The sequence below is a fragment of the Eublepharis macularius genome, chromosome 6 (assembly GCF_028583425.1).
Source record: "Eublepharis macularius isolate TG4126 chromosome 6, MPM_Emac_v1.0, whole genome shotgun sequence".
NCBI lineage: Eukaryota > Metazoa > Chordata > Lepidosauria > Squamata > Eublepharidae > Eublepharis > Eublepharis macularius.
Genome location: NC_072795.1, coordinates 12207990 through 12280078, shown reverse-complemented (window position 1 = coordinate 12280078; position 72089 = coordinate 12207990).

Here is a 72089-nt window from a genome sequence, read left to right as displayed (position 1 = left end):
GGGAAACAGCTGAAATGCAAACAGAAGAAGGAAAGTTAAGAAGCTTTTGATGACTCAACCACCAGAAGCCAGCTCCAAGGGCTGGAGGTATGCTGAGCCAGGTGGCAGGACACCAGGGCAAACTTAGAGGGCCTTGGCCTCCAACGTGCCTCTTTCCCAGGTCTGCCCTTTTCTGCTCTCTAAAAGAAATTCCTCCTGTCCATATCACGCCTCCCTAATAGTCCATTCAGAGGCCACGGTGCAACAGGCTGCTGACCACAGCTGCATCCAAAGAAGTAGCGGCTTTTCTGGGCTTTTTACAAACTGGTGATTTCTAGATTTCTATAGCACAATAATCCTTTGAACAACCTATTGCCCTGCTTTGACAAGCTTCTCTGCAACCTCAGATTTATTTTAGCATAGCCTCTAGCCCTTTTTTATTGTGGAGATACACTTTTCCCTTTATATGTCTGCAATGAAAAGGGCTACAGATTTTTTTTTTAAGCCTGTGATTCAGAGGAACTAGTCTATCGTGACAATAGATTACTATAACATTACAAATGGGGAACCCACGAGAACTTGTGGGGGCATTTCTTTTTCCCACCTTCTGCTATTTCCTGTTTCCCTTCCTTGAAGTTCCCCATAGCCTTTTCCTGCTTCCTTAGCTTCTTCCCAACCACCAAGTAATCTATCAGCCCCTGGTAGCCTCTACCTGGGAAAGCTCAAGCCCACTTGTGCAGTGCTGGTTGCCAGACTGGACCCAATTAGAATGGAGAACCTGCAAGGACGTCACAGGTGGTGCTTCATTTTCACCTGTATCCCCCTCCCCACACTATTTACTTTTCCCTTCCTCCTAGCAGTCCCCATTGCCTCTCTCATTTCTCTGCTTCCTTTCTCCTTCCCACCCACCTACCAACCTACCTTTTATCTGCCCCCCTAACTTCAGCTTTATTTATTATTTATTTACTGCATTTCCCCCAAATGGGGACCAAAAGCAGCTTATTCTCCTGTTATCCCTTTTATCTTCACCTCTATCTGTGGAGGAGATTAGGCTGAGAATATGTGATTGGCCCAAGGTCACACAGTAGGCTTCCACGGCAGAGTGGGGATTTGAACCTGGGTCTTTTGTATCCTAGTCTAAAACATAACCACTACACAATATTGGCTTTCATGGGGTGGCTGTTGTTGAACAATAGCAAGCAGATGAAACTAGCAGTGATTGCTGCCATACCTCACCTGAGTCCTCCCTCAAAGACCCTGGTCTCACCTTCTGCCTCTTACTGACAGAAACTAGCGCTTAAAGGCTGTCAATATTGTTGTGGTTGCCTAGCAATGGCCACTGGGAGAGCATTCAATTCTTAAGTCAGGTGCTGCTTTTACTATTTGGGAGGGAGGGGTAGACTGCCATTGCAGGGTTTATATGTTTGTCTGAGTTTTCAGATTTTACTGCAAACCCCTCAGGTTTGTAGAAATCTCTGCGTGGTATGTTTATGGCCCCAATATCCAGATTTAATAACAACAACAACAACATTTGATTTATATACCACCCTTCAGGACAACTTAAAGCCCACTCAAAGCAGTTTACAAAGTATATCATTATCCCCACAACAATCACCCTGTGAGGTGGGTAGGTTTGAGAGAGCTCTGAAAGAGCTGTGACTGACCCAAGGTCATCCAGCTGCCTTCAAGCAGAGGAGTGGGGAATCAAACCTGGCTCTCCAGATTAGAGTCCTGCCGCTCTTAGCCACTACACTAAACTGGATCTTTAAGTATCCGCAGATAGGGCCATGTTGGAAATTAGATATATTGGTAATAATATTAAAATGATCTAGCAATTAATTATTTGTAAAGCTATCGAGGAATGGAGGAGGGGTGTGTGGAGGTCATGGGGGAATGAGGTAAGGAAAATGGCACCAATGTGGGCAGCTTCTTCAAAAGGCACACCTGTCTGTCTACAAAACATGCAATGCGCTTTGACTGCAACCATCGGGAGCAAACCAGAGGAGGTGCCAGAAAGTGGATGATTAGGAGAAAATGTTGTGTGTACGTTACAAAAAGTACTGCTAAAATGTGGGTGCCAAGCCAGACCCAAAACCCTGTGTGGAAGCAACGATATCTGATGGGGCAGCTTAACATAGCAATCTGTTGAGGTATCTGGGCTTTATTGGCGGGGTGGGGTGTGTGTCTAATTCAAAGTTCTGATTTAGTGTGGGAAAGTGCAGGTGCTCTTCATGGGTATCGGGCTGACCAGTCTTGTAAACAGAACGCTGCGTGGGACTTTTGCCCAATCCTCTAAGAATGCCCAAATCGGTGAGAATTAAAGATGCAACAGACTTCGAAAACGACATGTTTGGGATTATTCCGCTCCTTCAAAATTCCACACCGGATCACACATACTGGAATGGCTTTGGCACTTGGCTCCAGGCCTGCGCTGAAAGATCTCGCATGCTTGAGCTTCTCTGCACACACCCAAAGCCTTCTGATACAACGCGTTGGATCCTGAAAGCAAACTGCTCCCCTGGCCACATTGAAAGCCTCCGGGATGGATTGTGAAGCAAACTTTGTTTTCCATGACAAGTTTTGCAATACAGTGATGGGACAGAGGCTTTCGAGTCTCTAAGTTGAGTTAGACCCCTGCTTCACAGACCCCAAGTTTAGCTACCGAGTGTTATCACTAAGGCAGGATTTGGACCCAGACGTCCCGGGTCAAAGTCCAATTCTATGTCCACTAATTCAGAATATTTAGGAAGTAAATGTATGGGTCTGGGTTAGTAATTGGATGGGAGACCTCCAAAAAAGACCAGGGTTGCAGAGGCAAGCAATGGCAAACCACCTCTGTTAGTCTCTTGCCCTGAAAACCCCACCAGGGGTCACCATAAGTCAGCTGTGACTTGACAGCACTCTCCACCACCAAATATATGGATAACCATCTTTGAGCAGGAACCTCTGATGTCTACATGTGGAAAAAATATACATTCCATGTTGCAAGAAGATGTGTATATTTAAAGCTGTATGTCAAAGATTCTTAGATTATCTGATAGGTATTTTGTAAATATAACTGAAAGGCCAGACGCAGAATGTCAACTGCAATCTGAGGGTGAATCTCCTTAATGCCTGTGGATTCTCTGGAGTGAAGTAGACATAGGATTTTTTTCTCCCCCGTCCCCCACTCCAGGCAAAAATGTTAGGCAGCGTATTACGTTACATCTGCATAAATTTACATCAGACATGCACAATTATGCAAATCGGGGTTCTCCTTTCCAAAAGTAATCTCAAGGGGTAGGCTGGTGGCAAGGGGCCAAAAAAAAAGCGATGGAAAAACTCGAGACCTGGGGTGTGCATCCTGGGAGTTGTGAAAATGCGCAGACAGGATCCAGCACTTTCAAAACTCCATTGGAATTAGAGTCCAGTGGCACCTTAGAGAAACACAAAATTTTCAAGGTATAAGCTTTCGAGTGTCAAAGCTCCATTCTTCAGACACCCCATCGATGGTTAGTGGGAGAAATTCAGCCGTGTGCTTAACTCCCACAGGACTCAATGGGGCCTAAGGTACTTAACTTTGACTAGATTGTGGCCTATGGGTAGGTGCGGGGGTGAATAGATGGGTACTCACCTAAGTATATTCATCTAGTGAATGGCATACCTTGCCAGTTACAGTGTGCACTGCTGACTCATGCAAGCGGCCTGCAATCTCCCAAGGGGAAAATTATACCTTCCAGATGGTGACAGCAGTTATGACAGAGATCCGTGATCGCCTGTCTCCAGTGCTACACTGCCTATGTGACTACAGCACTTCATGAGGCGAGAGTGTTACTGCGATGTTTTTGTAAGAGCGACTTTTAAAAAAAAATTATAAACTTTATATAAAAGAAGAAAAAAAGGCATTTGAAATGCAGAAAGAATTGAAGAGAATACAGAATAGATTTCAGCAACAACAGAAAATATAAGCAAGATATATAACACAGTTAAATTTCTTAATATGACTCTTCTCCCTCTCCTTAACTACTTATACCCAAAACTTTCTATTCAACATTCTCTATTCAATCATATATGTCACATTTTATATTCAACATTTTTAAGATCTTAGTTTTATAATTGATCTATTGTAAAAGCTACTTGAAATAATGCCTGAGAAGCTATGCAGAGAGACATGCGCAAGCTGATTGAAATAGGTGGAAGGAGGCACCCCAAACTCCACATCAGATCTGTCTGTGTTCACATTTACTGAAACACAATGAGATTTTTTTCTGCCAGGTTAGCCTGCAACTGGGTTGTAAAGTTGATCTTCTTCCTGGGAATAAATTCCATTCAAATTAACAGGACTGAACTGTAAGCTGAGAAACGATAAACCTCTGGTTCAGATCTCACCATATTTATGAACTTAGAAGGGGAAGCCAGCTTTCAACCAGAGTCTCTCTGTAAATTTTTTTTTAAAATCCTAGCAGATTAGAGAGAAAAGATCTAGACTAGCCTCACACCCTTTTGTGCTAGTTTTCTACTTGCAAGGAAGACAATGTTTAATTATGGGGAAGGGTTCATAAATGTGATCAACCCTCTACTGAAATAGTACAGTCCTCCACTTCATTCCCACCTTATTTTACAGCATTTGTTTTATTTACGTTGCCCAGGCGTAAGAAAATGTCCGCAAAGCACTTTGGACACACCAAAATGCTACATAAATGCAAAACATTCGTTGCAGTAACAATGCGCATGTTTGGATTGGTTTTTTACTGGCTGGGCTCCTGTGCCTTTAACACATAGAAATCGAACAGGCGAACATCTCCTAGCATGGAGGAAAAAAACCCAGTGGGAGATCTCTAATGTTCATTTTCTGACTGTGAAAAGCACAAGAGCGATCCCGGAAAAAGCCAGCTGGCAACTCGGCGAGTCGAGAAAGCCATCACGAATCAGGTGCTTGAAACTAGCGCAGGGCAAAATAATAATAATAATAATGAATCCTGCCTGAGCAGCGACTGGCCCTTGAAAACAGAACTAGAATGGTTTAAAAATAGAGCTGAGACTGGTGCTCTGGAGAGTCCCGGCTGGAGAGAAGAGGTGAAGGGGGAAAGGAATTGATAAGGCTGGGAGAGGAAGCGATGAAGCGAAGGGGAGGTGAAATCAGCAGGGCAATAAGATAAGCTCCGGGGCCAGATTTGCATTGGGGTGGGGGGTCTTCTGCAAGGTGCTGTCCAGCAGGCCAATCCCAGGCACAGCCATGGCATGGATAGAATGGGTAGGAAAGCATCCCTGACCAATATTCATCCAGCCTCTTCTTGAAAACTGCCGGTGAAGGGGAGCTCACCACCTCCCTAGGCAGCTGATTCCACTTTCGAACTACTCTGACCATGAAAAAGTTCTTCCTAATATCCAGCCGGTACCTTTGTGCATGTAATTGAAGCCCGTTGTTTCGGGTCCTACCCTCTGCTGCCAACTGGAACAGCTCCCTGCCCTCCTCCAAATGACAGCCTTTCAAATACTTAAAGACAGCAATCATGTCCCCCCTCAACCTCCTCCAAAATAAACATCCCAAGGCCCTCAGTCTTTCCTCATAGGGCTCAGTCTCCAGACCCCTGATCATTCTTATCACTCTCTTCTGCACCCTCTCGATTTTGTCCACATCCTTTTTGTAGTGAAGCCTCCAGAACACAGTACTCCTGGTGCGGCCTGGCCAAGGCAATATAGAGAGGGGCTATGACCTCCTGCGATTTCGACACTATGGCCCCTTTGATACAATCCAAGACTGAGTTTGCCTTTTTTGCCACCGCATCACACTGACTGCTCATATTTAGTTTACAGCCCACTCTTACCCCAAGATCTCTTTTGCATACCCTACTACCCAGAAGTGTATCCCCCATCCTGTGTTTGTGCTTCCCATTTTTGTGGCCCAGATGTAATACTGGGCACTTATCTATGTTTAACTGAATCCTGTTCACAACCACCCACTTCCCCAGAGTATTCAAGTCTTGTTGAATTTTTACTCTGTCTTCTGGGGTATTTGCCACTCCTCCCAATTTGGTATCATCAGCAAATTGGATACCTTCCATGGGAGCCTCAGACCACCCTACCCAGGAGAATTCCAGGGGCCACCTGGAGGTTGGTAACCATACAGTATGCAGATGCAAAGGAAGACCGGGTGTCTGTATATGTAACGGGAAGCATAGACTGAACTGAAGCTGGGGTGGGACAAGCAGCAGGAAACGTGGAGGGCAGCTTTTCTCTAGTAACGGCCACAGCCAGAGCGAAGTTAAGAGGGGGTTGTTACCTGTGGAGAGTCTCCAGGTATGTGAACTGCGGAACAGTACCATTGTCTGCACATTTCTGATGGGTCTGTGAGAGTGGTAGCTCTAGAAGTGATAGAGGAAGGGGGTGTCCTTCTGTCTTCCCCCCAGCTTAGATCTTCAAAAGAATATTTAGCAAATGAGTATTTGGAACCCTGCAAATTGAAAAAGTGCTTAGAATCAATCTGGAGAAAAGCAACAATTACGTGGAGGAACAACACTTCCTCCACTGCGTTTATGCATTATGTGTAGCTTGGCTTTATGAGGAAGAGTTACATTCCCCCAGCACAGCCCACTTTCTTGATTTCTGCAGGACCGACTGATGAGGGGTGTTGGAAAAAAGTGTGCCCAGAGCAATGACTCATGCAGAGTTGCGACGGGAAGCCACCTTGTACACATGATAGTTTTGCTGCACCAAGAAGTGGTTACCCAACATGCTGTGAGTTCTGTGGGTGGAGTTTCAACTTGAAAGGGGATGGGGGTGGGAAACAAATCATAACGTTCCAGGGGGGGTGGAATTTTGGATCAGGAATGAGGAATGAGGGAAGGTGGGGGAAGCCGTTTTCCGAGGAACCAGTTTACCTACTGGAGACAAGCTGATCAGTGCAGGGACCTACCTGGGGAAGGGGTATTACTGATTGGGAAAGTGAGGGGGGTGAGTTCTGCAGTGTTCTGGTACCGATCCCTATTGGAGCCCCCTCTGCAGTTACGTTTTAGGGTCAAGCACAAATCAGGGGTTCCAAGTATGAAACCCCAACATGTCAAGTTGTTCAGCACATATTTATTACTCACTTCATTTATGCCCCCTCTCCCCATTTCTCCCCAGCAGGGACCCAACGCCGCGTGATATTATTCTCCATTTTATCCTCACAATAAACCCTGTGAGGTGGTTTGGACAAAGAATGTGGGACTGGCCCAAAGTCAACCAGCAAGCTTCCATGGCAGAATGGGAATTCGAACCCGGGTCACCAGATCAGGCTGACGCTCTAACCACTACACAACCCTGTCTCTCCTGTCTAAACCACTGGAGCACTTTTCTAATTATCTGTGCATTTTTATCTTGCCTGTAGCCCAGGGGAGCATGAATGGCTCTCCGTTCCCCCATTTTATCCTCACAGCTCTGCAAGGAAGGCCAGGTTGAGAGAGACTCACTGACTCCACGTCCCTTAAGGCAGTCTTTACATCAGCTGAATAATGCTGAACAAAACATCTTGGCTGATTCCGCACAGGTTGGATAATGCACTTCCAATCCTCTTTATAGATCATTTGGAACGGATTTTTGTGTGTGCGGAGCAAAAAATCCACCTCAAACGATTGCTAAAGTGCATTGAAAGTGCATTATCCAACGTGTGCGGATCCAGCCCTTAGCTAGCTTCTTCTCCCCCTCAGCCTTGTCCAACAAAACACCAAGGCAGCGCAATGATTCGAACCCAAATCTCCCCCAGCACTCTAACCGCTACACCACACTAGCTCTTACTGCGGTCGAGCATGTAAATATGTTTGAATATCGACGTGCTGTGCAAAGACCATGTGCCTTGCACAAGGGAAAGGGAGACCCCGTTGCCTCAGTTTAGGGAAGGCAGTTTCTCCTCAGAGCCAGCACCTGCCTAACATGTCTTCCCCTGCTCCTGGCCTTGCTAGGAAAAGGACGGTGTAGGGAGGGGGTTGGTGAGAAAGGGCTGGCAATGTTCCCCAAGCTTAGACTGCCATCTTCTGGCTCCCAGGGAGTTCTGTGTACGGCTGAGAAGCAACGCTCAGCCTAGGCACTGTGGACATTTGCAGGCTTGGGGCTTAAAAGAGCTTTTTCCTGAGAATCCAGCTGTGATGTGAAGGCAAAGCTCACGATGGCTACAGTGAGCCTTTGAGTTCTCATGAGCCAATTTACGCATGATTCAAAGGGGACACAAAGCAGAGGTTCAGTGGTACATTCTGTCTTAAGCGCGCAAAGCCTGCCTGTTGGATGGTTCTGGCAGGGTTGCCAACCTCCTGGTGCTGGCTGGAGATCTCCCAGAATTGCAACTGATTTCCAAGCCACAGAGATCAGTTCCCCTGGAAAAAAACGCTTGCTTTGGAGGGTGGGGTCCATGGCATTATACCCCGCCGAGGCCCCTCCAGGCTCCACCCTCAAAATCTCCAGGAATGCCCCAATCTAAAGCTGGCAACCCAAGTGGGTGGGGCCAGGGGGCTCCTGTGCTGATTTAAAAAGCATTGTTTGGGCAACAGCTGCCACCACAGTCCTGGATTTATTCTCTCTCGCTCCTTTTTCCTAGTGAATTTTTAAAAATTAATCCTCTTGTCCCCTGCATAGGGATCCCCTCCTGTCAGCTTCCACCCCCTGCCACCACTTGCCTGGCGGGGGGGGGGGGGGTGACAGGACTGGGAGCCCCAGATCATGCTCCTGTGCACACCAGACGACTTCCTTGTTGTGCCAAGAATGACATCTACTGCCTGTGGTGGCCATTTTGTGGTTGGCTCCACCTCCTATGGTAGCCATTTTATAGTTGCTCCTCCCACCCTGTGCTGTGATGGAATTCCAAAGATGCTCCAAAAGTCTGGGGACCACTGATATACAGCATTCTCCTCTCCATTTTATCCTCCCAACAGCCCTGTAAAGTAGGTTAGGCTGAGAGAGAGAGAGAAAGAGTGCACTACCGGCCAAAAGTCACCGTCAGCTTTCATAGACTGAGTGGGGAATTGAATCTACATCTCTCAGATCCTGGACCAACACTCTAACCTAGGGTTGCCATTCTCCAGGCAGCGGCTGGAGATCTCCTGGAATTACAACTGGTCTCCAGGCCACAGAGATCAGTTCACCTGGAGAAAATGGCAACTTTGGGGGGTGGACTGTATGGAAGTATGCCATGCCAAGGTTCTTTCTCTCCCCAAACCCCATTTTCTCCACGTTTCTCCAGGTTTCACCCACTAGATCTCCAGGAATTTCACAACTTGGAGTTGGCAACCCTACTCGAACCACTGGACTACACTGGCTCTCACTTCCCTGGTTCCCCTTTCGTTGAGGAAACAAAAGTCATGAAAGAGTTAAATTGTTGTTCTGTTTGTTTAGTCAGATAGCTAGTTAGCATAGAACCACATAGGCCTTGAGTATAAGTTCCCGCCATAGAAAGGGGAGTCTTTAGTCTTCAAAGGAACCTAGCATTGTCTATTAGATGGACCAGTTTACTGCAGGGCAATTAACTAGCAGCAACATATACTAAGGTTTTATTGCTCTTTGTTCTTCAATCTGCAGCTTAGTCTATCCTGTTCTTGTTAACCATCAAGAGGTAAACAGATAGCTATTGTTTATTTTCTAACCAATGTACCTTTCCCCCCCGAATATGTAGTAAAAATATTTTTCTAGAGCTAAAACAACACAGAAGTCTGTCTACTTATTTCTACTGCGCTAATGTTATACTCTGCAGTTTTAAGCCCCGAACACCTTTGGAGCCCCAAATTTAGGCCAAGACCCCCTTTGTATCTCAGGAAAGTAAAATACCCTGCGGGGAGACTCCACTGTTGTTCACTTCTATCTTCTGTTAGTTTCATCCAGCAGGCTAATGTGAGAGCTGCAGATCTTGCGAGAGCAAGGAATGTTCTATTTTTGAGCATCTGGGCGCACCGCAAAATGTTTACTAATCATTTCTCCATGTCCCAGGCAGACGGAAGCTGTCACTTCTACAAACCCCACACCACATTCAACAGCTCAATCCTGGAGCCACTTTGGTTTTCCAGCGTATTAGTCATGTACCCTGCTAGTCTAAGGGGAGTCGGAGAAGATGATCCGTTCGATGAGGCTGAGAGGGGAAAGGAGCGAAGGCATTTTATGTAGAAATATCCCATTAGGGATATCTATGCAAAGACTACCCAATGGCCGGAATTGCCCAATTATACTGAACGCTGGCTGCAAACCAGAGCATTGCCAGTTTTGAAAACACAGTCAGATGATAGACTCGGAATTCTGTCCTTCTTTGGATTCTGCATCCTGCAGAGCAGATGCGAGACTGGGCTGCATTGACAGCATTGGCATCCTGGTTTTGGGAACTCTGTGGACGCCATGTTGGTGAATTCCCTGCATTGTGCAGGGGGTTGGACTAGATGACCCTAGAGGTACCGTTCCAACCCTATGATTCTATGATTCCGCTAGGCCTCTGACTAGGAGCCAGCATCTTGTCCCCTCTTCTGACCACCATCCCCCCTCTGCAACTGCCTTTATCATGGTCATAGAATCACAGAGTTGGAAGGGGCCATACATACCTTCTAGTCCAACCCCCTGCCCAGTGCAGGATCAGCCTAAAGCATCCCTGACCAATATTCATCCAGCCTCTTCTTGAAAACTGCCAGTGAGGGGGAGCTCACCTCCTCCCTAGGCAGCTGATTCCACTTTTGAACTACTCTGATTGTGAAAATGTTTTTCCTAATATCCCGCCGGTACCTTTGTGCATGTAATTTAAGCCCATTGTTTCGGGTCCTACCCTCTGCTGCCAACTGGAACAGCTCCCTGCCCTCCTCCAAATGACAGCCTTTCATATACTTAAAGAGAGCAATCATGTCCCCCCTCAATCTCCTCTTCTCCAAACTAAACATTCCCAAGGCCCTCAGCCTTTCCTCGTAGGGCTCTGTCTCCAGACCCCTGATCATCCTCGTCGCTCTCCTCTGCACCCTCTTGATTTTGTCCACATCCTTTTTGTAGTGAAGCCTCCAGAACTACACACAATACTCCAGGTGCAGCCTGACCAAGACAGTATAGAGAGGGGCTATGACCTCCTGCGATTTCGACGCTATGGCCCCTTTGATACAACTCAAGATTGAATTAGCCTTTTTTGCCACCGCATCACACTGACTGCTCATATTTAGTTTACAGTAATTCCGCAGTAGCCTGGTATTGTTTAGAGGCGCCTGGATTTTAAAAGTTTTTATACTGTTATGATGTTTTAAATTTCACATTCTTATTGTAAGCCGCCCTGAGCTCACTTGCGGGAAGGGCAGGGTATAAGCTGAATAAAATAAAATAATAAATTTGCCCGTCCATCTGTTGGCAAATTGGCTTCGAAGGATTTGCAATTGACTCCAACTTCTCCCTGCTTGGACTACCCCCAGCCGGGGGTGTTGTGTCTCATTTTGTGCTTGTATCATTTCAATAAGATCAGCCCCTGGCCTTCCCCTCCGTGTGGTCATGTTGCCAGATTCACACTTGCTAGGTGGGCTTACCTTCAGCTTCGGTCCCTGGGCTGCAATATTTGTGCTGGCCTCCCTTGCAGGAATACCATAAGGATGACCAAAGGGTGTATACGTGAAGAGTTTTGACCGTCTTATATGCAAAATACGATCTGCTCTGATTGGCAGTTCTTCTCCCAGGACACAGGTCAAGGTCCTCGCCATCACCTGGTACCTGATCCTTTTAAACTAGAGATGCCGTGGATCAGGGCTCATTTCGAGGGGGAACGCACAGGAACGCAGTTCCGGCAGTTCCCCAAAGAGGTCACATGTCAGGTGGCCCCGCCCACCTGACTCTCGGCCATTTTGGGCCCGTTTCAGCCTGGATTGGGGCTGAAACAGCCTGGATCAGGCCTCTGACGGGTGGTGGATCACTCTCCCACTCAGCAGCTGCCCTATCCTGACCATTTTGGGCCCCTTTTCGGCCATTTTCAGCCCCTTTTTGCCATTTTGGGCCCAATTTCGGCCCTGAATGGCCAAGATTGGGTCCAAAACAGCCAGGATAGGTGATGTCAGGGGGTGAGGCATATGCTAATGAGTTATGCTAATGAGTTATGCTAATGAGTTCCTCCAGCTCTTTTTCTACAAAATGACCCCTGCTGTGGATTGAACCTGGGACCTTCTGTGGCCAAGCAGTTGCTCTGCTGCTGCCCATAGCAAAGTCTAAAGTTTAAATTCAACAACGTTTAGCGGCATCAAAAAGGCTAAGAAGTCTGCTGCAGTATTTGGATCTTTCTCAGTTTTCGAGAAGGAGCGGGAGGAACTTGATGGGGGTTATAAAACGACAAACAGCTTTGTGGCGAGCAGACAGAGATTTTCTTCCCTGTCTCCTATCCAGGGTCACCAAAACAGAAACTGATTAGCAGCCCAATTCAGCACCCACCAAAGCAAGGCATACTTTGCACATTGCATAATGAATGCATGGAATCTTCCGCCTTGAGATGTGGCGATTGCCACTAGCTTAGCTGGCTTTAAAAAGGATTAGACAAGTTCACAGAGTAAAATTTTACTGGCAGCTATTAGGCGTGTTAGCAAGAAAGGGAAGCGCCATGTTACAGAGGCAGGAGTTCTCCAACTTCCAGATGCTGCGGAGAAACCATGGATAAACAGCTGCTTGAGGTCTTGCTTGTTGGCCGTTGTTGAAAGTACCTACAACAGTATAGGGCAATACCAAGGGAGTATATATCAACAAGAAGCTAAACAAAACTCCCTGACACCGGGTCTTACCATACAATCAACAATGCTTACCAATTTTTCAAAATTTTAAAGTGCTCAAAGTGCTCAGTATAAATACAATTAACAATATAATAAATACATAAATACAGCCAGGGCTTTTTTTCAGGGGGAACGCGGGGGAACGGAGTTCCGGAACCTCTTGAAAATGGTCACATGGCTGGTGGCCCCGCCCCCTGATCTCCAGACAGAGGGGAGTTTAGATTGCCCTCTGCGCTGCAGCGCGGAGGGCAATCTAAATTCCCCTCTGTCTGGAGATCAGGGGGCGGGGCCACCAGCCATGTGACCATTTTCTCCAAGGGCAACTCACTGAGTTCCACCACCTCTTTCCCCAGAAAAAAAAGCCCTGAATACAGCAATATACATCACAATACAAAATTTCAGCCGATATTGATGAAGGAAAAATACTGGGTTGTCACAGGCATACAATGCCACCAATAACTCTAAACACGATGAAGTCCTTGATCCAAAAGGATGCGAGTTCATAAGTATCCAAAGTGCGGTGCAAAGATAGAAGGAGAACAGGTTCTAAACCAAGCTGGGCAGATAACTGTCCTCAAGACGACGTCCTCAGACTGACGTCCCCGCTCTATGGACAGCCGGCCGCATCCGTTTCACACGTTGTGCTTTTTATCACCGTGCTTTCTCAAGGGCAATATACATATAACACAATCCTCCAGCAGTAACCCAATCGGCTTCCTATTCAGCTTTCAAATCTGCGGTCTCATGTTCCAATGTCTCAATCAACAGTGGCCAAGATGGACTTTTGGTAGGGTTGCCAGTCTTCTGGTGGGGACAGGGGATCCCTTGCCCCCAGCTTCTGCCCCCCCTCCCGCCCACCACTCACCAAGCTAGCAGTGGGAAAGGTACTAGAACAGGCCTCCCAAGGTGTGCTCCCAGCGCGGCGCAACAAGATCATTCCCAGGAGTAACATAATCAAGCAAGATCCAGGAGTTTTCCCAGGCATCATGCGGGGCCGGTTCTTAAAGAATCTTAAAGAATTGGCCCGTTTGGAGCCCAAATCAGCCCGAGGCGAAGCCCAGGAGCGCTCCCAGGACCTGCGCAATTATATCACCCCTGGAAGCGACATTATCGTGCCGCACCAGGAGTACACTCGAGAGGATCTTCTACAGGTAAGTAGGAGGGTAAGGAGACCTGGCTGCCCTTTGTGTCTGATCTAGCAGGAGATAGTTTTGTGGTTTCCAAGTTGCACGTGCAGCATGCACTGGGGTGCTTAGGCAGAAAGATTAGTCACTACCGAAAGACAATTTGCATGCTTTCCTGCAATTGCCCTGCAATGTGCAAATATAGAGGAGTGTTCAGTATATTTTACGACATGCTTTTGCTTCATGCGGGATACCAGTGAGGCACAACACATCTTACGTAAATTACTGAGGGCGGATTTGTGAATTGTATCTGCTTTTTTATGCTACCGGTTTTATTTGTTTTATTTTATGTCTTCTAATGATGTGATCAGCTCTGAGCCTGCTTTCGGGGAGGTAAAGGTAAAGGTAGTCCCCTGTGCAAGCACCAAGCCATTACTGACCCATGGTGCGGGTGGGATGTCACATCATGATGTTTTCTTAGCAGTCTTTTTGTTACGGGGTGGTTTGCCATTGCCTTCCCCACTCATCTACACTTTACCCCCAGGAAACTGGGTACTCATTTTACTGACCTCAGAAGGATGGAAGGCTGAGTCAACCTTGAGCCGGCTACCTGAACCCGGCTTCCGCCAGGATTGAACTCAAGCTATGAGCAGAGCTTGGGCTGCAGTACTGCCGCTTACCACTCTGCCATGGATCCACTCTGTGGATAAAGAATATAGATAAAGAATATTATTTCCATATAATGTATATGGATGGAGAAAGAACATTATTTATTTGATGTATTGTCGAAGGCTTTCACGGCCGGAGAACGATGGTTGTTGTGGGTTTTCCGGGGTGTATTGCCGTGGTCTTGGCATTGTAGTTCCTGACGTTTCGCCAGCAGCTGTGGCTGGCATCTTCAGAGGTGTAGCACCAAAAGACAGAGATCTCTCAGTGTCACAGTGTGGAAAAGATGTTGGCAGGTCATTTATATCTACTCAGGGGGGTGGGTTTGGGCTGAGTCATCCTGTAAGAGTTTCCCAGGGTGTGGAATGCTAATGGAGGGAGGCTTCACTGTATCCTGAGGAGGTTGTCTCAGCCCAACCCCACCTTCCTGAGTAGATATAAATGACCTGCCAACATCTTTTCCACACTGTGACACTGAGAGATCTCTGTCTTTTGGTGCTACACCTCTGAAGATGCCAGCCACAGCTGCTGGCGAAACGTCAGGAACTACAATGCCAAGACCACGGCTATACAGCCTGGAAAACCCACAACAACCATCGTTCTCCGGCCGTGAAAGCCTTCGACAATACAAAGAACAAGTTAATTATTTTGTAAGTGTTGTAGTAGTACTTTATTTCGTTAGAACATCATGATACTTTGAGACGTTAGGCGCCCTCTGATGGCAGGCAATCTCTGGTTGGTTTATGCCCGTGCCTGCTGATCCTCAGCTGATCAGCAGGAGGAGGTGCCCGGGGAAATGGGCACATGTGCACCCATGCCCTGGCTGACGACGTCACTTCCAGAGTGACCCAGAAGTGACGGCGTTGTGCCAGGGCCAGTTCTGTACCTATCAGCCTCATGTGCTATGTTTTGTTAAAGATAGTTAAAAGAATCCGTTCTGGCACCACTCCATTGCTCCTGGATTGCACAGGAAGTGACATTATCAGCTGGGGATGCTCAAATGCTGGTACGCGCATGCACCGGGGAGATCAGCAAGCACCCGCCACCTTCCCCACCTCCCTGATGGCCAGGAGGACCTGCCAACCCTAATGCACAGATTGCTCCATCCAGGACAGACATTTACCACGGCAAACCTGAACATGACCACCTCCCCTTCCATCTACTCAGCACCCACCCACAGCCATTCTACCTGCTGCACTGGTGAGGGGAAGTAAGGCCACAGGAGCCCTTCCATTGGCCTACCTGGGCAGGGCCGGATCGAGGGGGGGTAGAGGGGTAGTCTGCCCCCAGCACCGCCAGGGAGGGGGCGCCGGGAGCAGCTGCCAGCTGCCGGGAGTGCACAGGCGGCAGCGCAGGCAGCCTCGCAGTCCCCCACGCTGCCTTTCGCTGGCTTGCCGCGCACCCCCTGTCCTGCAGGGCAGGCAAAAAGCAGCACAGGGGGCTGTGAGGCCACCCGCGCTATTCGCCTGCCCCGCAGGACAGGGGGCAGCCGGCCGCCCCATGTCCTGCAGGGAGGCGAATGGTGCAGGCGGCTTCCCAGCCCTGCACGCTGCCTCCGCTGGTGCACCGCGCGGGTGGCATGCTCCACCCCGCATGATGACGTAACAGACGTGACATCATCACGCAGCGCCAGGAGCACGCGCGCGCTGTGCATGCGCACAAGGGGTCGGGCTAGGGTTGCCCTGGGCGCCGGCAACCCTAGATCCGGCCCTGTGCCTGGGACAGGGCTGCCAACTCTAGTCTGGGAATTCCCGGACGTTCCTGGAGCTGCGACCTAGGACTGCCTGTGCTGCCCCTCGCTGGGGGAGATTGTTTCCTCAGAGGTTGAGTTCCTCCAGCTGCTCAGCCCCACCTCCTGGTTCCTGCTTCTGCTGTACGATTGTATTGCGGTTTTGAGACGGTTGTTTATTTTGGGGGGGGGGTTGTAAGCCGCTCTTGCTTTGCAAAAGAAAAGTGGGATAAAAATAATGAATAAATAAATAAAGCAGTGGCTATAGAGTGGGGAGTGAAGAGCCCTGTGGCGCAGAGTGGTAAGCGGCAGTACTGCAGCCCAAGCTCTGCTCTCGATCTGAGTTTGATCCTGGCGGAAGCTGGGTTCAGGGAGCCAGCTCAAGGTTGACTCAGCCTTCCATCCTTCTGAGGTCAGTAAAATGAGTACCCAGTTTCCTGGGGGTAAAGTGTAGATGACTGGGGAAGGTAATGGCAAACTACCCCGTGAAAGGTCTGCCAAGAAAACGTTGTGATGCGATGTCCCCCCATGGGTCAGTAATGACTCGGTGCTTGCACAGGAGACTACCTTTACCTTTACAGAGTGGGGAACTTGGGGAGGGATTTCGCCTAGAATCAATGGTATACCATAGAATACGTCCTCTGAAGTTGTTGTTTCCTCCGTGGGAACTTATCTCTGTAGTCTGGAGATCTGTTGTAATTCCAGGAGAGGATTCCAGGCCCAACCTGGAGAACTCCAGGCCTGCAAACGGCAGCCCAAACCAACTGCACTTAACTCCACATCTCCTCCCAGACTCACTTTTTGAAGCAGCCATTCCAGCAGCTGGTGAAAAAGGTCATGAGCAGAGCTTGGGCTGCAGTTTACCACTCTGCACCACAGGGGCCTTACAGGGAGAGCATTCAGGGAGAGCGGACTATAAATTAGACAGACAGACAGACAGACAGACAGACAGACAGACAGACAGACAGACAGACAGACAGACAGACAGACAGACAGACAGACAGACAGACAGACAGACAGACAGACAGACAGACAGACAGATAGATAGATAGATAGATAGATAGATAGATAGATAGATAGATAGATAGATAGATAGATAGATAGATAGATAGATAGATAGATATGCATTTGAGTTCACCCAGGGATGCCCTGCAATGTTTTGTAGGCATTTGGAGGTTTGAGACAGACCCACCGATGGGAAGCATGTCAGGTTCGATGGGGGTTCAGTCCAGCACAGTAATAAAACTGCTCTGTCTGTGCCACAGAGTGAACAAATGCTGGTCTTGCCGGATGCATGCAAGCCAGTGAGAGCTTTGTGGGGCCACGCCAGAGCCTGGGGAGGGACTGTTGGTACCCGTTTAAAAAACAGACGGTCGAAGGCGAGAAGCGAAAGAATAGCTCGCTGCTGTCCTCCGCGAGTCCCAGGGAGATGGCAGCACTTCTAAAGCCTTCCCCCATGTGGCTCCCCTTTCCGAATTGTTCCCACCAGCAGCTGACCCAAGCCCCAGCTGCGCCGGCAGATTTACATCCACCCTGAACGGGTGTCTTTGTAGACAGCTGAAAGGACAAGCAGGCCCACGAGAAGCCCAGGGCTGGAAGCCAGCCTCTCCAACAGGCCTCCCCGGCTGTTTCCTGGGGCCGGCCGGGCGCTCGGACTCTTGGCTTTCATCAGCAGTGCCGCACATGCTCTCGCAAAGCCCGGGCTGCAGGGCTGGAGGCCAAGGATGGCTTTGATTTACAGGCCTGGGTTCTGGCCAAATGGGCGGAGGGCGGGGGGAGCGCTTGGCGTGGAGTCTGCGGTAGCACCAGCATATGGGAGGGCAGCGGGCAGCCACCCTCGGCCACCGCTCGCAGACACCGTGGCATCTGGGAAGCTCGGGGAACCCAGGCCGATGGAGGCCCCCCGCCAGCTGGGCAGTGCCCGGCTCCAGCCGGCTCCTTGCCAGCGATCTTTGCTTTGCCCTCCTTAGCCTCGTGGTAACTTGCAAAGGGAGGTGGCTCCCTCCCCAGTTATTATTTCCCCTTGTTCTAGACTGGGGGCATTGTTTCCCTTCTGGAGTCCTTCCCTACACGCCCCTCGGTCTCCATGAGACCGAAGAGCCTGGTTTTGCATCTCTGTGTGCCCTCAAGTCGCAGCTGACTTAGGGCAACCCTGTGCCGTTTTCAAGGCAAGAGATGAACAGAAGTGGTCTGCCGCTGCCTGCCTCTGTGTAGCAACCCTGGCCTTCCTTGGTGGTCTCCCATCCAAATACTGACCAGGGTCGACCCTGCTTAGCTTCCAAGATCTGATGAGATTAGGCCACTTGTACACAACAGCAAAAGAGGCTATTTTTGCCACTGGCATGTTTTAGTTCAGTCTGGGCAAACCTTTCAAAGAACAATGGCCACAGACAAGGAAAGGGCTCTGTGTGGCCCCGGAGGCATCTTGAGTCTGTTTTTCCTACAGCTATTAGCTTGAAGCATATGGAGACCTGCATACATTTGTCATGGGCAGATGCAGTTGTGATAGTGGAGGTTCGGAGCACTCCATGCTGTTGACACAGAAATTGCTTTCCCAAATTTTGTGCCAAGAAAAGGTAATAATAACATTAATAATAACATTCGATTTATATACTGCCCTTCAGGACAACTTAACACCCACTCAGAGCGGTTTACAAAGTATGTCATTATTATCCCCACAACAATACACCCTGTGAGCTGGGTGGGGCTGAGAGAGCTCTGAGAGAGCTGTGACTAGCCCAAGGTCACCCAGTTGGCTTCAAGTGGAGGAGTGGGGAATCAAACCCGGCTCTCCAGATTAGAGCCCCGCGCTCTTAACCACTACACCAAACTGGCTCTCAGAACTTCAGGTTCCAATATACACTAGAAGACTCAAATGAGCACTTTGCATGAGCAAAAAAAAAAAGAGGTCTGGAAGCAGAAGAGCTGGAACAGGGTTTCTGGACATCCAGGTTGAAGCTAGACATGTCAGGATGTAAATTCCCAGACATGTCTTGATGATAGCTCCATGATTGCTCTTATTTTGCAAGATTCTGCATAATATAGAGGCCTTTCCTTCATAGGGTCACCATAGGGTCAGTGACCATAGGTGTGGCACAAAAGACACACACGTTCACGAGGAGGGGCAAGGAAAGAGCCTCATGAAGTCAGCCCTCCAGTGAGTATCGCTGCCATACTTGAAAGCATTTCTATCCAGCCATGAGGGTTAGAGTCTCTAAATTGCAATCAATTTTCCACGCCTGGTATACTATTCTGTGTTTTCCCCATGCTTCAGTGGAATGGCTGCCCTGAATAACCTTCCCAGGGTCTGTTTGGTCTTCATTCCCTTTTAAAATAGTAAAGAGTCCAGTAGCACTTTTGAGACTAACCAACTTTATTATAGCATAAGCTTTCGAGAACCACAGCTCTCTTAGTCAGATCTGACAAAGAGAGCTGTGGCTCTCGAAAGCTTATGCTACAATAAAGTTGGTTAGTCTTAAAGGTGCTACTGGACTCTTTACTATTTTGCAAGTACAGACTAACACGGCTGCCTCCTCTGGATCTATTCCCTTTTAAAAGTACATGTCTTCATGTAGACACACATTGATTCATGAAACGTCTGTGTAAAGTGCCGCCAAGTCGCAGCGGGTTTATGGCGACCCCATAGGCAAGAGATGTTCGGAGGTGGTTTGCCATTTTTTGCATAGTGACCTTGGACTTCCTTTGGATCAGAGCTCTGAAAAACAAAGAGAGGGAAAAGCCAGGAGGGAGCATGAATGGTTTTTCCTCCTATGACAACCCCATCCCTGTTTTGGATAAGTGTACTACGAGTTCAGGCTGCAAGCCAATAACCTACGACACCCTATACCATTTTATTCTTAGACATTATAAGCACAGGAAATGGATCGTCCTGGAGACCAGACAAGACAATAAATTCCTGTGATATCTAGCCTCATCCTGGATGTCTGGAAACCCTGTTCCAGCTCCCAGACCTCTTTTTTGCTCATGCAAAGTGCTCGTTTGAGTCTTCAAGTGTACATTGGAATCTGAAGTTCTGTATGAAATTCCAAACCAGGGGCTTGCATTTTCTGTGCACTGCAGTTCCTCAGTTGCTTCTACGAGAAGCAGGAAAATTCACATGTATAGAGATGCACTCCGTTTGCACCCATCAAGGTTTTCCTTTTCAGCTACAGGAATAAGAAGCCTTTGCAGATATGGGATTCTGAACAGGAAATCAGTTAGAATCATAGGGTTGGAAGGGATCTCCAGGGTCATCTAGTCCAACCCCCTACACAATGCAGGAAATTCACAGCTGTCTCCCCTTCCCACACACACCCCTCCAGTGACCCTTGCTCCATGCCCAGAAGATGGCAAAACACTGTCAGGATCCCTAGCCAAACTGACCTGGGGCAAATTGCTTCCTGACTCCAAGGTGGCAACCGGCATTACCCTGGGCATGTAATAAAGGGCCACAAGAACTAAGCACTGATGTAACCCTTCCCGCCCTCCCTCTCATGCTCTTCCTAAGTTCACAGAATGAGCATTGCTGTCAGATGGCCATCTAGCCTCTGCTTAAAAACCTCCAAAGAAGGAGAGCCCACCACCACCTATTTGATTCTTTTTAAATGTATTCCTATTACCATAATCACTAGATATGTCTTTTGCTCCCTCTTCCTTCCCTCCCCACATCCCATCCTTGCTACCTCCGTATCAGGTCTGGCTCTCTATCTTACTTAGATTGCATCCCATTAGGGGAAAAGCTCTGGCAATTTTTTCCCCAGTACATTGTTATTGGAGACAGACGGTAGAACTACATGTACTGAGAAGCACAGGTCTGCTGCTGAAAATGGCAACCCTTTGTCAAGTTCTCCTCCCCTCTGTAATGCAAGGTGTTCTAGATGCCTTTCCCACTCCCACCAGAGGCAGCCAATGATGTGAAGAAAGGGTGGTGAGACACACAGCTAGGGCTGCCAAGGGGCACCGAAGGCCCCGGGGAAGAGATTGCCTGTGCTAGCCTTCACACACTTAGAAGACATGCATGCATGCAAGGGAAGTCACCTATCCATAGAGGAGGAAGGGAGCAAAAAGTTTTGGCAGGCCCTTAACCACTTCCTGCAATCCTTTCTTTAACTGGAAAATATGGCAAGCTCTCTCTTGCAGCAACAGTAAGATTTGAGCCCAGTTACACTATAGAGACCGACCAGATTTCCAGGGTATGAGCTTTCGAGAATCAAAGCTCCCTTCATCAGAAGGGACCAGCCGTTTCCACACAACTTACCGGCCTCCGGAACGTTGCACAAAACACACGGAAGATAGCGTCTTCTCGCGTGAAATCGTGCCAGGAAGACGCTATCATCCGGGAGTTTTGCACAACATCATGTCTTCCTGGCGCGATTTCGTGCAAGAAGACGCTATCTTCCGCATGTTTTGCGCAACGTTCCGGAGGCCGGTAAGTCGTGTGGAAACGGCCATTGGCTCATCAGAAGAGAGTTCGATTCTCAAAAGATCATATCTTGGAAATCTAGTTGGTTTCTAAGATGCAACCAGACTCAAATCTTGCTCTTCTACTGCACACCAACATGGTTACCCGCCTGAATGTATCTTGCTGCAAGGGAATACTTGCTGATTTCCTGTCAAGCAAAGCATTAAAATGAATGATTATGGATTCTTAGCGGAAGTTCTAACAGTGCGATCCTAAGAAGAGTTATTCCAGTCTAAGCCTGTTGGTTTCAATGAGCTCAGACTGGAGTAATTCTTCTTAGGATTGCACCGTGTCGCAGAAACCCTGAGATCACAAGCAGATAAGAGCAAAATGGGGCAGATTTTGGTGTTACCAACTGCCTGGAGAAAACAGTCCCTTGAACAGGGAGGAAAGGCATCTCCGTGCCTTCGAAAACTTCAGCTACCCGTTTCCACCCATTAAGCCATTATTACAAGGACAGGGCATTTTTCTCCGAACCCGTTGGCAACCCTAGACTGAAGGGTGAGGCTTCACTTGGGTTTGTGACAGTCTGGAGACTGGATCAATTGTAGATTTTACCATCAGAAGACAGCCTTCACGGAGGAAGGTGGAGGAGGAGAGATATTGCAATTGTTAGCACCTGAATATGCCCTCTAGCGTGACAGATTTAAAGCACATCAGTAGATCCCAGGGATTCAGGATTTACTAAGTAGACCACATGGGACTGACCTCAGCCCAGCCTGAAGCTACGTTGCTAAGCTGCAACCCAGGATGCCCCCAGTTCAAATCTCACCTCTGCCATGAATTCTTTAAATGAGACGCAGCCGATCTCTGAGCCCCCTGTCTCTAATATCCAGAGGAGTTAGCCGTGTTAGTCTGTAGTAGCGAAATCAAAAAGAGTCCAGTAGCACCTTTAAGACTAACCAATTCATTTGGCCCTGTTGGCCCTCCATGCATCTGACGAAGAGAACTGTGATTCTCGAAAGCTTACGCTACAATAAATTGGTTAGTCTTAACGGTGCTACTGGACTCTTTTTGATGTCTCTAATATGGGGATCAGAGCTATGGCCGATACTTTTCAGGTGGGATTGCCAACTCTAGGTTGGGAAATTCATGGAGATTTGGGGGTGGAGCCTGGGGAGGGTGGGGTTTGGGGAGGGAGGGGCCTCAGCGGGGTATATCTGCATATCTGCAGGACCGTCTCTGTATGTTCTCCAGACGGCATTACGCTCGGCGGATCAACATCTACGGGTGATCCCCGGCCCCAAGGATATTCACACGGCCTCAACCAGGACAAGAGCCTTTTCAGCTCTAGCACCGGCCTGGTGGGATGCTCTCCCGGCTGAGATCCGGGCCCTGCAGGACCTGTTACAGTTTCCCCAGGCCTATGTCTGTGGCTGAGGAGCTCGTACACTCTCCTGCCGGTCTCTTGCCTGGTCCGCTCCGCGTCTGTCGCCTTAATTAGTTCTGCTGTACCTGCCCCACGCCAAGTTAGCCTGAGAGCTGCACCTGGGAGGTCCTTGTGGACTAGTGAACCTTGTTTTTTATGCTGTATTTCATAGCATTTTATTGTTGTTTTATGTAATACTTATTGTTATTTATGATATTGTGACCGCCCTTTGCTTGTGGGGAGGGTGGGATATAAAGCAAATGGATGGATGGATGGATGGATGGATGGATGGATGGATGGATGGATGGATGGATGGATGGATGGATGGATGGATGGATGGATGGATGGATGAAACACCATAGACTCTGCTCTTCAAAGAAGCTATTTCAGGGGGTGGGAGATCAGCTGTAATTCCAGGGGAACTCCAGGCCCCACCTGGAGGTTGGCATACATACTTTCAAGACTGTGGTATGGACTACTGAATCAGTGTCTCCGCACGCTCAAAAGGCCCTCCTCATCGCTGCCAAAGCGCCAAAGGTGGCCCTGAAAGGCTGCTCCGGTCTAAAACAAATGCAGCTGGGCAGAGAACCTGAGCTGCCTCCGATTCCTCTCTGTGCTGCTGGCCACGCTGAGAAAAGCTTGGCCTGGGCCTAGGATTGCTAACATCCAGGCGGTGGCTGGAGACCTCCCGGTATTACAACTGATCTCCAGGCCGTAGTGATCTGATCCCCTGGAGAAAACGGCTGCTTTGGAAGGTGGGCTCTACGATCCCCTTCCAAACCTCCCCTCCAGGCTCCACTCCCAAAATCTCCCGGAATGTCCCGGCCTGGAGTTGGCAACCGCGCTTTCTGCCGAAGGCGCCCTTGTGATCGATGCGGCGCACTGGGGGTGCCACGGAGCCGTCACTCGGGTCCCTTTGATTCCTTTAATAAGTGGCCGCGCTGCCTGAGAGAAGCACTGTTGCGTGTTCCGAGCTGTCATCAGGATTTATTGATGCCCCGGGAGACGGTCGGAGTCAGTGGGAAAAAATGCCGAGATTTATGGACTCGCCAAGGCCTCTGCTTCTCCCGCCCGCCTCCCCCTGTCCTCCCCGCTCCACCGGGGCTTCATAAATCGCTTCATTGTTCTCTTCCGTGCTGCTCGGACCGTGGTGGCATTCAGTGTGTACAGTCTCGGTGCCAGCCGGCCTCTGCGGGCGGGGGACCTCAGCTGGGCAAGCCGGTGTCAGCCCCTCTGCACAGTCACTCCAGCCACCCCAGGTGGGCCATCCTCCGGTTGTTGACCGCTGCCAATGAGCAGGGTGGTGGGCATGCCCTCGGCAGCTGTCAATCAGCTTGTCTGCCTAGATTGTGCTAGGGGGGGCTGGGTGTACCCAGTCTGTCATTGCACAGACATGATGGGGGAAAGAGGCCGTACGGTTGCCGGGTGCAGGTTGGGAGATTCCTGGAGATTTGGGGGGTGGAGCCTGGAGAGGGCACAGTTGGAGGGGAGAGACCTCAGTACGGTGTAATGCCATAGAGCCCACCCTCCAAAGCAGCCATTTTTCCAGGGGAACTGATCTCAGTGGCCTGGAGATCAGTTATAATTCTGGGAGATCTCCAGCCACTACCTGGAGGTTGGCAACCTAAAACGAGGGCCAGGGGGCAGCCAGAAGCAGAGTGAACATGGATGTCTGCGAATGCTGTCCCTGCCTTCTCCCCTGCCGTTTGCTGTTGTTGCCCTGCTGGGGGCACATTTTTGTGCCCCAACCTGACAGCAACCTACATCATGCTGAGAGTAAGACTCTCTCCACAAAACATCTCACATGGGGACGCTCAAGAGTAGGGAAGATGCAATGTTAGCCGTGAAGTGTAGTTTAAAAAGACAGAGCAGGCAGAGATCACTCCTCAGAGGGTTTGTTAATTTCATCTTCCCCTCCTTTTTGAAGAAATCATGCCCTAAGAGGAGCCCTGCTGTATAGCCCAGGTGAGCCTGATCTCCTCAGGTCTCAAAAGCTAAGCAGGGTCAGTACTTGGATGGGAGACCACAAAGGAAGACTCTGCAGAGGAAGGCAATGACAAATCACCTCTGTTAGTCTCTTGCCTTTCAAACCCCAGTAGGGGTCGCCATAAGTCAGCTATGACTTGATGGCACGCTCCACCACTACCACCATAAGAAGAGCCCTGCTGGATGAGACCAGCTGTCCATCTGGCGTAAGGGCCCTGGGAGATCCCAGTCACAGATTTCCTGACTTTTGTCTACTGAGATCAGTAGGAAAGGGTGGCAAGGGACAGACCCTCCTTTCTCTGATGTTGCTTCTCCCTTCCTCATGGCTGCTTTTTTAAAAAGTCCAACCCATGGATTTCCCCAGTATCTTCCCTGGTTTTGCCTTTATCCCCTGGCAGGACGGAGGCAAGATTGCCAAGTTCAATTTCTTTCCCCAGGTTTAAAGCTTCTGGGCCTGAGTTATTTGGCTGCCTTCGGGATCAGCAAGCTGATTTGCTCTAGCAAAGCATTTGATTGGATTCGGCACAGCCAACTCAACGGAGGCTGGACGGGTCACCCGAGAATGAGCCTGCTGCCAGTTCTTGCCGCAGTGGTCACGTGCTGCAGCAGGCAGACTGTGCCCAGTGGAGCCCGGAGATTTCCCCCAAGCCTCTCAGGGATTCCTCAAGAGAAAGATCCATTGTGATGGACTGATGTCCCTGAGAGATCTGGACTTAGAATCATAGAATCATAGGGTTGGAAGGGACCTACAGGGTCATCTAGTCCAACCCCCTGTACAATGCAGAACATTCACAACTACCTCCCCCCCACCCCACACACACACAGTGCTCCATGCCCAAAAGATGGCAAAACACTGTCAGGATCCCTGGCGAAACTGGCCCGGGGGAAAATTGCTACCTGACCCCAAGGTGATGGTCGGCATTACCCTGGGCATGTAAGAAGGGGCCATGAGAACGAAGCACTTCTATTGGTGGTCTTCTCCTGCAACCTGCAGCCCACTGGAGAGTTCCAAGTGGGCTCTCAGTTGCATTCCCACTTTGGGTGGGGGGCTAATGGTGAAGCACAAGACGTCGCAGACGTGTCCCCATCGGGCGTGGTGGACCAGTTGGCCCAGGGGACTCATTTAGGACCTGTCTTCCCTGGAGGTCTGCTCCAGGCTTTGGCCGTCTGCTGCAGTAGTATTCATTATCTTAGGCTGCAGCCCTCCACTGCTGGGTATTATGTACAGGATTGCCAACTCCAGGCTGGGAAATTCCTGGAGATTTGGGGGGGTAGAACGTGGGGAAGATGGGGTTTGGGGAAGTGGATGGATTTGGGGAAGGGAGGGACCTCTGCAGATTGTAGTGCCAGAGATTCCACCCTGCAAAGCAGCCGTTTTCTCCAGGGGAACTGATCTCTGTAGTCTAGAGACTGGTTAATTTCAGGTAGGCAGGCCTTCAGTAGAACAGCAGGATTGGAGTCCAGTGGCATCTGTTTGGTCTCTAAGGTGCCACTGGACTCAAGTCCTGGAGATTGGTTGTAATTCCTGGAGCTCTCCAGTACCCACCTGGAGGCTGGCAACCCTTATTGTGCCATCGTTGCCATATAAAGTGGTTATGCGCCCGGACGAAGCTCCAGTGCAGACAGGACCAGGTCCTAGCTGGATCATTACATCATCCTTCCCCCCCCCAATTTAAATGGCTGTTTGAATTCCTCCAAGTGCAAACTAAAACAAGCTGGAAGTAAAAGGCGATGCAACGCTCCTTTGCAGGAGCCACACCTCTGCTGGCAGGTGGCTGTCGAGCGGGCCAGGTGGACAGATCGACTCCTTCTGTCTGTTTTCCTTTTGATTGTTCTGCTGCTTAGGAGTGCCTACTTCAATTTTGGAAATTCCCGGTGTTTGGGGGGCAGTGCCAGGGGAGGGCGGAGCCTGGGAAGGGAGTTTATAAGGGATATAATATTACTCTAGGACTTCTGTTTCTCCTAGAATTTAAAGTGAACTATAAATCCACCCTCCGAATCTGTCGTTTCTTCCAGGGGAACTGATCTCTAGTCTGGAAATCTAGGAGAATTCCAGGTCCCACCTTGACGTTGGTCACCCCTAGATTATTAATCTCAGGGACTTCCCAGCTTCCGGCTGCATCCGGTCTCTATCCAGCCTCCAAGAGGGGAACACGTGCTCTCTGTCTCTCCTAGTTAGATAGCTCGTTAGGTAGTTATCTCACCTTTCCAATTACAACTTAGATTTCTTTCTCAACAAAGAATATCCTTCCCACTCTTAAAGCAACAATCCTTATGTGCTCTTTATCTCATTGTAGCCTCCCCTCTGCTTGCGCATCGCCTGCTCAAGCTCAGAAAACAAGGATGTGCAGCTGTGGAGAAGGGAGAGAGAGAGAGCAGGAGTTGTCACTGAAAAGTCCAGTGGGCAGCAAGAGGACCCAGCAAAACAAATGCAGATGATCCACTCGCCCTTCTGCAGCCGTTGTTCAACATCATCAGGAGGGAGGCGTGCAGCCATGTTTGAAATGCTGGTGAGCAGGGCTTTTTTTCAGCTGGAATGTGGTGGGATGAAGTTCCGGCACCTCTTGAAAACAGTCACATGGCCGGAGGCTCCGCCCCCTGATCCCCAGATAGAGGGGAGTTTAGATTGCCCTCTGTGCCGCTCAGCACGGAGGGCAATCTAAACTCCCCTCTGTCTGGAGATCAGGGGGCGGAGCCACTGGCCATGTGACCATTTTCGCCAAGGGTGATTTAAACTTTAAAAAACTCCTCCTTTCTATCCCCGACAATAGCCCTGCAGAGAAGATTAGCACATCAAGTACGAATCCATATGCAAAAGAACCTCCTCAGGATACAGTGAAGCCTCCCGCCATTAGCATTCCACACCCTGGGAAACTCTCACAGGATGACTCAGCTCAACCCCAGCCCTCCTGAGTAGATACAAATGACCTACATCTTTTCCACACTGTGACACTGAGAGATCTCTGTCTTTTGGTGCTACACCTCTGAAGATGCCAGCCACAGCTGCTGGCGAAACGTCAGGAACTACAATGCCAAGACCACGGCAATACAGCCTGGAAAACCCACAACAACCATCGTTCTCCGGCCGTGAAAGCCTTTGACAATACAACTCCTCCTTTGTTTCGGCTGACCCAAAGTGACATCATTGTGCGGTCCTGAGTTCCACCACCTCTTTTCCCAGCAAAAAGGCCCTGCTGGTGAGGATGTGCCAAGAGGCAGGGAAGGAGCTGTCGGCTTAATGCCTCCCAGGGCAATTGAGGAAAAAGCAAAACCCGGCTGCCTTGAGCAAGACCGCAGATGGCCACAGCAGGCCCACCATAGAGTTAGGGAATGCAGAGGAACGCCTCTTCCACTCCAGCCGTCTCTTTCCACCTTCCCTTCAACCGTATCCACGGCAGTTCCCCTCCGGATCTGTCCAGGCAGCCAGTTGGTGTCTCTGTGCGGTGGAACTTCCAAGCCCGGTCCAGCAGAGGAACTGCTTCCCAGGCCCACTTACTTTCACAGCCTAATGGGAAGCAGATGCCGTGGAGACAGGACGCTGGGTCAGAAACAACATGTCAGAGAAGGGGAGAGGCCTGGCACGGGAGCCCAGCCCCTGGGCACATCCTCCTGCAGATGAAACCCAGATGGGGCTGCCGAGAAGCCAGTGCGAAGAACGCCAAGGACAGCGTGGTGGCCAAGGGCGGGGCCGAGAGGCAGATCCAAATCAACAAGAGGGCCCGGGACCAGAGGGAGACGGGCCAAAGACCGGCGAGAGCTGCGGCGTGTTCCCTCCCTGCTGGCGAGCATCTTTTCTTTCCACATCACCCACTGAAGCCTCATGCGCAGACGTCAGCCTGGAAAGTGGCACTGAGCCATGACCTGCGAAGGAACAGAGTGCCGGCTGGATCCTGCTTTCTGCCTGCGTTCCAGAAGGCTGCAGCATGCTCCCGTTAACCCTTTGGGGACTTCCAAGATGCTCCCCAGAAGCAACCAAGGAAAATGGATTAATCCCACTTCGCTGTCTTTGTTCCGCTGTGAATGGAGTTCGTAAAACAGGCTCATGGATAATGGGCAGAAGATGCTTCCCGAATTGGTCACGGTGACTTGGCCTTTACACAACTTTGGGGGGCCAATTTGCACAACACTTTAGGAAGAGGAAAGGCTTTCCAAACGAGGAAACAAGTACCTTTAGTCCTTTTCAGACAACACTCTGGAGACGCTGAAGATGCGGAGAAGAGGGACAACACAACAGCAAATTCCACCCGTTTCCAAGCAGAAGATTTGATTTGATTTATTGATTTAGTTCATTTAGACCCTGCCTTTCTACACAAGGGGACCCAAAGCGGGAAAGACTGTACCACAGATTTCTGGATTGTACATTGGCAAAGTGACTAGGATTATAAGGTTTAGGGAGATCTGGGAGACCTAGATTTGAATCTCTCAAGTCTGGCCTACCCCACAGGATTGTTGTGAAGATAAAATGGTGATGCTCCATATGGTAGGATTTTTACTCCCCCAAAGTGTGTGTTTTAATTACCTTGGATAGAAAGGCAAAGCTGATGAGTTTATAAATCGGGGTGGGGGGAGGGAATAAGAGTTGTAAAGTGCTTTGGAAATGCAAGAATCATTCCTTTATCAATTATAAGGCATTTTTCAACACTATCAAGAGGAACCGATAAAACGCAGCATCCATATTTGTGGCCGAGCGCCCCCTTCATCACGTGGATGAGATGGAAATCTCAGAGACTAGTTGGCTGTACCATGGGGAGCCAGGTTGGTATATGGGTAAAAGTGTGGGGTTGAAGGGTTACCATCTTCTTGGAGATGAAGGAGATAGATCTTGGGGAGGACAGGGTTTGGGAAGGGAAGGGACTTCAGTGGCATATAATGCCACACAGTCCACCCTCCAAAGGTGCCATGTCCTCCAGGGGAACTGATCTCAGCAACCTGATGGTCAGTTGCAATTCCAGGAGATCTCCAGCCACCCCTGGAGGTTGGCAACCCTAGCCAAGGGTCAGATTCAGTACAAAGCTTCATGTGTTTATGAGTTCGGAATGTCAAACTAGGAACTGGTTCAGATCTCCACTCTGCCATGGAGTTTGCTGGGTGACCTTGAGCCAGCCACGCATTCTCAGCCTAAACTACCTACCTCACAGGGTTGTTGTGAGGATAAAATATGGTATGTGTGGGGGGGGGATACTCTAAACTCCTTGGAGGAAAGATGGGATAAAAATGGACAGGTCTGGTACAGGAACAAGAAAAAGCTTTTACAAAAAGTCAAGCAGTGCAGAATCCAAATTCCAATAAAGTACGTTTAAGGCATGCAACACAATCCTATGTAGTTACTTTGTTGATTTCCGTGGGCTTAGACTGGAGTCACACTGCAGAGGGCTGTTCTGCTAGGCTGCAGTCTCGCAAGGGCTTATCTGAGACTCATCTCTGAACAAATATGCATAGTATTGCACTCCTGAACACAAGATCCAATCAGTAGCGGGTCACGTAGGGTTGCCAAGCTCCAGAAGGAGCCTGGAGAGCTCATAGAATAACAATGGGTCTCCACAGGGGTCATTTCGTAGAAAAAGAGCTGGTGGAACTCATTAGCATAACTTATTAGCATATGCCATGCCCCTTGATATCACTGGAAATGTGTCATTAGCATAACTGATTTGCACATGACTCACCCCCTGGCATCACCTATCCTGGCTGTTTTGGACCCAATTCTGGCCATTCAGGGCCGAATTTGGACCCAAAATGGCAAAAGGGGCTGAAAATGGCCGAAAAGGGCCCCAAAATGGTCAGGATTGGGCCTCTGCTGAGTGGGAGAGTGATCCATCACTGTCAGAGGCCCGATCCGGGCCATTTCGGCCCCAATCCAGGCTGAAACGGGCCCAAAATGGCCGAAAGTCAGGTGGGCAGGGCCACCTGACATGTGACCTCTTTGGGGAACTGCCAGAACTGCATTCCTGTGCGTTCCCCTTCAAAATGAGCCCTGGATCTCCAGATGACAGAGATCAGTTCCTCCGGAGAAAATGACTGCTTTGGAGGGTGGACTGTATGCCATTATACCCCGATGAGGTCCCTCCCCAAACTCTGCCCTTCCCAGGCTCCATCTCCAAATCTCCCGGAATTTCACAACCCAAAGTTGGCAGCCCGATGAGATCGACTTGCCCCTAGAAGCTACGGGAGATGAAAACTCATAATGAGATTAATTGTGCAGTCTGCAGCTGACCAACACTCCCAGTTCGGTAGTTGCACAAGATTTGCTAATGAATTCCAACGCATTGGGGGTCTCTTTTGAAAATGTTTAGCTGAAGTTCGGCAACTTTTGTCACATAAAGGGGAAACTGAAACGTCCTCTGCAGGTTGCTGAGTGTTGCCATTTTTACTGTCCCGTTTGTGACCTCGTGTATTCTCTTGGGAAGAGACAAACTCGCTTGGCCTATATGAATGGCAGAAGGGCCTTCTTGGCAGATGACAGCCCGTCTCAGGTTCGAAGAAGTGCAAGCTAACCAGCCCTTAATGGCGACTGAGCTTGATCCCATGGTGGTGTCGCTTGAATACATATTACTTTTGCAGGAATACGTTTTGAGTTTGCTGTCGCTGGGGAGAGCTGCCCCGTAAACACGGACAAATGCTGGCAGTGAGGACATGACTGCACCTCCCAGTCTCAACGATCATCTGGGCCTCGAGTTCTGCCAGTTCACATTTGGCACTGCTCTTCCAAACCATGTGCCAGAAGCAGGCCCAGATGTGACCTCGGTGCCAAAGAAGTCCAGAAAAGAACACTGATTCAGAAGGGAACATCCCAATCCCACCCCGCTTTGCTGCGCAAATGTGGACTACGGTGACGTCAATGGGTGGGTTCCCCTTTGCCAGAAGAGAGGTAGCCCTCTCAAGGGGGAAAGGTTGCTCCATCGTCTTGCAGAGCTGCTCCAAGTTCCGGACTCATTTCCTCCAGAGGCTAGAACTCCACCTCCTCCAGTTCAAAAACTGCAATGTGATGCTAACTGGGGCAGCAGGACTTTGCTTTACTGGAAAGCATGCTGAACTGGACTGAGCAGAAAAACACAAGCCTGGGGGAGGCAGAGAATGGAGAGCAAGAGCCACAATGTACATGCGAACGGGGTAAAGCGAGAAATGATCAACGGTGTACAGCCCCTTGGTCTTCTGGGACTCCGTGGCAGAACAGCAGAAATATCTTTGATACCCTGGTTCATTGCCAAAATGCAAATTTCAGAGAAGTTAGAAATTTGAAACTCATTATGGTTGTCAAGCTCCAGGTGGTGGCTGGAGTTGCAGCTGATCTCCAGGCCACAGAAATCAGCTCCCCTGGAGGGTGGTGCCTATGGCATTATACCTGCTGAAGCCCCTGCCCTCCCTAAACCCCACCCTCTGGAGGCTCCACCCCCCCAATCTCCAGGAATGTCCCTACCTGGAGCTGGCAACCTTAACTTTCAAAGATGACAAAAAGGGGGAAGAGGGAAAAAAACAGTCCTGCAGAGGAAGAGTAACCACAGAGGTTGGAACAGAACAAGCGAACTGAATATAACTACAAATGTGATACAAATGAACAAAATACTGGTATATAATTTAATTCAACAAATGAAAGCACAAAAGTACCTTTGCATGCTCTTTTGTTGAATTAAATTATACACTGGTGTTTCATTCATTGGCACAAAAGTCACATTTGCCCACATGCTATTCCGGAAGGCCCAGTGACCAGAGTGTGACCTTGAGACACTGGGAAGAGGAAAATGTGGCTCAGATCGAGGAGTAAACTGGTTGTCTAGAGGCAAATATTAGGCAAGTACTAAAAGACAGAGAAACTAGAAATGACCAAGGAAGCTTGTGATGTCTTTGATTTACCTGGGTGCAAGGGGGCATACTCAGAGTTATCCCATGTAATTCTTAAAACATCCACCGAACGATTTACAACAGGCCTTTCTCTGTTACAGCCAGGGCTTTTTTTTCAGTGGGAATGCGGTGGAACAGAGTTCCAGCACCTCTTCAAAATGGGCACATGGTCAGTGCCCCCACCCCCTGATCTCCAGACAGGGGGAAGTTTAGATTGCCCTCTGTGCCACCAAGCAGTGTGCAGGGCCAGCGCCACCATTTAGGCAGTGAGGCGGGCGCTACAGGTGCTGGAGGGGGCACCGGAGGGGGTACCGGGGGTGGAGACATGCGCCACGGAGCTGGAGTGCCTGGCCCGTAGCTGCTACAGCTGGCCAGCCCCACACCACCGCTGCTGCTGCCCCCGCTGCTACCACCACACACCCCCGGCCGGATGCAGCAGCCATGGGCCAGGCATGGCAGGCGGCCGAGGCGGTGTGCGGAGCGCAGGCAGCCTCCGCGCGCTGCCCCAGCCATCATGCAGTCCGGGGGTGGGCACGCACAGCAGTGGCGACATGGAGGACAATCTAAACTCCCTTCTGCCTGGAGATCAGGGGGCGGGTCCACCGGCCATATGACCATTTTTGCAGAGGGCAATTTAAACTTTAAAAAACTCCCCCCTTGTTCCAGCTGACCCAAAGTGACGTCAGTGTGCGGTCTTGAGTTCCACTGAGTTCCGCCACCTCTTCTCCCAGAAAAAAAAAGCCCTGGTTACAGCTCCTGCTCTTTCTCCCACCCTACCTCTGATTTGGGGTATAAAAATCTCTAAAAAGAAATATGCATTTGATGAAGGGAGCCCTCACTCCCAAAAGCTTATGCTGGAATAAACATGGTTTGTCTTAAAGGTGCCTCTTAATTTCTGTTTTGCCTTGCAACGCTGAGGGAAGCTACGCCACACAATATACAATTGACCCAGCAGCCCTGGGCCGATTCCAGATGACTAACCTGAAGGCGCTGCATGCCGCCATGTTCCGGATCGCGACAGGGAAACGCGACGTTGCGCCAAACTCGCGCGAGAAAACGTGATATTTCGCATTTTCCCCATCGCGATCCGGAACATGGCAGCATGTAGCACCTTCAGGTTAGTCGTCTGGAATCGGCCCTGTTCACAAGTTAGCGTGGATGCACTTGCAATCCATGTACGTTTCACTGTAACGTGTGAACAGGGCTAGTGAGCTGTGTCATGGGACGTGGCTCTGAAAACTGGTAGTCCCAAGTGCAACACGTGATCTGCTTCAATGCATTGAGCCACTAAAAGGAAGTTAGACTAGTAACAGAGTTCTTCTGCCAGTGTGGAGGAGACCAGAGGAACTGTCTTTCCATACAGTGAGCATATGGCAGTGCATTGGAGCTGAGAAGGGACCCATCATCTACTCTTGCCTATATTGGGCACACCTCCCCTCCTTACCACCCATTTTCCTCCTGCCGTTTCTGTTCCCATTCGTTGCCATCTGCCATGGATGCTTTTTGGTGCCATTTTGAATTCAGTACACAGCGGACAGAGATCAGTTCTCCTGGAGAAAATGGCTGCTTTGGAGGGTGGACTTTACGGCATTATACTTTGCTGAGCCCCCCAAAACCCCACACTCTCTAGCCTCCACTCCTCAAATCTCCAGAAATTTCCCAATCTGGAGCTGGCAGCTTTAAGACTAGGAGACCCAAGTTCGAATCCCCCTTCTGCTGTGGAAGTCTGCTTGGTGACTTTGGGCCCCTCATTCTCTTTCAGCCTTCCCTACTCAACATTGGTGCTGTTGTGACAATAAAATGCAGGAAGGGGAAATGAAGTTGTAAACTGCTTTGGGTCCCCATTGGGAAGACAAGGGGCTTCTAAATCTCTTAACATAAATGAATATAAACATGTCGACTTCTTACAATGACCTTGGATTTTGGAAAATCAAAGAGTCCAGTAGCACACGGCTAACCCCTCTGAACCTTTACAGAAGCAAACTGATCTCCATATCAGAAGGAGCTGTTTGCATCTCCATATCAGAAGGAGTTGTTTGCATCTACTCCGCCCTCCCCTCTCCTCCTCTATATCTGACCAGTTTCTTTTGGCCCTCCATGCATCTGACAAAGAGAACTGTGATTCTCAAAAGCTTATGCTACAATAAAATTGGTTAGTCTTAAAGGTGCTACTGGACTCTTTTTGATTTTGCTACTACAGACTAACACGGCTAACTCCTCTAGATCTACGACCTTGGATTTTGGCTCCCTCCTCGCCAGCGTTTGCAGGATTCGGTGGGGATTAAGCTGCCGCAGCCAGCCAGCCAAGTCCTAAGAAAGTGATCAGGGGGCCGGCTTGGCTGTGAGTCAGGCAGCTTCCACCCAAGGACTCAGTCCCCAGCAAAGAGGATTAATTAACGCTCCCTTCTTAATCATACTCCCTTTCTGCAGGGCTCTAATCTCGAGCTTCTCGGACCAGCCGGTTCCTCTAATTCCCTCTGCTCAGAGCTTTACGGGACGCAGCAACCACTTGGTGCTAAGCCGCCGGATTGCAAAGCCTGGTGGTGCAAACCCCACAGGGGGCCGTGGGGATGTGAGTCTGTCTCCTGCCCCAGTGCAACATACGCAACCCACGCCAGGCCCTCCTCCTCCCCTCCCGCCCTCCAGGGCTCTGCTACTTATGAGGTTCTAATGTGTTGCTGGAGCTGAGCAACCATCTGGACTCCATCCTGGGAGAGGGGAAGTGCTCTTTGTCAGCACACACCCCCCCAATGCCCAGCACACAGCAGCTGGAATGGTAATTAACCATATGATTAAAAACAGCACCCCCTTCCACATGTGCGCACACACAACACCCCAGTGCATGAGCTCTAGAAAGACGACTAAGGCAAACAAATAATATGGACCGGGCTGCAGCTCAGAGGTTCCACACCTGCTCAGCCTGCAGAGGGTCCCCGTCACCTCCAATTAAAAACAGAGGAAGTATTTAGATGCTGGTGAAACAGGCAAGCCCAAGACGGTTGCCACTCCTCTGAAGATGGTTGTTTGGCACACACACCCCTGCCGAAAAGACCCTGCAGTACAGAAATTATTTGCCACTTGTCCAGATTGAAAAACAAAATATGATTCTCAAGTGCGTATGCATTTAAATTGCCCGATGCACGGCAATGAAGCTGAAGTTGAACATTTGTAGAGAGCAAGGAAGGGGAAATGTGAAATTCTCTAGGTTCGGGTGGCAACCTTCTACATGAGACATTGGACACGTGAAGAACACGTGTCGGGAAAGATAATGGTAGCTGGGAAGGGTAGTTTAAAAAGATAGGGCCGGCAGCAGGGCAAAGGCTTTGCTATACACTGGAGCTGTGTGAAGGGGCTGGGAAATGCCAGAAGGGAAACTTCAGCCCATTAGAACCTCTCCAGATCCAAGCCCGGCTCCTGAAGGCTGCTCCAGCCCATTTCCGTTCCTTGCTGCCCTCTGGTTGCAATCCCACATCTTTTTAGCGAGCAGAAATTGACATAGCCAACGGGGAGGCGAAGATGAAATTAACAAACCCCCTGAGGAGTGATCTCCGCCGGCTCTGTCTTTTTAATCTACATTTACCAGCTAACATTGTGTCTCCTACCCTTGACGAACATGCACTGAGGTGTTTCGTGTAGAGAGGCAGCTTGTCCTTCCACAACATTTTTAGAAAGAGTCTGTTCTCAATAGTGACAATCTTGTCACATGAGTTCTAAGATAGCTGGTATTCTTCTCACAGGAAGGAAGGAAGGAAGGAAGGAAGGAAGGAAGGAAGGAAGGAAGGAAGGAAGGAAGGAAGGAAGGAAGAAAGAAAGAAAGAAAGAAAGAAAGAAAGAAAGAAAGAAAGAAAGAAAGAAAGAAAGAAAGAAAGAAAGAAAGAAAGAAAGAAAGAAAGAAAGAAAGAAAGAAGAAAATGCCGCCAAGCTTCCTGAATTATCATGGCATCTCCAAGGAGTTATAGACTAATCTTTCCAACTCTGCGGCAAACTGCCCACGAGAAAAATATCGCAGTCCTCTAAATGCGTATTGAAAGGTGAGTCTCATCTCATTATCAGCTGCTCTTCGGTTTAATACATTGCGGTAGACTTTGGAATCCAGTGAGTTTTCGATATAGCTGCATATAGAGACAGTCACGGTCAAGGCACGGTGTAGGGAAACTGAACGCTCTTAGGTTAGCCCAATGATCTCTTGATGTGGTGGTACTTAGCTGGAGGTGGGACCCGCGGACTGCAACACGCAGAGTATTGGTCCAGGATTGGTGAGGCTGTCACCTTTCTGTGTCATGTTATCACACAGGCCCCAGAACGTGGGGAAGCAGAACATTGCTGGCTTGGCGACATCACCACATCAGCAATGCTGTAGGAATTCTCAGGGCCAAGCTACACATGATGAATGACCCTTGAACAGCAAGTGTATTTCTCCCTGTTCACTTGCCCTCCACTCAATCCACTTGCCGTTCAAGTGTCATTCGTCATGTGTAGCTTGGCCCTCAGATTTCACTGGTAAAGACCATAGAGATTGGAGACATTCTTACCAGAAGTGATGTCACCGCATCCCCAATGTCCCCCTCTCCTTATTTTCTGTTGCCGCTCAATTGCCTAGAGCAGGCAAGGTGGAAGCTCTAGGAACTCATCTCTACAGTCCGGAAATCTGTTGCAATTCCGGGAGTAATTCCAGGCCCCATAACAGTGCTTGGTAACCTTCGCTCCAAGGCAAGGGCGGCGTGTCCCTAGAAGGCGAAGTGTGTATCTGTATTGGGGCTGTGATATATATGTGTGTTTTACACCTTTAAGTGGGTCCCCAAAAACGAGTTTCTTTCCCCCCCCCTTCAAAGTCTCTTTGGGGGGTTCCTCAGTTAGGCCTTGTTCTCTGTGTTGTTTGCAATCTCCAGTTTGTATATCAGTGTTCTGCATCTGCAAATGTTCCCTGGGAGCAATGAAGAGACCCCTTGTTCCTTCTAGCGGAGGCTCCTGTGCGCTGGCTACAGAGCCGGACTGAAGACTGATCTGAAGTGGGATAGGTAGGCACAGCCCTACCCAATGCACCTCGGGGGAATTCTGCATGGGGCCAGCACTGGCTGGCTCTCCTTCCAGAACAGTTTGTCAAGCAGGTTGGCAAGCATAACCATCCCTCTTGGGGCTGGATTTCAAAGGCAAGGTAGTAAAGAGTCCAGCCGCACCTGTAAGACTAACCAACTTTATTGTAGCATAAGCTTTCGAGAACCTCAGCTCTCTTCGTCAGATGCATCTGATGAAGAGAGCTGTGGTTCTCGAAAGCTTATGCAACAATTAACTTGGTTCGTCTTAAAGGCGCTACTGGACTCTTTAATATCTTATAAGTAAGGCAGCTTTGCTGTAACCTGGCACAGACTCTGCACATGGAACGTCCCAGGTTCAATCCTCACCGACTCCAGTCAGGCAGTAGATCGTATGAAATACTGTTGGATAAATTTAGTTGCAGAGTAGAGAATTTGCACAGCAGATAAAGAATCACAGACTCGTGGGTGTTCAGCTTCTAAAATAAATGTTTACTACATATAGGTAAAAATAATAAAGGTTGCATTGGAGATAAAAAAAAGAAGAGCTAACTCAGAGCGGAACTACAAGTGACGCCTGACACAGGTTGGGCACTTGTCAGCTTCCCTCAAGTTTTGATGGGAAATGTAGGCATCCTGGTCTCGCAGCTTGGCTCTCTGACTGCTGTCCAATGGACTTTTCAACTGTCACTTGTCCAACATTCCGCCAAGCTGCCTACATTTCCCATCAAAACTTGAGGGAAGCTGACAAGGGTCCAACCTGTGCCTTTTGTCACTTGTAGTTCTGCTCTTAGTTTCTACATCCTTACATCCTGGAGATAACAGTCTAACTAACTAACTGGAGAGCAATGGTGTCCTGAGTAAATGAAAGAATGTTAATTGCCCCCCAATAAACCTGGTCAGCCAATAATCAATCCTAGATCTGTTCATTAAGCATGCAACTTCCCTTTACCCTGGCGGTAAGAACAACTCGACATCTAACTGGCCTTATGCTAACTAGCTGTCTCTAACTAAACACAAACAGATTAACTCTTTCATGACTGAAGAGAATGACACTTGTAAAAATCCCAACAAATACCTCCACCGAAAACCACCGGAAAGGTGCTACCGGACTCTTTACTGTTTTGCAACTACAGACTAACACGGCTAACTCCTTTGGATCAAGGGCAAGGTAGCTGCTGATGACTGAAGGTGATTTGGGAAATGCCCAGCCTAACCTACCTCACAGGGTTGTTGTGGGGATAAATGGAGGAGAGGAGAATGATGTCAGCTGGTGCTTTGGCTCCCCGACAGGGGATGCATGAAGTCAGCAAATAAATAAGTCAGTAAATAAGACTATTCCCATATCAATCACTTTGGCGTCTCCCAATCCCGCTCACCGCTCTCCAGGCTCGGGCCGTCCCTCCACAAAGCTATTTCCATGAAGACGCTGTTGCCAGGTGCCCCCCCCACCTGATTTTTGGCCATTTTGTGCCTATTTTGGCCTGGATTGGGCCCAAAATGGCCAGGTTTGGGCCTAAAACAGGCAGGATTGGTCCCCAAACGGCCAGGATCGGGCCTCTGACAAGTGGTGGATCACTGTCCCGCTCAGCAGCAGCCCAATTCTGACCATTTGCGGCCCCTTTTCAGCCATTTTCAGCCCTTTTTTGCCATTTTGGGCCCAATTTCGGCCCGGAATGGCCAGGATTGGGTCTAAAACAGCCAGGAGAGGCGATGTCAGGGGGTGTGGCATATGCAAATCAGTTATGCCAATGATGCACTTCTGGTGATGGCAAGGGGTGTGGCATATGCTAATGAGTTATGCTAATGAGTTTCTCCAGCTCTTTTTCTACAACATGACCCCTGATGCAAAGATAATGCCAGAACTGTCTGCCTTCAGATTTGGGGGCGGGGGGGGGAGACGACCCTGTGCAGGAAACCATCCGCACGTGAAGACATGAAGCTGCCTTACCCCGGATCAAGCCCTCCATCCATCCAGGTGAGTCTACTCAGACTGGAAGTGTGTTGGGGTGTAGCAAAAGTTTACGTTCAGTCATGAAGGAGTTAAACAGTTGTGTTACTTAGTTAATTAACTTATCTGCATATTACCACTTAGGCCTCCAGTAAGGATTCCCACCAGAGAAAGGGGGGGTCTCTATTCTTAATGAAGTAGAATTGGGATTCTCTGTTGGGCAATCGGTTATTGAGGTGGGGGGAGGAATTAAGGGAAGATTTAAGTGAAGTTATATACTGAAGTTTCATTGCTCTTCCTTCTGTTAGCAGTCAGTCTTCAGCCTCTCTCTGTCTTGCAAAGATGTAGCCTACCTAGTTAGCCGTTTCTTATCTTTTACCAATGTAACCCTATTTTTATCCTTTGTGTAGTAAACTATTTTTATAGAGCTAAACTGGAGTGTGTGTCTATTCTCATTATATCCAATGCGCATTTCTGCTAAACTCTGCTCATTTAAGTCTTAAGAATGTATTTCCCCACAAAGTGGTTTTCCAGGGCCACAGATGGAATTCTTTCACATCACCCAGTCCTAGGGTTGCCAGCCTCCAGGTGGTGGCTGGAGACCTCCCGGAATTACAACTGATCTCCAGCCCTCAGAGATCAGTTCCCCGGGAGAAAATGGCGGCTTTGGAGGGTGGACTGTATGGAGTTATACCAGGCTGAGGTTCTTTCCCTCCCCAAAATTTGCCTTCTCCAGGCTTCACTCCTGAAATCTACAGGAATTTCCCAGCTTGGAGCTGGCAGCCCTCCCCAGTCCTGTTTAGCTGGAGGTGCTGGGTATCAAACCTGGCACCTTCTGCATGCCAAGCAGATGCCCTGCGACTGAGCCACAGACCCTCCCTAGCAAGAAGCTTATTCTTCCCTTCGGGTCCTCCTCTTCTACTTTGCAACAGTAGTCTATCAGGCAAGAGGAGCCCGTTCTTAAGGAGTCAGAATTGGGAGGCTGCAGGGGGGGACACATTTAACGTTAGGGTCCCTTGCCTTTATAGATCAAAGGGCACCGGACCTTACAAACTCAAAAAGACAAAGTCAATGTACTGTCATGTGCTGCCAGGTCACAGCAGACACGCAGATGCCGCCCATCGTGCACGTTCGAAAACACCTTTGTAGAGGACCAGCGTGCTGAAACCCGAGATCTCCACCTCCCGCATCTGTAAAAGCTTCAGCACGGTTGTAAACCCTAATTCTGTGCACAGAACAAGATCCACGAGCTGTGCCTTGGAACAAGAGGCGAGCTGGATTCTTTAGCGCGGGGCCAAAAGTTTAGCACAATGGACCCGATGCCAGGCCTTTTTCCAAGTGTGCAGAAAACATCCCAAGAATTGCTGAGAGCAGCGCGAATGGCAGCAGAGGTTATCCCAATGCCATCGCCTCACCTCGGCCACGTTCCACAGGGCTTCGGGCCAGGTGCTGAGTGAATCATGTAGAACACTGCCCAGGCTTGGTAAAGTTTAGTGCCCAGGAATGGCCCATGGCTGGTTGAAGACAGAAGGAATGAGATGTATATTTACATGGAAGAGAAAACCAGGTATCCAGAGGGGCACGAAAGCCCTTGTGTGTGTGTTTAAGACTAACCAATTTTATTGAAGCATAAGCTTTTGAGAAGCACAGTTCTCTTAAAGGTGCTTCTGGACTCCTCCTTACTATTTTGCGACTACAGACCAACACAGCTAACTCCTCTGTGTGTGTGTTGTGTTCCATGAGACAAAAACAGAGAATGTAGCTTTTGGCAAAGTCCCTTTGGAAATATGTTATGCCCCTTGTCTAAATTCCTCATCTCGTTTAAATTGAAACAAAAAGTCTTTAGCCTTTTTCATTGTTGAGATTTAAGGGACAATGTGCATGTCATTTTTTCTTCATTGCCTGGGAAGGAAAAGGGGAGAGGCAGCTGCAAACTGGGTGGAGCTGGGTCAGGTAATCCTTTCATGATTAAATTCATTCTCATCTACTTTGTTCCATAATCTTTGCTTCTATTTTGTTCTCTTCCTTTCAGTATTCGCAGTGACAAATGAGAACATTGGGCAGGAAACTATAATTGAATTCATACCAATTTTGGGATTGCCTCCTCTGTTTGCAATGGAGATTTTGCCTCAGGAGAAGGTAGGGGTCTCAGGAGAGGGGAGAGGAGAAGAAAAAACAAAGGACTAATAATACAATTATAAGCGAATAATTTTTTCCTGGATAGCAGCTTCCTTGAAAACTTCTATGCAGGCCTGCTTGCAGTAATTTGAGATGGAAGGCAATAATTTGGTACTAACTGCTCAACTATATTTTGCATGCGGTGCATAGTTAATTTCATTTTTTTAAAAAGTCTGGAAAATAGGTCACCTCTTCAAAGCCTTGTGGAACAAAACTCTATTAACTTTGTTATTCTATGTGAAATCATTGGATTCCACCCTCTGATATCACTGAATCACCATGTATGACATTATCAGACTTCACCCAGTGACGGAGACTTGGCAACCCTATCCCCCCCTCCGCCCCCACTTCCACTAATGTACTCATGCTTCTCACTATAACATTTCTTGCTATGGGCCTGTACAACTTGCACAAGGGTTGTTTCCTTCATCATGCATGGGCCATAGGCTGTGTCACATGGCATCTCTGAGGCTTGATCTTTTGAGTTCTGTTATTCCGAGAGATGCCATTTTTCCTCCGGCAGTTGGGGAAATCCAGCCAGTGCTTCCCCTCCTGTTCAATAGGGCAGCAGGAGGAATGGGGGAGGAAAGACATCATGTGACACATCAACATAACTTCCAGGTGAAGACTTCCAGGAGGTGAGTGACACTCCAGGAAACCACTCCCCCAAATCTCTATGGTTTTATCATAGAGGTTTATGTGATTCCTAGAGCATCACCACTATGTGGTGATATCACTTCCTGAAAGTGATGTGTCAACATATCACATAAAGCAATGCTGGCTGTGCCCTGTCCCTTAAAGCTCCTGGGCGCTGCTGGCAGTGGCTGGAGATTTCCACAAACTACGTAAAATAGATTTTTTCACAAGGGCATCTCTATAAAGGTAATAGGACTATATAATGGAATGATTCCAAAAAGGTGCTTATAAAGGGGGAAAGACTGTCCCTGTGTATGAAAGGCGGATGGTAAACATAGTAAAATAAAAATAAAGAAATAAAAAAATCTCACAGGAACCCAAAGATGACGTGTTCAGATGAGGAGGGGGAAAGGACATGGGAGGCGGGAATGAGGCTCAGTGGCTGCCATGGGAGGGTCTGAGCTAGTTGAGAACCCCAAATACAGAGTGACCACAACTGTGCCACTACGCTACAGACTTATTCTGATTTAAACGTCCTTAACCGAGACCTCCTTACGCTACTCTGGAAACTATAGTGCTGAAAGGGGAGACGAGACCTCCACCAGCCCTCTCAGTCCCCTCATCAAATGACAGTTCCCAGGATCCTTTGGGGGAAAGCCATGGCAGCTACTTGTAAAGAACGGATAGGTGAGTATACAATGTAAATATATCCTGACTGCTCGACCAAGTCAGCAGTGACACGCCGCCCAAGGAAGTAAAATTCAAAGTGTCTTGGAGTAATTCTCTGCAGGCAAAAAGTTCAAGAGAAGGCAAAATAGTGTTGGACTGGCTAGTACATAGGCAAATACTGGAGAATATACCGTCCCATCCCCAAAAAACACCTAGGTACATTTTCCCAGAAGGTTTCATGCATCCTTCGTGGTAATTTGTGCATCCATGCTGGAGAGCATGCGAAGAGTCATAGGGCCAAGCATGATGGGGTGGGCAGGAAGGATCCGCTGGGCCCAGAAGCTACACAGCCCAGAGCATGCTGAGGCACATCATGGCTGCAAAGGAAGACCTTCTGCTTTAAGAGCTGAGCAGAACAGTGAATTTCAGCAGATGGGGTTTTGCTAACCCGTCAACATTTTCTCATGGAGGGCAATGCAGGCACAGTGGGTCTAGTGCACGGGTCCCGGAGTGAACACATCTACTTATGTATCAGACGGCAATAGGATTCTCTGTGGGGTGGGGAGACTTGGGTACTGGTTAGCCCACTGGGTAGCTTGGACAAGTCACCATCTCTTGGCATAATCTACCTTACAGGGTTGCTGTGAGGCTAAAAGAGGGATAAGAAGATAAGAGTTACCTTAAAGAAGAGCTAGATTTACAGCATATGAGCTTTTGTGAGTTGGTCTTTAAGGTACTACCAGACCCAAATCTTGTTCTTCTACTACAGACCAAGGCCGTTTCCACACATCCTTAAAGGGTCGGCCCACTCCCAGAACACTGATGACATCTCCGTTTGCAAAACGTTTGCGGGCTGTTTAGCTTCCGGTTTGTTGGCATCTTTTCTGTGACCGCAGAAAGTGCGTTCCCAGAAAAGGCGCTGAAAAAATGGAAGCCAAATGGCCTGCAACTCTTTTGCAAATGGAGACGTCCGGAGTCCTGGGGAAGAACAGCCAGCATTTGGTGCACGGGCCGTCCCTTTAAGGGCATGTGGAAATGGCCCAACACAGCTACCCACTTGAAACTATCGTGGTAAATGCTGAGATCCTTTTAGGCCAGAATTCTGTACCCAGCAACAACCAACCATTCAAAAGCTCCGCTGCTCATCCCCAAGATATGGCATTCAGAGGTAAACTGCCTATGCACATGGAGGATCCATTTAAGTCTCGTGAAACTTCATAGAAGTCAGTCTGAGTAGGCTGAAGTAAGGTCCGGAAACAAAGGCGATGAACTGAGAAGAAGAGGCAGAGTAAGCAGCCCTTCCAAGCAGCCGTCTCATTAACCTCATTAAACTATCTTCCCCTTGCTGAGCCTCGGAATTCACTTTTCATCCCGCTTGCTGGTGTTTTATCCCTTCTCTGCTTGACAAACTGCTTAGGACAACACGTCGCTTTACCAAATCTCCCTTTGCGCTTTTCCAAGTCCAAGGAAAGCCTCTATTTGGGAGCAAGAGTGTGAGAAAGCTTTGAAGGCAGCTTAGGAGGGGGCTTAGAGATAGTCTCGAAAACAACGGGGACGCCCTTGCGACTCTAAGCTGCTCATACACTTCTTTGGGTGTGCTTGTTTTGTGCGCCTGCATGCATTTGCGGCACTAAGAATAACAAGGATTATTCAGGGAGAGATTTGAGTTTGCCTGAACTCGGTAAGAAAAATGTGGCATCTAACCAAATGTGACATTTGTCATTCATGTCATTTATGGTCCGCCTTTCTCATTGAGACTCAAGGCAGATTATACAGTGGCCGTTTCCACATGGCTTACCTTATTCTGCAAAATAGCAAAATCTCACGCAAAATCTCACGAGAAGATGCTGTTATTGCGCGAGAAGATGCTGTTATTGCGCGAGAAGACGCAATAACAGCGTCTTCTTGCGAAATTTCGCTATTTTACAGAATAAGGTAAGCCGTGTGGAAATGGACAGTGTAAGAGTAGTAAAGTTAGTATCAAGGACAATTTCATAAACAATGCCGTAGGGTAAATATGTGCAAGTTTACAAAGACATAACTCTGCAATCCAATGCAGAATTGAAGAAATGCTGAAACAGAACATAAGCAATTCTAGGGCTGACACAGGAGCACATATTTAAAGCAACAGATAGGACGTAAGGCAACATAGTGGTGAAGTCTATGGTCCCTAACTCATTAGTGGAGCATCTGAGACCCCTGTGCTATAATACAAAAGCGTTTTTGAATAATTCGGTTTTGCATCATTTGTGGAAAGCTAGGAGAGTGGGGGCTCTGAGTCCTCCTGACCTCTTCAGGCAGGCCATTCCACAGGGTAGGGGCCACCACAGAGAAAGCCCTGTATGGGCTGCTGTTGATTTCGCCCATGCACAGACTGGTACCTCCAGAAGACCCTGTTCAGATGAGCGAAGTTGCTGTGGAGGATCATAGGGAGGGAGGCGGTCCTGACGCATTTCCAATTCATTCACAACTTCCTGTGAAAAGACCAACCTGCGTCCCCTGTAATGTTGCATTTCTGCTCACAAAGTGCCCTCTTCTGTGATTTGGGAAGTGGGCAATTTGGAGAAAAGTTGGGAGGAGAATGCTCAACCCTTCTTGCATACCCTTTCCCCCTGTAATAACGTCCCCTCCAGCTTAATTTCTCTCTGTTGGGGTCCTAGATGACCCTGGAACTCCAGCTGAGGAAAAGCTATGCTTTGGGTGTTTCTCTTTGGGGGTTTTACTTTGCTATGACTAGTCGAAACCATCAAGATGGAACTAAACTGGCTGAAATTTTGAAAAATGGCTTTACTGGGGATCTAATAATTTTTAGGAATCCTGATTTGGATGCAGGCCACAGCACAAAGGAGGGGGGCGTTGAGAATTTCCTCCCTGATGTTTGGCTTTGTGGATACACACATCTCAAGACAAAGCACGGGCTGACAAGTCAACCCGGAATCCCAAAGGCATGGGATCCTAAGGTTCTCAAGGCACACAGTCGGAGTGTTTGTCCAAGGAAACAGAACAGGTCATGCTATAGTAAAGGTAGGAAGGAAATCCAAAACCTCCCACACTGCAATCGTTTGTATAAACAGGAGCGCTATTTACACAGGCACACACTCACAATGGGAGACACAAAGGGCTCAGATTACCTGATATGGGGGAGAACCGAGGCCCTTCCCAACAACACTGGGTTAGAGTGACTGAGGAAGACTTTGCCTTCCTGATAGCGAGGGAAATCTCATCTTGCACGCAGACGCTGAACATGGGGTGTGCTCACCTGCAAAGCTGTAGAGGTTACTGGAAAGGTGAGAGGGGCCTCCGGTTGGAAAAAGCTTCACTTTGGGGACCAATGCTGGTCTCGGTAGTTGCGAAGAAAAGAACACCTCGAGATGAAGCTGAAGTTGGTTCCCAGTTCCTTATTCGTAGTTCCTAGTTCCTTATTCGCAAAACCAAAGACAAATATTCGGGGAAATTGAAAAGCTCTGCTGCCCAAAATAAAGGTTGTAGGAGCACGTGTCATACACTGCCACATTCAGCAGACTCCGCCCTCTAAGTGGCCCTCCTACAAAGCCCAGTTCTTGAGTTAACAGCTTCAAAGTAGGGTGCCCCAAGAACAAATCAATAAACAGAAGAGGGGGTAGATGTACCCGGAAAAAAAGTTCGCATGACCCCAAATCATGCAACCTGGCAGTCACCAACTTCATCTTTGTCACCTCTAAGCAAGTGCAGGGAGCTACAATCAGCCCAAAAAACATTCAGGAAGACCCAAATCCTGGCTTTCTTTTCCTTTTTCGAAATGGCTTCTGACATAAGTGACTCATGAGGAAGGAGAATGATTCGTTCTTGTACTGATTTAGAACATTACGGGGAAATCAGCACTGAGCTTCATATTTGGGGATATCACGTGGTACTGTCTGCCTAGGATGGTGCTACTCTAAAACAGAAATCAAGGCAGGGTGATGGATTCACTTGTTGGAATTCATACTTTAAACAAAAAAAACTGTCATGGCCCAGTCTGAGAGTGAGGTCTCCCCTGGAGGAGAGGAGCCTCGTGTAGCCAGCCAGGACTCCTCAGGAGAAGAGGAGCCCTGTGTAGCCAGCCCTAGCCCTGATTCAGCAGAAGCCAGCAATCAGGAGCAACAGCTGCTGGCTGATCAGAGCTTACAGCCAGCAGCTGAGGCACCAGCACCCTCTAGCTCCAATACTACAGAGGAAGCTCAGCCAGGGACTTCTACAGGTGCAGCGCAGCCAAGAGCCTCCACCCCCCCAGGTTCACCCATGCCCAAGGAACGCCGCAGGCAGCGCCAGAGACTGGAACTGCAGGAGAGACGGCGCAGTGCTCGCCTCTTGAGCCAACGCCAGTTGCTGGAGAGTGACGATGAGTAGTGTCAGGATGGAGCCCCAGCAGCTGGCTGAAAACCACGCCTGGCTATAAGAGCCAGTCTGGAGGAACTGCCGGGTGTGGAAGCAATGTGTCTACTGCCTGTAACCACTCCGTGTTTCGTGAACCTTGCCCGTGCCTGCTTTTGGACCTGACACTATCGGTGACTGACCTTGGACTGTGCCTGACCTTGCTTTTGGACTCTGGACTCACTCCTGGCGTTATCTCGTGCTCTGACTACTGGTTTGACCTGGCTTTTGCTCTTGGAACTCCCCTCAGACTCTGGCATTAAGGTTTGGACTTGAACCACCCTGCTTGGGCTGGCCCAGCATGTGACAAAAACCTTCCTAGAAGATGTACAGCTAGCATATCAGAAAAACAATTCTAGTCTAGCCTTCACTATGACATTTTTTCAATGTCGATGAATCATAGAATTAAAGAATGATAGGGTTGGAAGGTACCTCTGGGGTCATCTAGTCCAACCCCCTGCACAATGTAGGAAATTCACAACTACCTCCCTCCCCAACATTCCCAGTGACCCCTGCTCCATGCCCAGAAGATGGCAAAACACTGCCAGGATCCTTGCCAAACTGGCCTGGGGAAAATTGCTTCCTGACCTCAAGGTGGCAATTGGCATTACCCTGGGCATGTAAGAAGGGGCCACCACAAGAACTAAGCACTGATGTAACCGTTCCTGCCCTTCCTATCATGCTCTGCCCAGGTTCACAAAATCAGTATTGCTGTCAGATGGCCAGCTAGCCTCTGCTTAAAAACCTCCAAAGAAGGAGAGCCCACCACCTCCCGAGGAAGCCTGTTCCACTGAGGGACCGCTCGAACTGTTGATCATTCAAAGGTGCACACTTTGAAGTGGACCAGTTCTAGAAAGGCTCCTACATGCTATTGCGGAACGTATTATTCAGCCTTTGCATCTGCAAAGCGGGCTGGAAATGCTTTCTTTTGGAACACTCCCTGTCCTGTCTCATCTATTTTTGCACAGTTGATGGCTCTTCTCCCTCCAGGATGCCTGGGGGGGGGGGCTTCATCTCCATCCACCCCCGTCTATGATATCAGGAGTGGAAAAGCCGCATTGCATGCCCATCCAAAGGGCTTGGCTGGGTTTCCTTTAGCAGCTCCAAATCTCGAGGACTTTGCCCTCTGGCGTTTCCTATTCTGCGTGAATGCAGCATGGCTGCGGCATCGTTACAGGGCCCTCCGCCACTCGATCAGCCTTTCCGCAGATTTACAAGATGTGCGACGTGCACAAATCCTGCTAATACAGCATTTACTTGCCGCTCTGGCAGCTGGCTGCTGTTGCAGCCCAGCATTATCGCAGGAGGCAAAGACAGGAATCCTGAACTTTGGAGCAGCCAGTTCCCAACTTTTCATCTGAGCACAACCAAGAAACAGAATCTGGGGTTGGGCAATGCAGGAGATTGCTTCCCAGTGGGGCTGGTCAGGTCATGGGAGAGGAAGCAGGCTTAGCTCCCCCTGCTTTTTCCATGTACATGGAGCTCCAAAATGGGGCAGATAACATTTCCCCCCCCCAGCCATTTTGGCTCTGGAAAATGGCCCGGGGGAAGGCAGGAGCCCCTTCTCCTTCCATGAGGTCCTAAGATAAATCAGCTTCCCGCCTCCCAGCTGGAAGAATCAGCTTCCCACCGCCCAGATGGGACAATGGAAGCTGGGAGCTAATGACTTGCCTAAGGCCGCCAAGGAAAGTCTTGGCTTGGGGGGGGGGCTAGGATTCGAATCAGGGACTTCCAAGTTCCAAGCTATGTCTATTGCCTTGAAAACCCTATGGAATTACCATGTCAGCTGTGATTTGAAGACACTTTACACACACAGTAGAGATGGGAGGAATATAAATATGATTCTCTCATGCACATGGTTAGAACATGCATTCACCCTACTGGCTGGGCAGAGCTTCAAGAAAGATAGAAGTACTCTTTCACACTAGAGGCAGTCAGCCGGAGGAACTCACTGCCGCAATGTGTGGTGATAACCACAGACTTAAATGGATTTAAAAGAGGATTGAAGAAATTTATAGTGGTGATCTTCTTGATCACTGGCTACTAGCCATGATACCTGAATGGGATTTCAGGGTCCAATGGCAAAATAACTCTGGTAGACACTGGGGAGCAGTCAGGTAATGGTTATTGCCAGTGTGCCTTGCTTGGGGGCTTCACCGTGGCCAGGGCCGGCGCATCGATTGAGGCAGTGCTGGGAGCCACCTCAAGCGCTGACCGGGGGCAGGGGCGTGCACCATGGGGCTGGTGGCAACAGCGCTGGCGGCTGAACAGGAGGGCTGGGAAGCCGCTCCCATGTGCCACCCCAGCCGCCTGCCATGCCTGGCCCACAGGTGCCCAGCCAGGAGCACATGCTGGCAGCGGCAGAGTGGGGCAACTGAGTGGGCAGCCTCCCAGCCCTCCCACTCAGTTGCCCCATGCTGCCGCCACCGCCGCCACCACCAGCACACAGCAGCAGGCCAGCCAGCCACGGCAGGCAGCCAGGGCAGTGCGGGGCAATTGAGCGGGAGGGTGGGAGGCCACCCGCGCGCCATCCCAGCTGCCTGCCTCGCCAATGGGGCGGCCGGCTTGCAGCAGCAGACTCTGCGTGATGACATCACGTGCAGTGACATCATCACGCCGTCCGGGTGCACACGCTTTGCGCGCATGCACGTGGGAGCAGCAACACCCCTGAAGCTGCCACCGGGTGCAGGTATCTGGCCTCAGGTGCCAGAAAACCTGGCACCAGCCCTGGCCGTGGCGTCTGATTGACCTGCTGTGTGAAATGGGATCCTGACTTAGCTGGACCTCTGATTTGATCCAGCAGGATGAATCATGATCTTGGGGGGGGGGGTGCGAGGGGGGGTAGGCAGGATTTCATTATTCAAGCAGCCAGGAAAAAATGCGTTCGGATCCTGTCTTAAGCTTCCAAACTATGGCCATATTCCTGTTCCTTTTGATGCTCACGTGAACATGAACTCCATTTTGCTTGAATGCTGCAGGTCCCACGGGTGGCACATCGGTTGGCACGCCGGCAATTCAAGATGCGCCTGCCCTGAGCGTGAATATCAGTGCCCTGGACAAATAGCTCTGCTCAGCCAAGTGCGGGCACAGTGACAGCAGGCGCCCATTAGCCAAACTAGGAAGAAACTGGCCCTTGCGCCAGGCAGCCGTTCCCAACTCCTTGGAGACCCATTGTGACCCAGACAAGCCCGTAAATCAGGGATGGGTCCAGATGGGGCCTCTTCCTCGGCAGCCTTTGCCCAAGATGTGCCTCTAGATCAGCTCGCTCTGGTTAACCCTCACCGCTCTGGTCTTCCTAGTGCAGCTCAGCTGTGTTTGATATCTTTGGAGGGATAAGTTTTCATAGTACTTCGATCATCCGTAGGGGGAGAGGAAGAGACTAAAGCCACCTGCCTGCTTTATTTAGTACTTAGTATATTTCTAAATAGTAAAAGAGTAGGAAAATATAGCAGAGATTGTGCAAAGATTGCGCATTGGAAGTAATGAGAATAGATTCACAAACACACACTCCAGTGTAGCTCTATAAGATTGCTTTACTAAAGGATAAAAAATTAGGCTTACATTTGGAGAAAATAATAAATTGCTAAGCTGACTACATCTTGCTAGATAAGTGTCTTAGAGTAGAGACAAGAAGAAGCGGAAGTGAAGTGAAGTGAACAAAGAGCGATAAAACTTCAGTATATAGCATCCATTAATTGTCCCCAATAAACTAACTGCCCAATAGAAAATCCTAATCTTACTTCATTATGCTTAGTGACTCCCCTTCGAAGCTCTAATGGTTACATTCAAAGTATGTTTACTAATTAAGTAGGTAACACAAACAGTTTAACTCTTTCATGACTGAAATGAAAACACTTGCTAAATCCCCACAAAGAGTCCAGCAGCACCTTTAGGACTAACCAACTTTCTTGTAGCATAAGCTTTCGAGAGCCACAGCTCTCTTCGTCACAGGCCTGGACCTGCTGTGCCCCTTCAAGCTCCTGCCGATGTCTGCAATGGCACCGCCCCTCCCCCAGACTTTGCCCTCCTGGCTCCGTCTTAGGGAATCTGCTGGAGGAAAGTTAACAGAGTGAATAAAAAGCACAGCAGAAAAATAAGCAGCAACTCTAATAAAAAGAGGTTACTACAAAATTAGAGTAAAAAAGTGCACGGATAGAAAAGTAAAAAGAAAAAGTAAAAGTAAAAGTGCACGGATAGAAAAGTAAAAAGAAAAAGTAAAAGTAAAAGTGCACGGATAGAAAAGTAAAAAGAAAAAGAAAAAGTAAAAAAAAAAGTGCACGGATAGAAAAGTAAAAAGAAAAAGAAAAAGTAAAAAAAAGTGTACGGATAGAAAAGTAAAAAGAAAAAGGAAAAGTAAAAAAAAAAGTGCATGGATAGAAAAGTAAAAAGAAAAAGAAAAAGTAAAAAAAAAAGTGCATGAATAGAAAAGTAAAAAGAAAAAGAAAAAGTAAAAAAAAAAGTGCATGGATAGAAAAGTAAAAAGAAAAAGAAAAAGTAAAAAAAAAAGTGCACGGATAGAAAAGTAAAAAGAAAAAGAAAAAGTAAAAAAAAAAGTGCACGGATAGAAAAGTAACTAACTAAACTTCCTCTTCTTCCTTTGTTCTCTTTACTCTCACACTGAAACTGGATCTGCAACATGCCGGAAAGCTTAATGCCCCCCCCCAATAAAACTGAACACCCAACAGTCAATCTTAGGGTCACCTCACTGAGAATAATAATACCACCCCCTTTCTGGCAAGAGGAATCTACTCCACACCTAACTGGCCTTCTGCTAATTATCAGTAACTTAACACAAGCATCAGCTTAACTCTTTCATGACGTAAGGGTTGCAACTTGCAAATCCCAACGGAATCATTATTTTTGGAACTCAAAAGCTGGCAACCTTAATTTTAAAAACAAGACCTGTGCCCAGTGCTCAGAGCACGAAAGTAGCAACGTGTCCTTTCAAAGATCTTCACGAGTTGATTTCTTTGGCCCATTTGCTGTCCCAAATGGTGCTGATTCAGAATCAGGACCGCTTGTGTGTGTCTGTTTAAAAATGGCCTTCTTCTTCTTGCCAACAAAGGCATTTTCACTTGGAAGAATTCTGTTGGCTCCATAACGATGTCTCCTTTTCAAAAAATCTGGAGGGTTTTTTAAGGTGCAGTGACCGCAACCCAAGACTGCAAAGAATTTGTTCTGGAGTAATGTCATCGGAGTGCCATGGGCAAGAGCCCTGGCTCAAAGGCAGAGCATCTGCTTAGCAGAAGGTCCCAGGTTCAATACCCAGCATCTCTAGCTAAAAGGATCAAGCGGAAGGTGATGTGGAAGACCTCTGCCTGAGACCCTGGGGAGCCAATGCCAGTCTGCATAGGCATAGGCAATCAAAGGCGCACCATAGGAAGCCGCTGCTGAATGTGTGCTGGAATCTCCATATTGAGGAGACACCAGGAGAGTTGTCTGAATCTGTTCCTGGGGTATTCCTGGTGTGCAAACATGTTCATCCTCTCGGTAGCTTCCAATAGCCTAAAAGAGGGCAATGTGTTTTGCACATGATAAAAAGTCTGTGAAACTCCCAGTTTTTGACTCAGCCCAAATGAAGATGACCAAATATAATGTACGTGACGCATTTTGAACCTCTGAAATGCATTACTTCACTTCATTATCACTATTATTATCAATAATAATCCTGATAATGACAATAACAAAGGTGTGTGTGTGTTATATGCCATCAAGTCGCTTCTGACCTAGGGCGACCCTATGAATGAAAGACCTCCAAAACATCCTATCATTAACAGACTTTCTCAGATCTTGCAAACTGGAGGACGGGGCTTCTTTTACTGAGTCAGGACATTTCGTTTTAGAGCTTCCTCTTCTCCTACTGCCTTCCACTTTTCCTAGCATTGTTGACTTTTCCTGAGAATCTTGTCTTCTCATGATGTGTCCAAAGTATAACAGTTTTGTAATTTTAACTTCTAGGGAGAATTCAGGCTTGATTTGATCTAGTACCCACTTATTTGTCTTTTGGCTGACCATGGTATCCGCAAAACTCTCCTCCAGCACCACATTAAAAATGAATCCATTTTCTTCCTGTCAGCTTTCTTCATTGTCCAGCTTTCACATCCATACATAGTAATGGGGAATACCAAAGGCAGGGTAAAGGTTTTATTCACTGTTTTGCTTGTCAGGAAAAGGAATCTGTTTTCTGGGCTTGTGTGCAATATTCTATGCTTGAATAAAGTTTGAAAGTGCTTCTGTGGTATTGTACAGTCCAAAGCTTTTTAACCCTCTGGTACAGTTGCTTGGCCTCTAGTCCCAGCCTATGTGCATGCCAATTAGTTCATTAAGGTTGTGAGCACAGCGGATCTCCTACAAAATTCAGCCCATGCTAAAGTGGTCTCATGGTTGCTTCAGCGCATGCTCTTGTTGCAGTTTAACACACACACACCCACACACCAGCCTCTGTTCCTCACCTGTCAAGTGGACAAGATAATGGCCAACCACACAGGTTCATGGAGAGGCATGAGCAAACAGACACTAGCATTTGGGGGACAGAATAGAGGGGTCAAGTAACAACCTAAAATATATATTAGAAAGTATTTATTATAAATGTGCACAAATGTAGATTAAAAACAAGTTATAAATATAAGGCCTGAATGGAAGGCTACATGTATATGCTAAAACTTGCTAAAACATCTCATGGTACAGATGATGGTACAGTGCAATGACCAACACAAATAGACCAAGGTACAGTAAAAAAACAACGACTAGACACATTTTGGCCCTCAGGCCTTCTTCAGTGGTCAGTTGTAAACAATTTATAACCACACACACCCACACATATAGAAACCAACAGGGCTTTTTTTCTGGGAAAAGAGGTGGTGGAACTCAGTGGGGTGCCCTCGGCGAAAATGGTCACATGGCTGGAGGCCCTGCCCCCTGATCTCCAGACAGAGGGGAGTTGAGATGGCCCTCCGCGCCGCTGACAATCTCAACTCCCCTCTGTCTGGAGATCAGGGGGCGCGGCCACCAGCCATGTGACCATTTTCAAGAGGTTCCAGAACTCCGTTCCCCCGCATTCCAGCTGAAAAAAAGCCCTGGAAACCAATCATGAAATGCTCCCTGTGTTTTATCTAAAGCTCTAGTATTGTGTGATAAAATACAAATATTGCAGTAGACCCAGGACTGCATTCACACAATACTCTTCCTTTAATGTTGTACGTCTGAGGCTTGGTTTCCAATGCATAAGGGTGTGTTACATCAATCTGCAGTAAAGATAGAATGGCACTTGGGGCACTGATGGATGCTCAAGTTGGGCCTACTGGTGCCAAATGAAACAGCACGTGTCACAGGTTGGCCGGTTCGACTGGCACAGCAACGCAGGCAGAGCTCGTTCTGTTGGCAACGTGGGCACTGTTTCGCCCAGAGGACTGATTGGAGAGACCTCTAAAATTAGAGGTAGAAATCTCAGCGTAGTCCATGTTCGCTTGATGCAGCCCCTTCCCGGTTGGCTATGGAAGTGGCGTTCTGATGTGCCAGCGTTGCCTGGCCCAGCCGAGTGTGAGGAATACCAACAGACAGCTTAATGAAGGTAGCAGCACTTTCCGGGAGGCACTCCGAGGCAATTCTGTTTACTACCAACACGGAAAAGCCTATAATTAGGAAACAGAAGAGAAAAACTAACACAGGCCTGTGACCCCAGGGCAGCTGGAGGAGGAGGGATTTGGGCAACTTTCCAATGAAGCTTTGCTAATCTCACAGGGTCCTTCTGCTGCTACGCTGAGCCAGGCCTGGCACCTCTGATGCTCCAGCTAGCCGAGGAGCTCTTCAGGGTTGAAAGAATTGCCCTGGTCCACCCAGTCCAGCTAATCGGAGCACAAATGTACAGTGTGAGCTATCTCCGCTCCAGCTTTGCCATGCTGAAATGGGCTTCACGGAACTGCCTGAGTGCTCCTTTTAATGGCAGTGTGTGTCCTGTCCAGGGATGTGAGTTGTTGTCTGTGACTTGTTGCGTACAATTGGGGGGCAGTCTGGGGCAGAGACTTCCTATGCTGCAGGAGCAGAGGAAATGACATGAAGAAAAGGGAGGGCCAGAGACCAGCTGTGCAGGCTTCAGGGCTCACACAGGTCTCAGTGCTGGAGAACCATCTAGCACCAGACCCATTCCAGATCTGGAATGGATATTCTGCAAACTAAAGCTTTCAAAGCGGGGAGGCAAAAGTCTGGGCTGCAGCATATAGGAGGTCCTGCCCTATTGAGCAGGTTAGGGCAGAAGGAACTATTCATTCCAGTGATGGCCAATCTAATAGCGATGTGCATTAGAATAATAACTTATCAAAATCTGATTTGAATCCTGCTCATTCTTTAATATAGTTAATAGAATGAATTCAGCTTCAGTACTTTCTGACATATTATTTCGAACTAGAATTTATAATGACTTATTGTTAGTTTTTCATTGCCTCGGTTGTGTGAGGCACCGTAAGAGACGAAAATGACTTACAGTGAAATCCTAAGAAGAGTTACTCCAGCATAAGCCCATTGAAATCAGCTGGAGGAACTCCGCTTAGGATTTCACTGTTAGTAGATATAAACCTGACGAGAACATTGTCCAACTAGAACAGTTTCCTGATGTTTTCACCAAACAAGAATTTCTTATCAATCGTGTTTCCATTTTCCACCACTCATTCGTTATCCCAGTAACTTTGAGAAGTTTCTCTGATTCCATATAAGCAGGAGGCTTGTTTACATGAGCTATTTTGTTATCTGGGGTTACGGCTACTAGATATAGATGAAGATTTGCTTGTACCTGCTGGAAGGCAGGTGCAGCTGCACAAACTAGAGGGGCACAGAAAGAAACATAGTCTCTCCCTGCCATAGCAATTTACTTACTTTGTAAATAATAATAACAACATTCAATTCATATACCGCCCTTCAGGACAACTTCATGCCCACTCCAAGCGGTTTACAAAGTATGTTATTATTATTATCCCCACAACAAAACACCCTGCGAAGTGGATGAGGCTGAAAGAGCTCGAGAGAGCCATGACTAGCCCAAGGTCACCCAGCTGGCTTCAAGCGGAGGAACGGGGAATCAAACCTGGCTCTCCAGATTAGAGTCCTGCCGCTTTTAATCACTACACCAAACTGGGAGTAGAGTTAAAGCCCAGCAGTGAACACACATTCATACCAAACCAGATAAAATGCAAGAGATTAGTGGTGAGGTATACTTAGAACATCTCTTTGTGTGGGAAAGAACTTTTTTTCAGTGTTTTTAATTTAACGTCAAAGCCGCTGGACTTTCCTCAAAGTGCCTCATCTCCTCTTGGCTGCCCTAAGTTCAGGTAGGGGACTCCTGCCTCTCTGTCCTCAGATCAAGATGGGTAGCAGTGTTGGTCTGTTTGTAGCAGCAGAAAAGAGCAAGAGTCCAGAAGAAGAAGTGAGCTGTGACTCACGAAAGCTAGCACAAATTTCGTTAGTCTTATAGATGCTACTGGACTCTTGCTCTTTTCTACTGTCTTGTCTTTCTGTCAAATTTGGTGGGGCAGAGTTGTTGGAATTTAAAGTTGCAGAGTTTAATATTAGCGTAGTAGAAATAAGTAGACAGACTTCTGTGGTTTAGCACTACAAAAATGCTTTTACTCAGGGCTCACTTTGAGGGGGAACACACTGGATCGCAGTTCTGGTAGTTCTCCAAAGAGGTCACATGTCAGGTAGCCCCGCCCACCTGATTTGTGGCCATTTTGGGCCCATTGCAGCCTGGATGGGGCCGAAACAGCCAGGATAGATGAGGTCAGGGGGTGTGGCATATGCAAACCAGTTATGCTAATGACACACTTCCAGCGATGGCAAGGGGTGTGGCATATGCTAATGAGTTACGCTAATGAGTTCCTGCAGCTCTTTTTCTACTAAATGACCCCTGCTTTTACTACATATCAGGGAAAAGGGTACATTGGGGAGAAAATAAACTCCTACATCTTTACATCTTGCTGATCAGACGAGAAGAAGATAGACCAAAACTGCAGACTGCACAAAGTACAATAAAACCTTAGTATTTGTTGCTAGTTAATTGCCCCCCAATAAACTTGCTCATCCAATAGACAATCCTAGATTCCTTCACTAAGACTGAAGACTCCCCTTTCTATGGTGGGAACTTTTACTGACAGCTAAGTGATCCTATGTTAACTAGCGATATAACTAAGCAGACAGAACAACAATTTAACTCTTTCATGACTGAACGTAGGTCACTTGCTAAAATCTCAACAGGAGTCCCTTCTAAGCGAGGAGCACCGTCTCTGAGAATTTCATCCAATTTTGTGTGTGGGGGGGGGGGAACAGCAGGAAATGTGGTTCCCATTGAAACCAGTAAAGAACGGGACGGAGATCCAGACCAACGTAGTAATTATAATCAATTGGATTTTAAAAGGTTAGTGAACCAAGAATAAACCAAACTAAATGTCTTTGCAGTGCAAAAGCTGCCAGTGCCAGAAGCCCTTTCGGCTCACCACTGTTCCCATCACTCTCCAGGCTGGGTTACAACGATAGCTTGCCACGTCCCTGGTCCAAGCTGAAGAATCCCTGACGTCTGTGGTCTAGGTCTCATAGACAGAGGGGTGGCTCACTGGTTGACCCACTGCCAGGGTTGGGCTAGGAGGCTTTTGAGGTCCTTCCAACTTGGTGAGTCAAACTCCAGGAATAAGACGGGACATGGCAAGAGGCGTGACAGAGGGAGGCAGCCAAGGAAGCCAGTGGCAGATCAGGTTTCCTCAAGATAGAACCACAGACCCGTCTCCTCAGACATGCTCTGCAACCCACAGTATGTCCACGTAATGTGGAAAGATGGGACAGTTGGTAAACATGAGGGATGCTTAATACTTCCAGTGCCCATCAATGCACGCTTACTCCACCTCCTTCCAGTTGTTTTTCTGCCGTGAGGCTTATTTCTGCATTGGGAAGAGATGTGGAGGACAATCATCGGATAGAGAAAGGGTCAAGCATCTTGCCACCCACACAAGTTCCCTTGCTGGATTTGCAGCCCAAAGAGGGATAGAAATGGTTAATGGTGCTTTTCAGGGCTTTTTTTCAATGGAGTTCTGGAACCTCTTGAAAATGGTCACATGGCCGGTGGCCCCGCCCCCTGATCTCCAGACAGAGGGGAGTTTAGACTGCCCTCCACGCAGTGGCGGAGAGGGCAATCTAAACTCCCCTCTGTCTGGAGATCAGGGGGCGGGGCCACCGGCCATGTGACCATTTTAGGCAAGGGTGATTTAAACTTTAAAAAATTCCCCCCTTGATCCAGCTGAACCAAAGTGACATCATTGCGCGTTCCTGAGTTCCACCACTGAGTTCCACCACCTCTTTTCCCAGAAAAAAAGCCCTGGTGCTTTTCAAAAAAGAAACCTAAAGCAAACTTGCCCGTTTTCTAGCGATGAGCTTCAGCATACATCACGTCTCAGAGCGGAACTACAAGTGACAAAAGGCACAGATTGGACACTTGTCAGCTTCCCTCAAGTTTTGGCGGGAAATGTAGGCAGCTTGGCGGAATGTTGGACAAGTGACAGTTGAAAAGTCCATTGGACAGCAGTCGGAGAGCCAAGCTGCGAGACCAGGATGCCTACATTTCCCATCAAAACTTGAGGGAAGCTGACAAGTGTCCAATCTGTGCCTTTTGTCACTTGTAGTTCCGCTCTCAGATAATCTGGCTCGGATGCAACATGATAAGTAGTCTGGCCAAGCTGTGACGACATGTGGAAAAAATGTCCACTTTCTGAAAGCATACAGTCATTTCCTGGGCAATGTAAGGCCTGCATTTTGCTGGATTTATCAGTCCCCTGACAAATGGCTGGGCAGTTTGGACAGGGTGTTGGCTCGATATTGGCCAAAATGGAGTGATCGTGCCAGCGTGGCTGAGCCGGGCTTAGGCTGAGTGCCTCGATAGATTCAAAAAGCCCTTCTGCAGCTCTGGGCCAGCCCTGAAGAATATCTAGCTTGAAAACTCTCTCGGAACATCCTGTTACTTAGAAGTTTCCTCCCAAGTATTGTCTTGCCCGATCTTGGAATGGGTAAATACTCCAGCGTGCTACAGAAACTTGCCAGAAGCGTTTGGAAAGGAGACGAGTGTTTGTTGTTTGATAACCATCGGCTACACTGTGGGCAAAGCAACCCCATACCTGCTGACGTGTGTCACATGAAAACATTATCTGAGCACTCACTGCTAGAGTTGAGTGCAGGTGACACAGACAAGCCACGTGCTCAAGAGTTTGAGGATGCGGGCCCATGGCCAGAAATTTTCAGCAAAGGGTCTGGGGTCTCAGGTAGGCTCTGGGGAAAGGAGGGACTCCACCTAGCTAAGGTGCTACCAGGTAGATCGAAATTTCATCCTCTGTGCCTATTGAGATTAGTGGATATTTCAATAGAAAATGAATTTGGAATTTTGATTAGATATATGACAACGGCTGCAAGAATAATTTACGCACAATATTGGAAATCGAATAAACTGGTTAGTGAAGATGTTGGAGATTGCGGAAATGGCAAAATTAACAGAATTGCTGAGGGACAAAACAACAGCCAGTTTTGTGAAGATCTGGAAACCTTTTATGGACTTTCTGTATGTAAAAGAGAAGTCAGGGCTAATGATCTGTGGATTTGAAAATTAGAGTTATAAGGTTGGCATCAAATGATAGGCTCAAGTATGGGAGATAAAAAAATGCAGATATCTTCGCAGTAAAGTCGAAGTTATAGGTTTAGTTAAGATACGGGTATTACGGAAGAGTTATTGATTAAGTAACGAGCTTAAAGAAATTTTGTAAAATGTCCAAATAGTATGTCTCCTTCAATGTTTTCATTCATTCGTTTGTTTTTTGTTTTTATGTTTTTGTTTCTTTATGTGAACTTTTGTTTGTCATTTGTTGTAATGAAATTTTTAAAAAAAATTAAAAAAGAAATTTCATGCTCCTAGCCAATGGCTAAAACAACAGGCTATCAAGCCAGAAAACGTGAAAATCCAATTTTTTTTTGTTGGTCCTCTAAGGGTGTTCCAGAATATCTGTGACTAGGCTCTGCCTCAGTTTTTAATAATAATTAATAACAGCAACAACAACAACAATAACAACAATAACCGGACACGGTGGTATACGCCTGTAATCCCAATTTTCAGGGGAGGTGAGGCCGGAGAAACACTTGAGCTTGGGAGTTTGGTCCTGCAGCGAACGCCGGCAGCTGAGGGTCGGCATCATCATCATCATCATCATCATCATCATCTTCATCACCATCATCATCACCATCATAACTGTGCTTATATACCACTCTTTTCGACAGATTAGTGCCTCACCCAAAGTGGTGAACAAGTTAGTGTTATTATTATCCCCATAATACAGCTGGGGAGCTGGGGCTGAGAGGAATGCCTTACCCCAAGGCCACCTGCAGAGCTCATGGCAGTAGTGGGATTCGAACCAGTAGAGTGCTGATTCACAGCTGAACCACTTAACCGCTGTGCTACAGCAGACGTGGAAAGATGCAGAATCCCGTTGGAGCTGCAGTGCTGGGAGAGAAGATAACCCATTCCTGCTCTCACTGTTCCCCCGATGCCCATGGCCCCGTCCCCTGAGCCGCAAATGCCCCTGCAAGGGCGAGGACAGATACTTGTTTTATGTTTCCCTCCACAAAACAGGCAGCAGCTGCAAGGGGGACAGTTAAGGACGCAGTGAATTTTGCAGAGAACAGATTCCACAGGCGAACGTACAGCGTTCAACAGCCACGGTCCCTCCTGAGCCAAGCCATGGATTGGTTGAGCTCACCATCCGTCCAGATCAGATGGCTACTGAACAACTTTGCAGCTGCACAGCAGCTATGGTGGCGGAGTTGGTTTCCTCGCAGGGGTGTTGTTCATTTCCTTGCCTCCTAGGGGCTTTCACATTTGCACATTAGATGAAATCGACGCTCACCTAGGGCCATATCTGATCGGGTCAGGGAACTGAATGACGTGGGAGGGAAACAATGCCTCTCGTAAGCTGTGTAAAAAAGTGCATGCGTCAAATAACCTGGACTTGAGCTCCATAGATCAAGATGGGTTAGTCTGTCTGTAGCAGACTGTCTGTCTGTCTCTCATATAGATCCGAGCAGCACCATCAGTGGACCCAACAACGTCAGCCGTACCGTCTCGGGTTCCTGCTCCTGCTCCTCCTCCAATGTGATTTATGCCATCACATGTCAGCAATGCCCCTCCACTCTCTACACTGGACAAACTTGGCCAGTCCCTTTGACAAAGAATTAATGGACATAAATCTGACATCAGGAACTAAAACATTCAAAAACGAGTGGGGGGACATTTTAACCTTCCAGGACGTTCAGCTGCTGACCTAAAAGTAGCAGTGATCCTGCAGAGGAATTTCAAAGGGAGATTGGAAGGAGAGACTGCTGAATTGCAACTGATAACGAAGCTCAACTCAATGTACCCACCAGGATTGAATGGAGACATTGGCTTCCTGTCTCATTACCAATGCTGATTTCTCCACACCCACCACCCCTCTGCATACCCCACCCTATCCAATCACACCTGCTATTATTATTCATCAGCTGTTGTCATTTACCTGCTATTGTCATTCAGCATCTGAAATCACTCTCCAAAATATAAAGATAGCTGGACTTACATTCTAGCTGTATCTGAAGAAGTGAGCTGTGACTCGCAAAACCTCATACCCTACCACAAATTTTGTTAGTCTTATAGGTGCTACTGGACTCTTGCTCTTTTCCACTTGAACTCCACAGATATGACTTTTTTAAAACTTGCTAAGATTTTTTACATTCCCATAAAGCCCCTTAGATGTTCGCCAGAGGGGAAACTCTCAGACTTGCTTTGAATTTTGATTTGCTCAACATTTCAGTGGTGACTTGGATATTCACCAGCTCTGCACCATCCTGCCAGCCTTCTTCTTGCCCTTGCTAGTCAGGGGCCTTCCCTGGAACCAAAGCCCGGAGAGTTTGCTCTTCAAAAACTCACTAACTGGCATTACAGACATGATGCTTCTGGGTAAATAAAACATCGCTGAGATCTGCGGCAATCTGTGCGGCAACAAAAACAGGCCGGTAAGGAATCTTACAGTGTGGGATGTCTGGTGTTTTCACTTCGTGCACAAAAAAACTGGGAGCGTGAAATTAAATATTATCTTGGCAGATCACCATCCCAGCATTTTCCAGGAGAGTGGTGGCGGCGGAGGGAAGGGGCAGGGAATTTCTACGGAATCAAACCATTTGTCTCTCAAGCTCAGTATGGCCTACTCTGATTGGCCGCAGCTCTCTGATGTTTCCGGTGGAGGTATTTCATACGATCTACTGGAGTCGGTGAGGATTCAACGTGGGATGTTCCATATGCAGAGTCTGTGCCAGGTTACAGCAAAGCTGCCTTACTTATAAGATATTAAAGAGTCCAGTAGCTCCTCCAACTTTATCGTAGCATAAGCTTTCGAGAGCCACAGCTCTCTTTGTCAGATGCATCTGACGAAGAGAGCTGTGGTTCTCGAAAGCTTGTTACGATAAAGTTGGTTAGTCTTAAAGGTGCTACTAGACTCTTTACTATTTTGCAACTACAAACTAACACAGCTAACTCCTCTGGATCTCTTACTTATAAGAAATCCGAACATGTATCTTGTTTCTTGCATTACTTCATCAAAGCCTCACCTTTCTCCCCAGTAGCGACCCTCTCCTCCATTTTATCTTTACAACAACCCTGTGAGGTCGGTTAAGCTGAGAGTGTGTGACGGGCCCAAGGTCACTCAGCGAGCTCCCATGGCAGAGTGAGGATTCGGTCTTAGGTCTCCCAGATCCTAGCCCAACACTCTTAACTACTACACCAGGCTGGCAAGGTGGTACTAAGGGGGCAGAGGTCTACCCCAACAGATGCCACATGAGCAAGCTTTCCTATCCTTCACCCTGTTCGACAACGACAGTGGTGTTAAAGCAGGTGGGTTTAAGGATCCGGATGACTGTACTGCTAGTGTGACATTGCACAATAAAAAACAAATTCTGAAAGAAGCCAGCACAGAGCTAGTGACATCTCACAACCATGGGACAGAATTTTGCAATACCGGAGTTCTGTTGCTTCAAGCTTGGATTTGGGGTGTGAGATTCCTCTGCTAGTTAGAGAAACATGCATTTGGGATTGCAGAATGCAAAGTTCCTTTTCTAAGTATTATATGATAAATACATAGAGTCATGAGCAGCAGAGAAGCAAAGACTGGTCGGAACAGAATAGAAGCTGGCCCCATCGCATTTCAATAGCCGCCTTGCTGTGGTTCCCACCGGGGCCTCCCCAGTTTTAAAAGAAAGCATGCAGCTTCTCCTTCCTTGGGGCAATGCCAAGCAGAGAGCCCAGGGAAAGAGACTGGGAGGGCAGTGGCGGAGTGCCAAGGGTGAGAAGAGACCATGTCGAACATTGTGCCATTCGGAGAGCCCCAGCTGGTGAGGAGCAACCCCGGCCGCTATTAAGCAGATGGTCGGCTAATTCATGATAGGGTTATGGGCGCCGCTGCAAATCACGCACCAGCCAGGGAGCTTTTGTCTCGTGCCAGATGGGCAGTCGTCTGTACCGGAATGGCTCGGGTATTGGGATGTGGGGTTGGGTAGAGGACGCCAGCCAGGGGGAGGAGGCAATGATTTGGAAGAAAAGCGTAGCGAATGGTGAGCATCAGTATCGATCCCTTTGGAGATTATTAGGAATTTGGGAAGGCACAAAATGAACCATAATTCTGGAGGTAACAGAATTTGAGGCACCACAGGCAAGTCAGAACAACCTTGTTCAGAGTGAAGTAGAGTGCACCCATCCCAAAGCCATGGGGCAATATGGGACAGGGACAGTTGTCCGCTCTCTCATGACTGCTTGCCGTATAAATGAACAGAAACGCCTTGGGGGGAAAACACAATCTCTCTCTCTCGTGCACATACATGCACAAAGGGAAGACAGAGAGCTGCATGCAACAAAATGATGAAGGCAACTTTTTTACAAAAAATTGCCAAGGACAGCAAAAGAACTTGCTGCAAATCCCAAAAACAGAAGAAGAAAGACCCGGATACTGACGGGTCCATTCTGGTTTCTCCAGTGATGCAAACAACACCCTCGGGGCTGTTTCTGGCTGAGGAAAGCACAAGAAGAGGGGCTTAAATTGCCTCTCCCTGCGCCCTGCAGTCCGGATTCAAATTAGGACTTCATGCTGGGGTAGGGTTGCCAACCTCCTGGCGGGGTCCGATTCCCCCAAAATTACAATTGATTTCTAGACTTCGGAGATCAGTTCCCCTGCAGAAAGGGGCAGCACTGGGGGACAGGCTGTATGTCTGAGGCCCCTCCTCTCCAAACTCTACCCATCTGAGGCTCCACCCCCAAATCTCCAGGAATTTTCCAACCTGGAGCTGGCAACCCTGCTTAGGAGGCACAGACTCACAGAACACATCTGCTGACCCAATCCAGGGACATAGCAGGGAAAAATGCATTGTGCCGTTCAGCTCCTTAAGTGTGGGAATCTTTGTGACCTCTCCTGTGCCATCTGAAGTGGTACGGCCCAGACTGGAGTGCCCACAACACCAGCATGATGCTCAGGTGCCATGACTAGAACTCCTCAAGTGTAATTTGGCCCTAAAATCTTTGTAGGGAGCCCAACTTGGATTGGGGCTGTGACACAGGGGGAAAGGGTTTTTGATTCCCCCCGTACCATTTCCCCCATTGGGAAATCCACCCCGGTAGACTGAAAGGGCAACAACTCCATTTGTGCCTCTCCTTGTTGTCTCCTACCAGCACTTTACAGCAACCCTGGGCTGGGGTTAGGGTCACCAGCTCCGGGATGGGAAATTCCTGGAGATTTAGGGGTAGAGCCTGGAGAGACCAGGTTTTGGGGAGAGAAGGGATCTCAGCAGGGCAGAATACCATTGTGTCTGCCCTCCAAAGCAGCCATTTTCTCCAGGGGAACTGATCTTTGTGTCCCGGAGATTTATTTATTTGTTTATTTTATTTTTATTCTGCTCTCTGGGCAAATGGGCTCAGAGCGGATTACAGCATTTTGAAAATGTTCAATAAAATAGAATAAAATTTAGCAGCAATATAAACATCAATAACAACATCAGTTTCTAAAAACAGCGAAGCACATATTGCCCCACCCACTCAGCCTAGATGACCTGGGAGTAGAGATGGGCACGAACCAGAAAAAAAACAAACCATGTGGTTCATGGTTTGTCAAATTTCACGAACCACAAACTTTCACGAACCTGCCCCTGGTTCACGAACCGGTTCATTTGGTTCGTGAAAACGTCACATCCCGGTAAGAAAACCATCACTTCCGGGCCAGCAGAAGGTCACTTCCAGGTCAGCAGAAGGTCTGCAGGAAGTCCATCCCCTGTTGCCTAGGAAACTGATTGATTGGCACCAGGCTGCCTGCAGTGACAAACCAAAAAACGAACTAAATGAACCAGCCTAAAAGTTTGCGGCAGTTTGGCAGAAATGGGATCTGACGAACTGTGGTTCGCGAACCACAAACCGGCCTGGTTCGTGCTTAATTTTGGTTCATATTTCAGTTTGTGCCCATTTCTACCTGTGAGGCAGGGTGGCCAGTTATAGATGGTTACAGAAACGGGGGAATCATGCGCTCCCCGCCCCCCGGCAGGAGGCCACTACAAATGCCTTAGGTGGCCCACCCACCTCAACCACCATATGATCAGTTGCAATTCCAGATTTCCAGGCCTCCTCTGGAAGTTGACAACCCTAGCTAGGGTCCAATTGGAGAAATAAAATGCCCTCTTTTCCAGTTACATGCTGCCTCCCCCTGGGCCAAAATATGCGTAACTGTTTTTAGGGCCAAATTTAGCGTTGCCAGCTCTGGGCTGTGAATTTCCTGGAGATTTGGAGGCGGAGTCTAGACAGGGTGGGGTTCAGGGAGGGGAGGAACCTCAGTGGTGTATAATACCATAGAGTTCACCTTCCAAAGTAGCCATTTTCTCCAGGGGAATTAATTTCTGTTGCCTGGAGACCAGTCATAATTCCGGGAGATCTCCAGCCACCACCTGGAGGCTGGCAGCCCTAGCCAAATTACATGACTGGTGCTCCAGTCCTGCAGCTACAGCATTGCTCAGATCTCTGGATCGTGGCCGGGGACTTCTACATTTAAAAAGGAGGACCTGGAGTGGCGGTGGGGGGGGGATCTCTTTTGCTCAAGCGCCAGCACTCTCGAATGCCTGCTATGCTCTTAAATAGGCATCGCCCAGTCCCTGGCTGTGGGATATGGCCCAGACAGCCCCAGGTCAGCAGTCTCTGGAATGCCGGTAAAAAAAATGGGGAATGTCGAGAGCCTGGGGTGGAGAGAAAGAGGTCTCTTCTCCTGAGCCTAAGATCTCTCCAGATAAAGCTGTTTATTTCCTCGCCATGAGAGCAGAGGAGATTAACCCGAGTGTTTAAGCAAAGAGGTCATCGCCCTACTGAATCTCTCCCCCCGCCACATCATTTTCCCATTGCAAGATGGTGACATGTTTAGCAACTCCGCAATGCTCCTAAAATGTGCATGGCTGCTGGCTGCATGGTAATAGAATGAACACAAGGTGCTAGTTCACATTGTTAAAGCAAACAAGCCACGAGTGCATTTTGGAAGTCTTTTCTAAAAACATCCCATGCAATGGCTGCCCTGGGGAAGATGCCAGCGCTCAGAGGAACAGGATTTTTCCAGACTGACTCACTGGCTCTCTGTGGTGAGGGGGAAACATGAAAAAAGCCCTGCTGGATCATACTGACTGTTTCCAAAAGTGGCCTGTCTGATGCCTCTAGGCACATACTAGTAAGCACCAGGTGATGCTCTTCTCCTGTTTGTCACTTGTATTTGGAGATATATTGCCTTTGAACATGGAGGCTCGATTTAGCTATCACTGTTAAAAATCACTAATAGACCACCCTCCAGGAATCTGGATAATTCTTTTCACCTTGTACTCTATCTCACTCTACCTCTACTGTCTTACCCACCCATCCACCCACCGTTTTGCTTTCATGGGAATCCCAACCTTTCCTGCCTCAAAGCAATCCTTTATAGAAAGCATCACTCTGTAAAGTACCCCTCCCGACAAATTATGCCGCTATGCAAATTGAATGAACTATGCAAATCAAGGATGCTTATGTAAATCCGCCCACCTCAAATAATCAATTTTAATTGCAGAATTGTGGCTTTGATGCCGCAGAATCTGATGTTTTCGGTGCAGAATTTCAGGACCCCAATGAATGCCGTTACAGGTATTGCCTGGCTAGTGGAAGAGCTTCCCTTTGCTGCCAGGCATGAGGCTGGCACATTAGCGAGAGCCATTTGGAAACCGAGCATTACAGCGTGTGCACATCGCTACACTTAATCTTGCTCCCATTACTATGCCACGCAAGGGAATGACTTTTTGCAAGGCCTGTGTTCAGATTAATAGCAAAGGCTGTTTCCTTAATGGGCCTTGATGCCTAGATAAGGCTTGCTTAAATGAGCATCGATTGCCTTTGATGGCTGCTGGTTACTAGATATTGGACATACCTTACCTGTTTGGCCAGAATGTTATCCAGTGAAGGAGAAATTGCAGCCAAAAATTTTTGCAGCTGGCTATGCAACTAGCCGGGGAGGGGGGCATGTTGCATGTTCCTTTTAGGGAACTGATGCTGTTTAATAGGTTGGCATTGTCTGCCCGCCCCTCCCTGCCAGAGGCTGGTGCTGTGTGCATTTTACAGTGAATAGTTCCAACATTCTTTGCCTGGGGTCTGTCGCCATCCCCCCTGAAAGGAAGGGGGGGTTCTGTCATTCTGTTTGTTCACTATCACACTGTGAATCCCTTGTTCGCCAAAGATCAGACAAGTATCTCTGTTTTCTTCTGTCCAATCGAGGAGGCTACGAGCAGTGGAATTCCAAAGGGCGTGCGTAGCTCGTCTCAACTGAGCTCCTTGCCCAGAGGGACTCTCTCGCTTCCGACCACCTCGGGGACGTAGCGGGGTCCCTGTGATGAGTTGGTGGCAGCTGTGTATGTCTCCTTGCCCTGGGCTCAGGGTCATTCCTTGGTCATAACACAGCTTTCCCTTCCCCGTCATCCTAGACAAAGCAAGGCCTCTTTCAAAAGGGGTGATGCACCAGTCGAGGACGGTGTGGACCGGGCACAACTCCAGCACCTGCAGGAGAGGGAGAGAGAGAAAGAGCGAGAGCGAGAAACCCATTGAGGTTCGGCGCCCTCACCTGAGTTCAAAGGCTGCCTGCAGAGATCTGTAGAGCCATTGTCTGCCTCTTGGATGGAAGCCGGCGCTCAGCCAGGATTCCAATTGAGATTCCAGAGCTGTCAGCAAAGACGAGATGGGGGAACGAGGTCAAAAATGAGAGAACAGGGAAGTGAGGCCTTTGGGACATGCCTGAATCCCCACTATCATCGTTTTTCATATCTGGAGAAATCAGTTTTGGGATATCTTGGGCAACTTGGAGAGGGATGCCTCCACCTTTAGCATCAAGGTGGATAAGCTGTAGGTTGTAAATTAAATGAACAGTCTTCAAGGGCAGCCCCACATGCCATGAGCTGCAGTAGTCTATCCTGGACTCTGGTGAAGCTAGGCTAATTGGGGCACAAACAGAGGAGCAGACAACCAAAGTCAGCAAAAGGTACTTTGGACACAGACTCTAGAACAAGAAGCGGGTTCCAGGGACAAGGCAAGACAGGTGAAGGGATTTGGCTACGCATACAGGTAAGAGCTCAGTTCTCTGTTGTTTCCATTATGCGGGGAAAGAAATAGGCTGCAGTTTTACATTTAAAACTGTAAAGCAGTGCACTCCACAAGCCACTCCTCATTCCAAAAGCTGAGCTAAGAAAATGCAAAGAGTAGGTCTCCCTCGCCCCAGCCACTCCACGCAAACAGTGTCCCTGAACACACCCTTCACTTTTTCTTGTATACATGAAAGCCAGTAAAAAATGAAAGAGGAACATTCAGGGACGCCGCATGTTTTGGCAAAATGTGCCTCCTGCCTGTGATAATGGGAAGGTCCCATCTCCCTTGCACCAAAGCTTGTCTCTCTGCACATAACATATGCTAAGCTTCACCCCCAGAGGTCCTTTGTCCCCTGAGGTGCTGGGCATTTTGCTATCCTGTGTATCTCAGAGGCTGTCATTAATAATTATCGCTTGACCTTGAAACAGTACCTAGGATAGAATCATAGGGTTGGAAGGGACCTCTGGGGTCATCTAGTCCAACCCCCTGCACAGTGCAGGAAATTCACCACTACCTGCCCCACATGCACACCCATTGACCCCTTCTCCAGGCCCAGAAGATGGCAAAAAACCTCCAGTATCCCTAGCCAAACCGGCCTTGGGGAAATTGCTACCTGACCCCAAAGTGCCAATCGGTATTACCCTATGCATGTAAGAAGGGGCCACAAGAATAGGGCTATGCAGATGGGAATGGCCACTGTATCTTCTTGCACTGGGGTAAACCCAGCTTCGGAACAATGGGGCATTGCAAATGTACAAAGCCCTCCATCGTAGTCCTGAGACAGAGAGCGGCATTGTTGCCTTCCCCACCTTGCAGATGGTGGGAATGACCGAGCGCCGGAACAGCAGGATTTGAATCCAGCGGCACCTTACAGTCAACAAGATTTTCCGAGCGTAAATCTTGCTGGTCTCTAAGGTGCCACTGGACCCAAATCCTGCTCTTCTGCTGAGGACCAACACGGCTATGCACTTAAAACTCCCTACGGCTGAGATGTCCCTGCTTGGGAGGTGATGTGGCAGAGCGCCCGTGCTGAGTTAAATGGGGAAGTCCTGGAGATTTGGGTGTGGAGCCCGGAGAGGGCGGGGTTTAGGGAAGGGAGGGACCTCAGCAGGGTATAACGCCACAGACTCCACCCTCCAAAACCGGCATTTCCTCCAGAGGCACTGATCTCTGTCGCCTGGGAATCAGCTGTAGTTCTGGGAAATCTCCAGGCCCCACTTAAGAGGTTGGCAACCCTGGCTAGACAGACCAATGCTCTGCCTCCCTATAAGGCTGCTTCAGATGAGATTTGAGCCGGGGATTTTCCTGTCTTGCCTTCTTCCTAAGCGAGTCCATCTCCAGGGCTTCCTGGCTGGTTCTTGCAGGAGAGCAGGGCCCATAAATTCTCCTAGCGTAGCGGTGAAGGGTATCATGAAGTGATGCCAGCCGTGCCTGGGTATCCGCTTTGCCTGGCTGATGGATGGGCCGGTCAGCCTTGCTTCCCAGCCTGCAGCTGTCAGGGTGATTTGAGCAGCTCATTAAAGTAGCACCCGGCTAAGCAGCCCTTCTGGCTCTGTGCCCCTGGGAAGGGCAGAGATGTATGGGCAGGGATCAAAGCCTTGGCGCATCAGGGACCCGGTGACAATGTCGAGAAGAGAGAAGGGGCGAGGGTTGCATGTCGGGAATGGGCAACCTTGCTGGGACTCGGGGAGGGAGCTGGCAGAAGAGAGGAAGAAATAACAGCAACGTTCAGGAACTGTTTTGCAAAGGCAACGAAATCCGAGGGGCCAGGCTGACTTACGGGCAGGGATTTGACGGGGCACCAATTCACAGTGAATACCCACCTGATCCCCGCAAACCCCATAATATTAGGGTACAGCCTCACAATGTGATGGAGCGCTTAGAGTAGAGGAGAAACCCGGGTTCAAATCCCCCCTCTGCTACGGAAGCTCGCTGGGTGATCTTGGGCCAGTCATGCACTTTCAGCCTAACCTACCTCACAGGGTTGTTGTGCAGTTAAAAAGGAGGAGAGGAGAATGACGTAAGCTGCTTTGGATTCCCATTGGGGGTATATATGTAGTAAATAGCTAAGTAAAATGTACTTCCCGAGTCAAGAGCGATAAGTAGCTTGTCATTTCTGATTAATTTTTGTTTGTACGTTGTCCATCATTTTGGTGCTCTGCTTTCTCAGTGCGGATTAAATGAATACAGAATGGTGGGGAAGGATCTTCAGTGGCGCGCAAGGGTGGGGAATGGCTCTTCTGGTGAGCATTGATGTGCTGCAAGCGTGTCCCTGTTTCCACGTGTTAAATGTTGGAGGGAATGCACACGCTTTATCGCGGTAGCAGTGGGTGTGTTTGGGGCGGCTGGTCCAGTTTCCCCCAAGGTACATCTGGGAACACGGCACAAAACGTTCACAGCTAATGTGATCAGACAGACGTGTGCGTCGTGGACAATGAGAACGCTGTAACATCATCACCCGAATCGCTCAGGATCTATTGTTTGCATACATACAGCCATAGTGGCACATAGAGATCATCACCCAGGCTCCCTTTTTATTGGCAGAGAGTAAAGTTCGGGCTAGGAGAGAGAAAAGGGGAAGGAAAAGACATGCAGGGACCATGACACTGGCAAACCCAAGACATCTAGAGCCCCAAATATTGCCAAGCTCCTGCGCCACGTCTT